This window comes from Lepisosteus platostomus, chromosome 5, assembly GCF_059453375.1.
Source record: "Lepisosteus platostomus isolate fLepPlt1 chromosome 5, fLepPlt1.hap1, whole genome shotgun sequence".
NCBI lineage: Eukaryota > Metazoa > Chordata > Actinopteri > Semionotiformes > Lepisosteidae > Lepisosteus > Lepisosteus platostomus.
This window is the reverse complement of record NC_142615.1, coordinates 67,444,393-67,513,068: the sequence shown is the minus strand read 5'-3', so window position 1 is coordinate 67,513,068 and position 68,676 is coordinate 67,444,393. Positions and strand designations below refer to the sequence as shown.

At 54.4% G+C, this 68,676-nt stretch overlaps 3 protein-coding genes and 1 long non-coding RNA gene across 8 annotated transcripts; 1 reads left to right on the top strand and 3 right to left on the bottom strand.

Moving 5' to 3' along the window:
* Positions 1–1,681: 1,681 nt before the first annotated feature.
* LOC148671843 (acrosin-like) lies at positions 1,682–13,237 on the bottom strand. Its single transcript, XM_088632807.1, has 5 exons — positions 13,074–13,237; positions 7,395–7,590; positions 3,683–3,948; positions 2,859–3,001; positions 1,682–1,977 (listed from the first exon to the last, which is right to left on the bottom strand). Exons 1-5 carry the CDS (start codon positions 13,159–13,161, stop codon positions 1,723–1,725), a joined length of 948 nt encoding a protein of 315 aa, XP_088488933.1. The 5' UTR covers positions 13,162–13,237; the 3' UTR covers positions 1,682–1,722.
* A 5,287-nt stretch (positions 13,238–18,524) lies between these two features.
* LOC148671842 (uncharacterized) lies at positions 18,525–26,289 on the bottom strand. The gene is made up of 7 exons (XM_088631058.1): positions 26,068–26,289; positions 23,140–23,163; positions 21,670–22,094; positions 21,327–21,340; positions 20,969–21,045; positions 19,715–19,850; positions 18,525–18,636 (listed from the first exon to the last, which is right to left on the bottom strand). The coding sequence occupies exons 1-7, from the start codon at positions 26,096–26,098 to the stop codon at positions 18,525–18,527; spliced, it is 819 nt and encodes a 272-aa protein (XP_088487184.1). The 5' UTR covers positions 26,099–26,289.
* Positions 26,290–48,312: 22,023 nt separating this feature from the next.
* Positions 48,313–57,195, bottom strand: LOC148671841 (globoside alpha-1,3-N-acetylgalactosaminyltransferase 1-like). 2 transcript variants are annotated; one of them, XM_088632805.1, is made up of 6 exons: positions 56,775–57,179; positions 53,640–53,700; positions 52,942–52,986; positions 51,940–51,975; positions 51,023–51,157; positions 48,313–49,416 (listed from the first exon to the last, which is right to left on the bottom strand). In XM_088632805.1, exons 1-6 carry the CDS (start codon positions 56,803–56,805, stop codon positions 48,729–48,731), a joined length of 996 nt encoding a protein of 331 aa, XP_088488931.1. In that variant the 5' UTR covers positions 56,806–57,179; the 3' UTR covers positions 48,313–48,728. The 2 variants fall into 2 exon arrangements, with proteins under 2 accessions (XP_088488931.1, XP_088488932.1); XM_088632806.1 differs by lacking the exon at positions 51,023–51,157 and having other exon boundaries at positions 56,775–57,195.
* Positions 57,196–64,183: 6,988 nt separating this feature from the next.
* On the top strand, positions 64,184–68,007 carry LOC148671840 (uncharacterized). 4 transcript variants are annotated; one of them, XR_015937101.1, is made up of 11 exons: positions 64,184–64,674; positions 64,825–64,947; positions 65,212–65,238; positions 65,371–65,475; positions 65,858–65,993; positions 66,163–66,216; positions 66,515–66,583; positions 66,747–66,919; positions 67,305–67,369; positions 67,622–67,731; positions 67,934–68,007. It is a non-coding gene; the product is annotated as an uncharacterized LOC148671840 (long non-coding RNA). The 4 variants fall into 4 exon arrangements; XR_015937099.1 differs by having other exon boundaries at positions 66,515–66,919; XR_015937100.1 differs by lacking the exon at positions 66,163–66,216 and having other exon boundaries at positions 64,186–64,674.
* Positions 68,008–68,676: the final 669 nt, after the last annotated feature.

Below are 68,676 nucleotides of genomic sequence, written 5' to 3'. Positions count from 1 at the left end.
AGCCTGAGGAACAGACAGTGAGCCTGTCTCTCAATAATAATAATACAGTGTGTGATCTCCTGTCCCAGCCTGAGGAACAGTGAGTCTGTCTCTCAATAATAATAATCCAGTGTGTGATCTCCTGTCCCAGCCTGAGGAACAGACAGTGAGCCTGTCTCTCAGTAATAATAATACAGTGTGTGATCTCCTGTCCCAGCCTGAGGAACAGTGAGTCTGTCTCTCAATAATAATAATCCAGTGTGTGATCTCCTGTCCCAGCCTGAGGAACAGTGAGTCTGTCTCTCAATAATAATAATACAGTGTGTGATCTCCTGTCCCAGCCTGAGGAACAGACAGTGAGCCTGTCTCTCAATAATAATAATACAGTGTGTGATCTCCTGTCCCAGCCTGAGGAACAGACAGTGAGCCTGTCTCTCAATAATAATAATACAGTGTGTGATCTCCTGTCAAAGCCTGAGGAACAGTGAGTCTGTCTCTCAATAATAATAATCCAGTGTGTGATCTCCTGTCCCAGCCTGAGGAACAGACAGCGAGCCTGTCTCTCAATAATAATAATACAGTGTGTGATCTCCTGTCGCAGCCTGAGGAACAGACAGCGAGCCTGTCTCTCAATAATAATAATACAGTGTGTGATCTCCTGTCCCAGCCTGAGGAACAGACAGTGAGCCTGTCTCTCAATAATAATACAGTGTGTGATCTCCTGTCAAAGCCTGAGGAACAGTGAGTCTGTCTCTCAATAATAATAATCCAGTGTGTGATCTCCTGTCCCAGCCTGAGGAACAGACAGCGAGCCTGTCTCTCAATAATAATAATACAGTGTGTGATCTCCTGTCGCAGCCTGAGGAACAGACAGGGAGCCTGTCTCTCAATAATAATAATACAGTGTGTGATCTCCTGTCCCAGCCTGAGGAACAGACAGTGAGCCTGTCTCTCAATAATAATAATACAGTGTGTGATCTCCTGTCCCAGCCTGAGGAACAGACAGCGAGCCTGTCTCTCAATAATAATAATCCAGTGTGTGATCTCCTGTCCCAGCCTGAGGAACAGACAGTGAGCCTGTCTCTCAATAATAATAATACAGTGTGTGATCTCCTGTCCCAGCCTGAGGAACAGTGAGTCTGTCTCTCAATAATAATAATCCAGTGTGTGATCTCCTGTCCCAGCCTGAGGAACAGACAGCGAGCCTGTCTCTCAATAATAATAATACAGTGTGTGATCTCCTGTCGCAGCCTGAGGAACAGACAGGGAGCCTGTCTCTCAATAATAATAATACAGTGTGTGATCTCCTGTCCCAGCCTGAGGAACAGACAGTGAGCCTGTCTCTCAATAATAATAATACAGTGTGTGATCTCCTGTCCCAGCCTGAGGAACAGACAGCGAGCCTGTCTCTCAATAATAATAATCCAGTGTGTGATCTCCTGTCCCAGCCTGAGGAACAGACAGTGAGCCTGTCTCTCAATAATAATAATACAGTGTGTGATCTCCTGTCCCAGCCTGAGGAACAGACAGCGAGCCTGTCTCTCAATAATAATAATCCAGTGTGTGATCTCCTGTCCCAGCCTGAGGAACAGACAGTGAGCCTGTCTCTCAATAATAATATTAACAATAATAATGAAACAGAGGATTGGTCCTCACACAGACCCCTGGGGAATACCGCAGCTCAGAAACACAGAGAGAAGAATTTGGGGTGCAATCTGCTTTTAATTTCGGGGTGACGGAGCCTCAGGTCCCCCACAGGGCCGTCCCCAGGAGCGCCCCCACCAGCACCACCAGGAGGTCCGGGCCGAACCGGGGTGCGGTGGACCGGGCCCGCAGCGCCTCCTGTTGGCGCCTGATCCAGTCGCGGTACCGGCTGGCCCGGGCGTACACCCCGGGTCTCCGCGGCCGCGCGCAGCCCTCCCCGAAACTGGTCACCCCCACCAGGTAGAAGAGCCCCCGCGTCTCGTGGTAGCACTGCAGGGGACCCCCGCTGTCTCCCTGAAACGACACGCAGAGAGCCCAGTCCGAGAGAGAGAGAGACAGGAGAGAGAGGGACAGAGACAAGAGAGAGACAGGAGAGAGAGAGGGACAGAGACAAGAGAGAAACAGGAGAGAGAGAGGGACAGAGACAAGAGAGAAACAGGATAGAGAGAGGGACAGAGACAAGAGTGAGACAGGAGAGAGAAGGACAGAGACAAGAGTGAAACAGGAGAGAGAGAGGGACAGAGACAAGAGTGAGACAGGAGAGAGAGAGGGACAGAGACAAGAGAGAAACAGGAGAGAGAGAGGGACAGAGACAAGAGAGAAACAGGAGAGAGAGAGGGACAGAGACAAGAGTGAGACAGGAGAGAGAGAGGTACAGAGAGAAGAGAGAGACAGGAGAGAGAGAGGGACAGAGACAAGAGTGAGACAGGAGAGAGAGAGGGACAGAGACAAGAGTGAGACAGGAGAGAGAGAGAGAGACAAAGACAAGAGTGAGACAGGACAGAGAGAGGGACAGAGACAAGAGTGAGACAGGAGAGAGAGAGGGACAGAGACAAGAGAGAGACAGGAGAGAGAGAGGGACAGAGACAAGAGAGAGACAGGAGAGAGAGAGGGACAGAGACAAGAGTGAGACAGGAGAGAGAGAGGGACAGAGACAAGAGTGAGACAGGAGACAGAGAGACAGAGACAAGAGAGAGAAAGCAGAGAGACAGAGACAGGAGAGAGAGGGACAGGAGAGACAGGAGAGAGGGTGACAGACAGGAGAGAGAGACAGAGGGAGACAGGGAGACAAAGCCAATAACCCCCCAGCCTGTCTCTGGACTGCAGCCCCCAGAGGAAACACAGGGAGATCCAGTGAGAACATGCAGACTCCCCACCGACAGCACCCGACTGACCTGGCAGGTGTCCACGCCGCCGGCCTCGAACCCGGCGCACTGCATGTTGGCGGTGACGCGGCCCGCGTACCAGCCCGGCCCGTTGCAGGTCTCGTGGGGGATGAGCTCCACCTCGGCCTCCTGCAGGGCGTCGGACATCTGACCTGCGCGGGGAGGGGGGGCCGAGCACCCCGAAATCTCACTCACACAGAGCACCCTGAAATCCCACCACAACACCCCAAAATCTCACTCGCCCAGAGCACCTCGAAATCTCACCAAAACAACACCCCCAAAAACTCACCACAACTCCCCGAAATCTCACCAAAACAATACCCCCCAAAACTCACAACACCCCAAAATCTCACCACAGTACCCCGAAATACCACTCAAACAGAGCACCCCACAATCTCACCATAGCACCCCGAAATCCCACTCACACAGAGCACCCCACAATCTCACAACAACACCCCGAAATCTCACTCACAAAGAGCACCCCACAGTCTCACAACAACACCCCGAAATCTCCCTCACACAGAGCACCCCACAATCTCACCAAACAATACCCCCAAAATCTCACAACACCCCAAAATCTCACTCGCACAGAACACCCCACAATCTCACAACAACACCCCAAAATCTCACTTGCACAGAGCACCCCACAGTTTCACCACAGCACCCCGAAATCTCACTCGCACAGAGCACCACACAATCTCACCACAACAATACCCCCAAAATCTCACAACACCCCACAATCTCACCACAGTACCCCAAAACCCCACTCACACAGAGCACCCCACAGTCTCACCACAGCACCCCGAGACCCCCCTCACCCCGTCAGCGCTGACCTCTGTAGGACGTGGTCCCCCAGCCGCTGATGAAGCAGGGCCCCAGGCCCCCCTCGTCGCCGGGCCCCTCCGGCAGGCAGACGGGCTGGACGCGGGGGGTCCAGCGCACCGGGGCGCCCAGCCGCAGCAGGGCCACGTCGCCGTCGTAGTCCTCGGGGCTGAAGGCCGGGTGCCGCAGCAGGTGGGTCACCGAGCGGTTCTGGACCTGGGCCCCGCGGGACGACTGGAGCTGCAGCCCGGCCACCACCCGCAGGCTGGACACGGCACTGGGGGAGAGGAGGGGGGGTCACTCCGGGTCATCTCTCAGGCCGCTGTGACACTGACACACCCCTCTCTGACACAGACACACCCCTCTCTGACACAGACACTCCCCACTCTGACACAGACACACCCCAGTCTGATACAGACACACCCCCAGTCTGACACAGACACGCCCCCACTCTGACACAGACACACCCCACTCTGACACAGACACACCCCCACTCTGACACAGACACACCCCAGTCTGACACAGACACACCCCCAGTCTGACACAGACACACCCCCAGTGTGAGCTGGACACACCCCCAGTCTGATACAGACACCCCCCCAGTCTGACACAGACACACCCCAGTCTGACACAGACACCCCCAGTCTGACACAGACACACCCCCAGTCTGACACAGACACACCCCACTCTGACACAGACACACCCCAGTCTGACACAGACACACCCCAGTCTGACACTGACACACCCCCAGTCTGACACAGACACACCCCCAGTGTGAGCTGGACACACCCCCAGTCTGACACAGACACACCCCCAGTCTGACACAGACACACCCCCAGTCTGACAGACACCCCCCCAGTGTGAGCTGGACACGCCCCAGTCTGACACAGACACCCCCCCAGTCTGACACTGACACGCCCCCACTCTGACACAGACACTCCCCCACTCTGACACAGACACACCCCACTCTGACACAGACACACCCCCAGTCTGACACAGACACACCCCAGTCTGACACAGACACGCCCCCAGTGTGAGCTGGACACACCCCCAGTCTGACACTGACACGCCCCCTCTCTGACACAGACACACCCCCACTCTGACACAGACACACCCCAGTCTGACACAGACACACCCCCAGTCTGACACAGACACACCCCCAGTCTGACACAGACACACCCAGTCTGACACAGACACCCCCCACTCTGACACAGACACACCCCAGTCTGACACAGACACACCCCAGTCTGACACAGACACACCCCAGTCTGACACAGACACGCCCCCAGTGTGAGCTGGACACACCCCCAGTCTGATACAGACACACCCCCAGTCTGACACTGACACGCCCCCACTCTGACACAGACACTCCCCCACTCTGACACAGACACACCCCAGTCTGACACAGACACGCCCCCAGTCTGACACAGACACGCCCCCACTCTGACACAGACACGCCCCCACTCTGACACAGACACACCCCAGTCTGACACAGACACACCCCCAGTCTGACACAGACACACCCCCAGTCTGACACAGACACACCCCCAGTGTGAGCTGGACACACCCCCTCTCTGACACAGACACACCCCCACTCTGACACAGACACACCCCAGTCTGACACAGACACACCCCCAGTCTGACACAGACACACCCCCAGTCTGACACAGACACACCCAGTCTGACACAGACACGCCCCCAGTGTGAGCTGGACACACCCCAGTCTGACACAGACACACCCCCAGTCTGACACTGACACACCCCCAGTCTGACACAGACACACCCCCAGTCTGACACTGACACACCCAGTCTGACACAGACACACCCCCAGTCTGACACAGACACGCCCCCACTCTGACACAGACACGCCCCCACTCTGACACAGACACACCCCAGTCTGACACAGACACGCCCCCAGTGTGAGCTGGACACACCCCCAGTCTGACACAGACACACCCCCTCTCTGACACAGACACACCCCACTCTGACACAGACACACCCCCACTCTGACACAGACACACCCCAGTCTGACACAGACACCCCCCCACTCTGACACAGACACACCCCAGTCTGACACAGACACCCCCCCACTCTGACACAGACACACCCCCACTCTGACACAGACACACCCCACTCTGACACAGACACACCCCCAGTCTGACACAGACACACCCCAGTCTGACACAGACACGCCCCCAGTGTGAGCTGGACACACCCCCAGTCTGACACAGACACACCCCAGTCTGACACAGACACGCCCCCAGTCTGACACAGACACCCCCCCAGTCTGACACAGACACACCCCCAGTGTGAGCTGGACACACCCCCAGTCTGACACAGACACACCCCCACTCTGACACAGACACACCCCAGTCTGACACAGACACGCCCCCAGTGTGAGCTGGACACACCCCCAGTCTGACACAGACACACCCCACTCTGACACAGACACACCCCCAGTCTGACACAGACACGCCCCCAGTCTGACACAGACACCCCCCCACTCTGACACAGACACACCCCCACTCTGACACAGACACACCCCACTCTGACACAGACACACCCCCAGTCTGACACTGACACCCCCAGTCTGACACAGACACACCCCCGGTGTGAGCTGGACACACCCCCACTCTGACACAGACACCCCCCACTCTGACACAGACACACCCCAGTATGACACTGACACCCCCAGTCTGACACAGACACGCCCCCACTCTGACACAGACACACCCCAGTCTGACACTGACACACCCCCTCTCTGACACAGACACACCCCCAGTCTGACACTGACACCCCCAGTCTGACACAGACACACCCCACTCTGACACAGACACACCCCCAGTCTGACACAGACACACCCCCAGTCTGACACAGACACACCCCACTCTGACACTGACACACCCCACTCTGACACAGACACACCCCCAGTCTGACACAGACACGCCCCCAGTCTGACACTGACACACCCAGTCTGACACAGACACCCCCCACTCTGACACAGACACACCCCAGTCTGACACAGACACACCCCCAGTCTGACACTGACACCCCCAGTCTGACACAGACACACCCCACTCTGACACAGACACGCCCCCACTCTGACACAGACACACCCCCAGTCTGACACAGACACACCCCACTCTGACACTGACACACCCCCAGTCTGACACAGACACACCCCCAGTCTGACACAGACACGCCCCCAGTCTGACACAGACACACCCCCAGTCTGACACAGACACACCCCACTCTGACACAGACACACCCCCAGTCTGACACAGACACACCCCACTCTGACACAGACACACCCCAGTCTGACACAGACACACCCCAGTCTGACACAGACACCCCCACTCTGACACAGACACCCCCCTCTCTGACACAGACACACCCCACTCTGACACAGACACACCCCCAGTGTGAGCTGGACACACCCCCACTCTGACACAGACACCCCCTCTCTGACACAGACACACCCCAGTCTGACACAGACACACCCCACTCTGACACAGACACGCCCCACTCTGACAGACACACCCCTCTCTGACACAGACACCCCCAGTCTGACACAGACACACCCCACTCTGACACAGACACTCCCCACTCTGACACAGACACACCCCCAGTCTGACACAGACACACCCCCACTCTGACACAGACACACCCCCTGTGTGAGCAGGAAGTGGGGGTGCTGGGGATCCCCGAGACGGGCGCACTCACGCGGCGGGAGGGAAACAGTGCGCGGCCGACAGGACCCAGCGCCGGTCGACCAGGGCGCCCCCGCAGAAGTGGGCGAAACCACGCCGGGCGGGGCGCTGGACGCTGACCTGCCAGGGCCACGCCCCCGGGGCCGCCTCGCGCCCCCCCACCACCCGGGAGCCCTCGGGGGGCGCCACCAGCGGCCGCCCCCCGCACCCTGGCAGAGAGAGGGAGACAGGGTCAGGGGCACCCCCAAAAACCCAGCTCTGTCTCAGACACACACAGACAGGTCAGGGGCACCCCCAGAATCCAGCTCTGTCTCAGACACACGCAGAGAGGTCAGGGGCACCCCCAGAACCCAGCTCTGTCTCAGACACACACAGAGAGGTCAGGGGCACCCCCAGAACCCAGCTCTGTCTCAGACACACACAGAGAGATCAGGGGCACCCCCAGAACCCAGCTCTGTCTCAGACACACACAGAGAGGTCAGGGGCACCCCCAGAACCCAGCTCTGTCAGACACACACAGAGAGGTCAGGGGCACCCCCAGCACCCAGCTCTGTCTCAGACACACGCAGAGAGGTCAGGGGCACCCCCAGGACCCAGCTCTGTCTCAGACACACACACAGAGGTCAGGGGCACCCCCAGAACCAGCTCTGTCTCAGACACACACAGAGGGGTCTGGGGCACCCCCAGAACCCAGCTCTGTCTCAGACACACACAGAGAGGTCAGGGGCACCCCCAGAACCCAGCTCTGTCTCAGACACACGCAGAGAGGTCAGGGGCACCCCTAGAACCAGCTCTGTCTCAGACACACACACAGAGGTCAGGGGCACCCCCAGAACCAGCTCTGTCTCAGACACACACAGAGAGGTCAGGGGCACCCCCAGAACCCAGCTCTGTCTCAGACACACACAGAGAGGTCAGGGGCACCCCCAGAACCCAGCTCTGTCTCAGACACACGCAGAGAGGTCAGGGGCACCCCCAGAACCAGCTCTGTCTCAGACACACACAGAGAGGTCAGGGGCAGCCCCAGAACCCAGCTCTGTCTCAGACACACACAGAGAGGTCAGGGGCACCCCCAGAACCCAGCTCTGTCAGACACACACAGAGAGGTCAGGGGCACCCCCAAAAACTCAGCTCTGTCTCAAACACACACAGAGAGGTCAGGGGCACCCCCAGAACCAGCTCTGTCTCAGACACACGCAAAGAGGTCAGGGGCACCCCCAGAACCCAGCTCTGTCTCAGACACACGCAGAGAGGTCAGGGGCACCCCCAGAACCCAGCTCTGTCTCAGACACACGCAGAGAGGTCAGGGGCACCCCCAGGACCCAGCTCTGTCAGAGACACACAGAGAGGTCAGGGGCACCCCCAGAACCCAGCTCTGTCTCAGACACACGCAAAGAGGTCAGGGGCACCCCCAGAACCCAGCTCTGTCTCAGACACACGCAGAGAGGTCAGGGGCACCCCCAGAACCCAGCTCTGTCTCAGACACACGCAGAGAGGTCAGGGGCACCCCCAGGACCCAGCTCTGTCTCAGACACACACAGAGAGGTCAGGGGCACCCCCAGAACCCAGCTCTGTCAGAGACACACAGAGAGGTCAGGGGCACCCCCAGAACCCAGCTCTGTCTCAGACACACGCAGAGAGGTCAGGGGCACCCCCAGAACCCAGCTCTGTCTCAAACACACGCAAAGAGGTCAGGGGCATCCCCAGAACCCAGCTCTGTCTCAGACACACACAGAGAGGTCAGGGGCACCCCCAGAACCCAGCTCTGTCAGACACACACAGAGAGGTCAGGGGCACCCCCAGAACCCAGCTCTGTCAGACACACACAGAGAGGTCAGGGGCACCCCCAGAACCCAGCTCTGTCAGAGACACACAGAGAGGTCAGGGGCACCCCCAGAACCCAGCTCTGTCTCAGACACACGCAGAGAGGTCAGGGGCACCCCCAGAACCAGCTCTGTCTCAGACACACGCAGAGAGGTCAGGGGCACCCCCAGAACCCAGCTCTGTCTCAGACACACGCAGAGAGGTCAGGGGCACCCCCAGAACCCAGCTCTGTCTCAGACACACACAGAGAGGTCAGGGGCACCCCCAAAAACTCAGCTCTGTCTCAGACACACACAGAGGGGTCAGGGGCACCCCCAGAACCCAGCTCTATCTCAGACACACACAGAGGTCAGGGGCACCCCCAGAACCCAGCTCTGTCTCAGACACACGCAGAGGGGTCAGGGGCACCCCCAGAACCAGCTCTGTCTCAGACACACGCAGAGAGGTCAGGGGCACCCCCAGAACCCAGCTCTGTCTCAGACACACACAGAGAGGTCAGGGGCACCCCCAGGACCCAGCTCTGTCAGAGACACACAGAGAGGTCAGGGGCACCCCCAGAACCCAGCTCTGTCTCAGACACACGCAGAGAGGTCAGGGGCACCCCCAGAACCAGCTCTGTCTCAAACACACACAGAGAGGTCAGGGGCACCCCCAGAACCCAGCTCTGTCAGAGACACACAGAGAGGTCAGGGGCACCCCCAGCACCCAGCTCTGTCAGAGACACACAGAGAGGTCAGGGGCACCCCCAGAACCAGCTCTGTCTCAGACACACGCAGAGAGGTCAGGGGCACCCCCAGAACCCAGCTCTGTCAGAGACACACAGAGAGGTCAGGGGCACCCCCAGAACCCAGCTCTGTCTCAGACACACACAGAGAGGTCAGGGGCACCCCCAGAACCAGCTCTGTCTCAGACACACACAGAGGGGTCAGGGGCACCCCCAGAACCCAGCTCTGTCTCAGACACACACAGAGAGGTCAGGGGCACCCCCAGAACCAGCTCTGTCTCAGACACACACAGAGGGGTCAGGGGCACCCCCAGAACCCAGCTCTGTCAGACACACACAGAGAGGTCAGGGGCACCCCCAGCACCCAGCTCTGTCTCAGACACACACAGAGAGGTCAGGGGCACCCCCAGAACCCAGCTCTGTCTCAGACACACACAGAGAGGTCAGGGGCACCCCCAGAACCCAGCTCTGTCTCAGACACACACAGAGAGGTCAGGGGCACCCCCAGAACCAGCTCTGTCTCAGACACACACAGAGAGGTCAGGGGCACCCCCAGAACCCAGCTCTGTCTCAGACACACACAGAGAGGTCAGGGGCACCCCCAGAACCCAGCTCTGTCTCAGACACACGCAGAGAGGTCAGGGGCACCCCCAGAACCCAGCTCTGTCTCAGACACACACAGAGAGGTCAGGGGCACCCCCAGAACCAGCTCTGTCTCAGACACACACACAGAGAGGTCAGGGGCACCCCCAGAACCCAGCTCTGTCAGACACACACAGAGAGGTCAGGGGCACCCCCAGAACCCAGCTCTGTCTCAGACACACACAGAGGGGTCAGGGGCACCCCCAGAACCCAGCTCTATCTCAGACACACACAGAGGTCAGGGGCACCCCCAGAACCCAGCTCTGTCTCAGACACACGCAGAGGGGTCAGGGGCACCCCCAGAACCAGCTCTGTCTCAGACACACGCAGAGAGGTCAGGGGCACCCCCAGAACCCAGCTCTGTCTCAGACACACACAGAGAGGTCAGGGGCACCCCCAGGACCCAGCTCTGTCAGAGACACACAGAGAGGTCAGGGGCACCCCCAGAACCCAGCTCTGTCTCAGACACACGCAGAGAGGTCAGGGGCACCCCCAGAACCAGCTCTGTCTCAAACACACACAGAGAGGTCAGGGGCACCCCCAGAACCCAGCTCTGTCAGAGACACACAGAGAGGTCAGGGGCACCCCCAGCACCCAGCTCTGTCAGAGACACACAGAGAGGTCAGGGGCACCCCCAGAACCAGCTCTGTCTCAGACACACGCAGAGAGGTCAGGGGCACCCCCAGAACCCAGCTCTGTCAGAGACACACAGAGAGGTCAGGGGCACCCCCAGAACCCAGCTCTGTCTCAGACACACACAGAGAGGTCAGGGGCACCCCCAGAACCAGCTCTGTCTCAGACACACACAGAGGGGTCAGGGGCACCCCCAGAACCCAGCTCTGTCTCAGACACACACAGAGAGGTCAGGGGCACCCCCAGAACCAGCTCTGTCTCAGACACACACAGAGGGGTCAGGGGCACCCCCAGAACCCAGCTCTGTCAGACACACACAGAGAGGTCAGGGGCACCCCCAGCACCCAGCTCTGTCTCAGACACACACAGAGAGGTCAGGGGCACCCCCAGAACCCAGCTCTGTCTCAGACACACACAGAGAGGTCAGGGGCACCCCCAGAACCCAGCTCTGTCTCAGACACACACAGAGAGGTCAGGGGCACCCCCAGAACCAGCTCTGTCTCAGACACACACAGAGAGGTCAGGGGCACCCCCAGAACCCAGCTCTGTCTCAGACACACACAGAGAGGTCAGGGGCACCCCCAGAACCCAGCTCTGTCTCAGACACACGCAGAGAGGTCAGGGGCACCCCCAGAACCCAGCTCTGTCTCAGACACACACAGAGAGGTCAGGGGCACCCCCAGAACCAGCTCTGTCTCAGACACACACACAGAGAGGTCAGGGGCACCCCCAGAACCCAGCTCTGTCAGACACACACAGAGAGGTCAGGGGCACCCCCAGAACCCAGCTCTGTCTCAGACACACACAGAGAGGTCAGGGGCACCCCCAGAACCCAGCTCTGTCTCAGACACACGCAGAGAGGTCAGGGGCACCCCCAGAACCCAGCTCTGTCTCAGACACACGCAGAGAGGTCAGGGGCACCCCCAGGACCCAGCTCTGTCTCAGACACACACAGAGAGGTCAGGGGCACCCCCAGGACCCAGCTCTGTCTCAGACACACACAGAGAGGTCAGGGGCACCCCCAGAACCCAGCTCTGTCAGACACACACAGAGAGGTCAGGGGCACCCCCAGAACCCAGCTCTGTCTCAGACACACACGGAGAGCTCAGGGGCACCCCCAGAACCCAGCTCTGTCAGACACACACAGAGAGGTCAGGGGCACCCCCAGAACCCAGCTCTGTCAGACACACACAGAGAGGTCAGGGGCACCCCCAGAACCCAGCTCTGTCTCAGACACACACACAGAGGTCAGGGGCACCCCCAGAACCCAGCTCTGTCTCAGACACACACAGAGAGCTCAGGGGCACCCCCAGAACCCAGCTCTGTCTCAGACACACACAGAGAGCTCAGGGGCACCCCCAGAACCCAGCTCTGTCTCAGACACACACAGAGAGGTCAGGGGCACCCCCAGAACCCAGCTCTGTCTCAGACACACGTAGACAGACAAAGACACACAACCACACACACACAGATACACACAGACAGAGAGAGAGACACACAGACAGAGAGAGAGACAGACACAGAGACACACACAGACAGAGAGAGAGACACACAGACACACACAGACAGAGAGAGAGACAGACAGACACACACAGACACACACAGACAGAGAGAGAGACAGACAGACACACACCCACACACACACACACAGACAGAGAGAGAGACACACAGACACACAGACACACAGACACACACACACAAAGACACACCCACACACACACACACACACAGACAGAGAGAGAGACACACAGACACACACAGACAGACAGAGAGACAGAAACACCCACAGACACAGACACACAACAGCGGCGCTGTCCCGTCCCGTCCCGTCCGGGTCGCTCTGGGCAGTACTGGCGGCCGGAGACCCACCGTGCGCGGCGGCGGCCGGGAGCAGGAGCAGCAGCAGCAGGAGGAGGAGGAGCCCGGACAGGCCGGACAGGCGCTCCGCGGGTCCCATCGCGCCGAGCTGAGCCCAGCCGGAGCCCAGCCGGAGTCCCGCCAGCAGGGGCCACTGTGACGCGGGGGGGCGTCGCTGCGTGACGCGGCGGCTCGTTTCCGCGCGACGGGGGGGATGACTGCGCTGTGACGTCACGGGCCTGCGCGAATCGCTGCAGCGCGTAACTGAGCGCACCCACACACACTGATACACACACACACCCCCCACACACACTGATACACAAACGCACTCATACACCCCACACACACTGATACACAAACGCACAGACACACCCCACAAACACACTGACACACACTGATACACGCCACACACACTGATACACACACCCACCCCACAAACGCACACTTCAAACACACTGACACACACACCCCACACACACACTACAAACACACTGACACACACACTGATACACACACCCACACCCACCCCACAAACACACTGACACACACACCCCACACACACACTACAAACACACTGACAAACACACTGATACACACAAACCCCACAAACACACTGATACACACACACCCCACACCCACCCCACAAACACACTGACAAACACACTGATACACAAAAACCCCACAAACACACTGATACACACACACACCCCACACCCACCCCACAAACACACACTACAAATACACTGACACACACACACACACATCCCACAAACACACTGATACACACACACACCCACCCCACAAACACACTGACACACACACTGATACACACAGAGGTGCACATTGATAAACACAGACACACACAGACACTGACAAACACACACTGACTGATACACACAAAAACCTGGCTGCCCAGAGAGGACAATGTTAATGTACTGGAGTGTCCAGTCAGTGTGTCTGTATGAACCCCTCTCTCTCAGTGCAGTGTTAATGTACTGGAGTGTCCAGTCGGGGTGTGTGTATGAACCCCTCTCTCTCTCAGTGCAGTGTTCATGTACTGGAGTGTCCAGTCAGTGTGTCTGTGTGAACCCCTCTCTCTCTCAGTGCAGTGTTCATGTACTGGAGTGTCCAGTCAGGGTGTGTGTATGAACCCCTCTCTCTCTCAGTGCAGTGTTCATGTACTGGAGTGTCCAGTCAGTGTGTGTGTATGAACCCCTCTCTCTCTCAGTGCAGTGTTCATGTACTGGAGTGTCCAGTCAGTGTGTGTGTGTATGAACCCCTCTCTCTCTCAGTGCAGTGTTCATGTACTGGAGTGTCCAGTCAGTGTGTCTGTATGAACCCCTCTCTCTCAGTGCAGTGTTCATGTACTGGAGTGTCCAGTCAGTGTGTCTGTATGAACCCCTCTCTCTCTCAGTGCAGTGTTCATGTACTGGAGTGTCCAGTCAGTGTGTCTGTATGAACCCCTCTCTCTCAGTGCAGTGTTCATGTACTGGAGTGTCCAGTCAGTGTCTGTATTAACCCCTCTCTCTCTCAGTGCAGTGTTCATGTACTGGAGTGTCCAGTCAGTGTGTGTGTGTATGAACCCCTCTCTCTCTCAGTGCAGTGTTCATGTACTGGAGTGTCCAGTCAGTGTGTCTGTATGAACCCCTCTCTCTCTCAGTGCAGTGTTCATGTACTGGAGTGTCCAGTCAGTGTGTCTGTATGAACCCCTCTCTCTCTCAGTGCAGTGTTCATGTACTGGAGTGTCCAGTCAGTGTGTCTGTATGAACCCCTCTCTCTCTCAGTGCAGTGTTCATGTACTGGAGTGTCCAGTCAGTGTGTCTGTATTAACCCCCCTCTCTCTCAGTGCAGTGTTCATGTCCTGGAGTGTCCAGTCAGGGTGTGTGTATGAACCCCTCTCTCTCTCAGTGCAGTGTTCATGTACTGGAGTGTCCAGTCAGTGTGTGTGTGTATGAACCCCTCTCTCTCTCAGTGCAGTGTTCATGTACTGGAGTGTCCAGTCAGTGTGTCTGTATGAACCCCTCTCTCTCAGTGCAGTGTTCATGTACTGGAGTGTCCAGTCAGTGTGTCTGTATGAACCCCTCTCTCTCAGTGCAGTGTTAATGTACTGGAGTGTCCAGTCGGGGTGTGTGTATGAACCCCTCTCTCTCTCAGTGCAGTGTTCATGTACTGGAGTGTCCAGTCAGTGTGTCTGTGTGAACCCCTCTCTCTCTCAGTGCAGTGTTCATGTACTGGAGTGTCCAGTCAGGGTGTGTGTATGAACCCCTCTCTCTCTCAGTGCAGTGTTCATGTACTGGAGTGTCCAGTCAGTGTGTGTGTGTATGAACCCCTCTCTCTCTCAGTGCAGTGTTCATGTACTGGAGTGTCCAGTCAGTGTGTGTGTGTATGAACCCCTCTCTCTCTCAGTGCAGTGTTCATGTACTGGAGTGTCCAGTCAGTGTGTCTGTATGAGCCCCTCTCTCTCAGTGCAGTGTTCATGTACTGGAGTGTCCAGTCAGTGTCTGTATTAACCCCTCTCTCTCTCAGTGCAGTGTTCATGTACTGGAGTGTCCAGTCAGTGTGTGTGTGTATGAACCCCTCTCTCTCTCAGTGCAGTGTTCATGTACTGGAGTGTCCAGTCAGTGTGTCTGTATGAACCCCTCTCTCTCTCAGTGCAGTGTTCATGTACTGGAGTGTCCAGTCAGTGTGTCTGTATGAACCCCTCTCTCTCTCAGTGCAGTGTTCATGTACTGGAGTGTCCAGTCAGTGTGTCTGTATGAACCCCTCTCTCTCTCAGTGCAGTGTTCATGTACTGGAGTGTCCAGTCAGTGTGTCTGTATTAACCCCCCTCTCTCTCAGTGCAGTGTTCATGTCCTGGAGTGTCCAGTCAGGGTGTGTGTATGAACCCCTCTCTCTCTCAGTGCAGTGTTCATGTACTGGAGTGTCCAGTCAGTGTGTGTGTGTATGAACCCCTCTCTCTCTCAGTGCAGTGTTCATGTACTGGAGTGTCCAGTCAGTGTGTGTGTGTATGAACCCCTCTCTCTCTCAGTGCAGTGTTCATGTACTGGAGTGTCCAGTCAGTGTGTCTGTATGAACCCCTCTCTCTCTCAGTGCAGTGTTCATGTACTGGAGTGTCCAGTCAGTGTGTCTGTATGAACCCCTCTCTCTCTCAGTGCAGTGTTCATGTACTGGAGTGTCCAGTCAGTGTGTCTGTGTGAACCCCTCTCTCTCTCAGTGCAGTGTTCATGTACTGGAGTGTCCAGTCAGGGTGTGTGTATGAACCCCTCTCTCTCTCAGTGCAGTGTTCATGTACTGGAGTGTCCAGTCAGTGTGTGTGTATGAACCCCTCTCTCTCTCAGTGCAGTGTTCATGTACTGGAGTGTCCAGTCAGTGTGTGTGTGTATGAACCCCTCTCTCTCTCAGTGCAGTGTTCATGTACTGGAGTGTCCAGTCAGTGTGTCTGTATGAACCCCTCTCTCTCAGTGCAGTGTTCATGTACTGGAGTGTCCAGTCAGTGTCTGTATTAACCCCTCTCTCTCTCAGTGCAGTGTTCATGTACTGGAGTGTCCAGTCAGTGTGTGTGTGTATGAACCCCTCTCTCTCTCAGTGCAGTGTTCATGTACTGGAGTGTCCAGTCAGTGTGTCTGTATGAACCCCTCTCTCTCTCAGTGCAGTGTTCATGTACTGGAGTGTCCAGTCAGTGTGTGTGTATGAACCCCTCTCTCTCTCAGTGCAGTGTTCATGTACTGGAGTGTCCAGTCAGTGTGTCTGTATGAACCCCTCTCTCTCAGTGCAGTGTTAATGTACTGGAGTGTCCAGTCAGTGTGTCTGTATGAACCCCTCTCTCTCTCAGTGCAGTGTTCATGTACTGGAGTGTCCAGTCAGTGTGTCTGTATGAACCCCTCTCTCTCTCAGTGCAGTGTTCATGTACTGGAGTGTCTAGTCAGTGTGTCTGTATGAACCCCTCTCTCTCAGTGCAGTGTTCATGTACTGGAGTGTCCAGTCAGTGTGTCTGTATGAACCCCTCTCTCTCAGTGCAGTGTTAATGTACTGGAGTGTCCAGTCAGTGTGTCTGTATGAACCCCTCTCTCTCTCAGTGCAGTGTTCATGTACTGGAGTGTCCAGTCAGTGTGTCTGTATGAACCCCTCTCTCTCTCAGTGCAGTGTTCATGTACTGGAGTGTCCAGTCAGTGTGTCTGTATGAACCCCTCTCTCTCTCAGTGCAGTGTTCATGTACTGGAGTGTCCAGTCAGTGTGTCTGTATGAACCCCTCTCTCTCTCAGTGCAGTGTTCATGTACTGGAGTGTCCAGTCAGTGTGTCTGTATGAACCCCTCTCTCTCTCAGTGCAGTGTTCATGCACTGGAGTGTCTAGTCAGTGTGTCTGTATGAACCCCTCTCTCTCAGTGCAGTGTTCATGTACTGGAGTGTCCAGTCAGTGTGTCTGTATGAACCCCTCTCTCTCTCAGTGCAGTGTTCATGTACTGGAGTGTCCAGTCAGTGTGTCTGTATGAACCCCTCTCTCTCTCAGTGCAGTGTTCATGTACTGGAGTGTCCAGTCAGTGTGTCTGTATGAACCCCTCTCTCTCTCAGTGCAGTGTTCATGTACTGGTGTGTTATGGACACAGTTCCAGTCAGGGACAGCACTGCACAGAGCATGTTTATTGCGGAGAGGAGATGGAGAGATGAAAGCAGGTTCTACAGACAGAGACCGCGAGAAGGTGGAAAAATCCGCTGGCGAGGGTGAGGCGGTGTGTCTGGTGCACGGAGACACGTTCAGCTGTTTGAACTGAGCCCATCTGGGGAGGCGACAGAGGTCCGGCGGAGAAGTTGTCTTCGTCGTGGGGCGCAGTTTCAGTTCCCGGCGCACGTCTGTAACCAGATCAAGGTGCTGCTCAGCTCTGTTGTGTGACTGGAAATGTCTTTTACCAGCAGTCCCTCAGCCTGCTGCTCTCCCTTGTGCTTTCATGTGTTACTGTGACAAGACGTCAGGTGACAGGTGACAGGTGACCCCTGTAACCCCTGTCAGGTGACAGGTGACAGGTGACCCCTGTGGCCCGTGTCATGTGACGGGTGCCAATGTGACCCCTGTGCCCTGTTTCATGTGACGGGTGCCAATGTGACCCCTGTGCCCTGTTTCGTGTGACGGGTGCCAATGTGACCCTGTGCCCTGTTTCGTGTGACAGGTGCCAATGTGAGCCCTGTGCCCTGTTTCGTGTGACAGGTGCCAATGTGACCCCTGTGGCTCGTGCCATGTGACAGGTTCCAATGCGACCCCTGTGTCCCAGGTCATGTGACGGGTTCCAATGCGACCCCTGTGTCCCAGGTCATGTGACGGGTTCTAATGCGACCCCTGTGTCCCAGGTCATGTGACGGGTTCTAATGCGACCCCTGTGTCCCAGGTCATGTGACAGGTGCCTTGCGACCTGTGTGCTGTGGGTGGTATACGGAGGTCTGCCTCGGGGTCAGGAAGCTGGAAGCCGTACTCACCACGGGCTGCAGGTGTACGTGACATCCAGGTACTTATAGGTGCCGACGCAGGGGTCCGAGAACACGTAGTTAGTAGCCAGGACCGTGCACTGTGTGTTCCCATCACACCTGTGGGGTCGAGCAGCCGGTTATCAGGAGCTGGTGGGCAGAACTGCGCAAGGGGACACCCCCCCAGGGACTTGTAGTTCTGGAAAGCCTGCAAGAACTACAAATCCCAGGGAGCCGCGGGACAACTGATGGACGACTATCGTGTTTCACGGGGTTGATCGTTTCGCCGCTGCTTTTTATTTTGCCGGGCTCGACTGGCAGCGGCTGTGCAAGGCGAAGGGGCCATTCCTGCAGGAGAGGGGGCTCCCCGCTCTGTACCCCGAGCGCACCTGTGTCCCTCTCCTGGCAGGGTGACCTAGTTCTCCGATCCAGGGTCCCGGAGGATGGTCTTCGAAATGGACAGTGCCAGGTGGTAGTTTCAGCGTTCTGCACATTTCTATAGCTTGCTCACTCTTAGGCCCTTGAGAGTTGTCCTAGAGCTGTCAGGAAACCCTGCAGCTCTCGGACCTTAATCCTGAACACATCCTGAAGGACTGGTGTTACCTCCTTCCACAGCCCCCCGGGAAACACGGGTCCTGCACATGTAGTTCCACTAGTTACAGCACATTTCGTCCTGGGGGGGGCGTGAATACCTTTCTCGTTTCCCGCGATCGCATTGCTCGGGGGCAGAGGTGACGTGACCTCCCACCTGTAACTCGTTCTGTTGTGGGATTTATTTGAGGAATATATGTCTGTATACGCACAGTCTGTCCTGGTTTATGTCTGTATTTGCTGTACTTGTTTTTAACCCACAGCTGAACACAGAGTACCCCCCCTGCCAGTGCCCTGAGCATCGAAAGGGGCATCGATCAGAATAACACTGATTGGCAGCATAGTTGATAATAATAACTGATCTATTATTAGATTTGGATCGGATCGACGGATTAGTAAGGTGGTTTGGCTGATTGACGGAGTCGGCCTGCCGGCTGATGAGTGGATTGATAGGTCTGTTTAACCGGTTGGCTGATAGATGGATCAGCTGCCGGACGGAATGACTGATTGATTCAGATTTGGTAAGTGATCAGCTTGAACCGATTGCCTGACTGACGGGCCGGTCGACGCGATCAGCAGAGGGGCTGGTTTGAGCGACGCCCCTGACCTCTTCCTCAGGAGGCCGAGCGTCCCGGACAGGACACACTGGACGTTGGTCAGTTGGTCTGCGGGCCGGCCACTGCTGCAGAGGTAGCGGTCCCGGCGTCCGTAGTTGGCGTTTTCGATCCGGATGGCCTTGTCCCCTGCGGAGGAGGGGGGGAGGAGAGGATGATGGGTTGTGTCCTGTGTCAAGATCCCACCAGCTGGGTGAGCTCCTCCAGTCAGGACAGGGGGCTCTACTGTACACAGAGAGGGGTGGGAGAGGGGAACAAGCCGATACCCTGGCTTCTCTCCAGACACAGCTGGGTGAGCTCCTCCAGTCAGGACAGGAGGCTCTACTGTACACAGAGAGGGGCGGGAGGGGGGAACAAGCCGATACCCTGGCGTCTCTCCAGACACAGCTGGGTGAGCTCCTCCAGTCAGGACAGGAGGCTCTACTGTACACAGAGAGGGGCGGGAGGGGGGAACAAGCTGATACCCTGGCTTCTCTCCAGACACAGCTGGGTGAGCTCCTCCAGTCAGGACAGGGGGCTCTACTGTACACAGAGAGGGGCGGGAGGGGGGAACAAGCCGATACCCTGGCTTCTCTCCAGACACAGCTGGGTGAGCTCCTCCAGTCAGGACAGGAGGCTCTACTGTACACAGAGAGGGGTGGGAGAGGGGAACAAGCTGATACCCTGGCTTCTCTCCAGACACAGCTGGGTGAGCTCCTCCAGTCAGGACAGGAGGCTCTACTGTACACAGAGAGGGGCGGGAGGGGGGAACAAGCTGATACCCTGGCTTCTCTCCAGACACAGCTGGGTGAGCTCCTCCAGTCAGGACAGGAGGCTCTACTGTACACAGAGAGGGGTGGGAGGGGGGAACAAGCCGATACCCTGGCTTCTCTCCAGACACAGCTGGGTGAGCTCCTCCAGTCAGGACAGGGGGCTCTACTGTACACAGAGAGGGGCGGGAGGGGGGAACAAGCTGATACCCTGGCTTCTCTCCAGACACAGCTGGGTGAGCTCCTCCAGTCAGGACAGGAGGCTCTACTGTACACAGAGAGGGGTGGGAGAGGGGAACAAGCTGATACCCTGGCTTCTCTCCAGACACAGCTGGGTGAGCTCCTCCAGTCAGGACAGGAGGCTCTACTGTACACAGATATAGGTAGGGGAGGGGAACAAGCTGTTCTGCAGGCAGACAGGACTGAATAGGTTCTCATCTCTGTGCGCTCTGACACTCCTATGGTCCCCGTGCAGCACTGACCATCGGCCTCTCTTACCACAGTCGAGCTCGGCAGTCCCTCCTTCGCAAGTGACGCTTCTCTCTGGGAAAGCAGAGAACGAGCAGAATGAGAGTCTTTACTAGCGCAGCCAGCGTGTGTCCGCCAGCGAGCGCTGATGGTCTCGGCGGGCTCGTTTCCAAATCCCCGGTCCGTATCTGCGTGCCGAGAGGGTAACTGGAATTCATGAAACAGAGGCTCCTCTAGGACGGCACTATGCCTTAGGCAAACTGCAGGACTGTTCGGTGTCCGTCTCTGTTTAAACCCATTTATACTGATCGTACACTCGTATACGAGCCAGGATGGACAAATCTGTCATTTTCTATATGGCCAGCAGCCCTATCACCCTGCAACTCACGACTGGCAGCCCCCCTACTGGAGCCCAGCAGGGGTGAGCCTGGCCAGTACGTGGAGGGGAGACTCCTGGGAAAACACTGAGGCTGCTACTGTGAGTGGGGCCAGCAGGGGGCGCTCTCACCCTGCGCTCTGTGTGGGTCCTGATGCCCCATTATAGTGACGGGGACACTGGACTGTAAACAGGCGCCGTCCTGCGGATGAGACGTCAAACCGAGGTCCTGACTCTCTGTGGTCATTAACAATCCCAGGGTGTCTCTCGAGAAGAGTAGGGGTGTTACCCCAGTGTCCTGGCCAAATTTCCCTTTGGCCCTTACCAGTCATGGCCTCCTAATAATCCCCATCTATGAATTGGCTCCATCACTCTGCTCTCCTCCCCACTGAGAGCTGGTGTGTGGGGAGAGGACTGGGGCGTCATCCAGGTGGGGCTGCACACTGGTGGCGGAAGTGGGATCCCCAGGACCTGTAAAGAGCTGCACACTGGTGGGGGTAGTGGGATCCCCAGGACCTGTAAAGAGCTGCACACTGGTGGCGGTAGTGGGATCCCCATGGTCTGTAAAGAGCCGCACACTGGTGGCGGTAGTGGGATCCCCATGGTCTGTAAAGAGCTCTGAGCGGAGTGTCCAGAAAAGAGCTATATGAGTGTAATAGTTATTATTATTATTAATTCTAGGAGGATAAAGATGAGTCTTACCACAGTAGAGCAGAGCGGAGTACAGCTCGCAAGTTTTGCTCGCGCGTATGTCCAGTGGATGGAAATCTGCAACGTTTTCTGGAACAGAGAAAAACACGTTGGCGCTTTTTACACTGGGGGCACTTCCGGTCGGTTTAGACAAGATGGCGGCTGTGGCCTGGACTACATTCCCCAGCAGGCAATCGCAAATGACCGGCCCTCCTCTCTCACGTGACCAATCGGCAGGCGAGGACTGGTCGAGTGATAGTTAAAATAGACTGTCCAGTCCTGGTCCTGGAGGGGTCAGTCAGTGTGTCTGCAGCAGGGCTGTCCAGTCCTGGTCCTGGAGGGGTCAGTGTGTGTGTGTCTGCAACAGGGCTGTCCAGTCCTGGTCCTGGAGGGGTCAGTCAGTGTGTCTGCAGCAGGGCTGTCCAGTCCTGGTCCTGGAGGGGTCAGTCAGTGTGTCCAGTCCTGGTCCTGGAGGGGTCAGTCAGTGTTTCTAGTCCTGGTCCTGGAGGGGTCAGTCAGTCAGTCAGTCAGTGTGTCTGCAGCAGGGCTGTCCAGTCCTGGTCCTGGAGGGGTCAGTCAGTGTGTGTGTCCAGTCCTGGTCCTGGAGGGGTCAGTCAGTGTGTCCAGTCCTGGTCCTGGAGGGGTCAGTCAGTCAGTCAGTGTGTCTGCAGCAGGGCTGTCCAGTCCTGGTCCTGGAGGGGTCAGTCAGTGTGTCCAGTCCTAGTCCTGGAGGGGACAGGCCGGAGTCCCTCTGTTTACTGAGGCTTCAAAGAGACTGGGTGCTTCCTCATTATGGCCTCTACAGAAGCTGGGCATCAGAATGGACATTTCTGTATAACTGAGCCACCAGTTGGTCTCATGGCCCCTGACCTACAGAGAGGGCAACTAAAACAAAAAGCCCGAGTCTGGACCTGACAGTCCGCTTGTCCTCGAACCCGAGCCGCTGATGGCCTCACGAAACTCAGTTATTGCTTATCTGGACGTGAGACCCTTGGCTGTTTCTGGCCAAGCAGGAGATGTAAAAACACCCCCAACAAGAAGAAGAAGTCCCCAGTGCTGGTCTGGCGCCCCCCTGTGGACTGGAGGACGGCTGAGGGGGCGACAGCTGGGCAGCGGGTCGGTCCGGCTCGCTTACCGAAGCAGCAGGACGGAACCAGCACTGAAAGACAAGACCCAGGTACAGCCCGTCAGAGGAGTGGAGGGGTGGGGGACAGAGGTGGTACAGCCCGTCAGAGGGGTGGAGGGCTGGAGGACAGAGGTGGTACAGCCTGTCAGAGGGGTGGAGGACAGAGGTGGTACAGCCCGTCAGAGGGGTGGAGGGCTGGAGGACAGAGGTGGTACAGCCCGTCAGAGGAGTGGAGGGGTGGGGGACAGAGGTGGTACAGCCCGTCAGAGGGGTGGAGGGCTGGAGGACAGAGGTGGTACAGCCTGTCAGAGGGGTGGAGGGGTGGAGGACAGAGGTGGTACAGCCCGTCAGAGGGGTGGAGGGCTGGAGGACAGAGGTGGTACAGCCCATCAGAGGGGTGGAGGGGTGGAGGACAGAGGTGGTACAGCCCGTCAGAGGGGTGGAGGGGTGGAGGACAGAGATGGTACAGCCTGTCAGAGGGGTGGAGGGGTGGAGGGCTGGAGGACAGAGGTGGTACAGCCCGTCAGAGGGGTGGAGGGGTGGAGGACAGAGATGGTACAGCCTGTCAGAGGGGTGGAGGACAGAGGTGGTACAGCCCGTCAGAGGGGTGGAGGGCTGGAGGACAGAGGTGGTACAGCCCGTCAGAGGGGTGGAGGGCTGGAGGACAGAGGTGGTACAGCCCGTCAGAGGGGTGGAGGGGTGGAGGGCTGGAGGACAGAGGTGGTACAGCCCGTCAGAGGGGTGGAGGGGTGGGGGACAGAGGTGGTACAGCCCGTCAGAGGGGTGGAGGGCTGGAGGACAGAGGTGGTACAGTCCGTCAGAGGGGTGGAGGGGTGGAGGACAGAGGTGGTACAGCCCGTCAGAGGAGTGGAGGGGTGGGGGACAGAGGTGGTACAGCCCGTCAGAGGGGTGGAGGGCTGGAGGACAGAGGTGGTACAGCCTGTCAGAGGGGTGGAGGACAGAGGTGGTACAGCCCGTCAGAGGGGTGGAGGGCTGGAGGACAGAGGTGGTACAGCCCGTCAGAGGAGTGGAGGGGTGGGGGACAGAGGTGGTACAGCCCGTCAGAGGGGTGGAGGGCTGGAGGACAGAGGTGGTACAGCCTGTCAGAGGGGTGGAGGGGTGGAGGGCTGGAGGACAGAGGTGGTACAGCCCGTCAGAGGGGTGGAGGGGTGGAGGACAGAGATGGTACAGCCCGTCAGAGGGGTGGGGGACAGAGGTGGTACAGCCCGTCAGAGGGGTGGAGGGCTGGAGGACAGAGGTGGTACAGCCCATCAGAGGGGTGGAGGGGTGGAGGACAGAGGTGGTACAGCCCGTCAGAGGGGTGGAGGGGTGGAGGACAGAGATGGTACAGCCTGTCAGAGGGGTGGAGGGGTGGAGGGCTGGAGGACAGAGGTGGTACAGCCCGTCAGAGGGGTGGAGGGGTGGAGGACAGAGATGGTACAGCCTGTCAGAGGGGTGGAGGACAGAGGTGGTACAGCCCGTCAGAGGGGTGGAGGGCTGGAGGACAGAGGTGGTACAGCCCGTCAGAGGGGTGGAGGGCTGGAGGACAGAGGTGGTACAGCCCGTCAGAGGGGTGGAGGGGTGGAGGGCTGGAGGACAGAGGTGGTACAGCCCGTCAGAGGGGTGGAGGGGTGGGGGACAGAGGTGGTACAGCCCGTCAGAGGGGTGGAGGGCTGGAGGACAGAGGTGGTACAGTCCGTCAGAGGGGTGGAGGGGTGGAGGACAGAGGTGGTACAGCCCGTCAGAGGGGTGGAGGGCTGGGGGACAGAGGTGGTACAGCCCGTCAGAGGGGTGGAGGGCTGGAGGACAGAGGTGGTACAGCCCGTCAGAGGGGTGGAGGACAGAGGTGGTACAGCCCGCCAGAGCGCCCCGGCGCCCACCCCAATTCCAGCAACAGGCTTTAACACCCCCGCAGTGTGTTGTGTAGATTGTGTCAGGTATTTGCCTCGTCACCTGCACGATCTGCGCTGTGTGTGTGTGTGCGTGTGTGTACCTGCCAGTACTCGCACCTCGGACCAGGCGCAGCGATATCCCGTCCCCCCGTCTACGTGCACACGGCTGCCCCCCTCCTAGTGGGAGGACACGTCCTGGGGGACCGTGAGGAGTGTTGTTCTGTGTTTTTTCCCCCCGTGGCCGCGGTCGAAAAGCCCAGAGCTGTAACGCGACGCCGCCGAGTTATCATCTGACCGCCCCACCCCCGTGTCGGGTCCGAGCTGCAGCGGGCGTCACCGTCACGCAGGTAATGAAACGTATAAAGAGCTCACAACTACAACCAGAGGATCGGAAACGGGGTACGAGGGGAGAAAAAACACACACGAACAGGGAAAAAAACAAAACACAAACACATTTCACCGCCGGAGCTCATGACGTCACCGGCGTGCTCAAACTGTCTATTTGTGACGTCATTTGTTTTCCCGCTTGGTTTTTTTTTCCTCAGATTGTTTCTCGAATTTCAGTCGCGTTTCCGCTCCACCTCAAAAAGTACTAAAAAGAAAGGGGGGCGGGGGGGGGATTATTAGACCCTTTGGGTTGATGGAGGCGAAATGTCCCCAGAGGAGCTCATAAATGGGCTATAAATTTAATTATTTTTTCCCAGATGTGTCTATTAAACGACACGATAGAACAGCAGAGCCATCGCAGGCTGGGCGAGCCGGATTACCAGCCGGGCTGAGGGGGGAGATCTCCCTGCTGAGGGACGCCGGAGACGCGGGTTCGAGTCCCCCTCAGTGGTGGGGAGGGGCCCGACCTGAGGCGGCCGCGGCGGGGGCGGTACATGCCGAAGGCGTGAAAGCGCAAGCGGGTCGTCAAAAGCCGAAATCTCCACGCCGCGGCTCCCACAGCACGTGCTCCCCCCCACCCAGCCAGGGCTCTCTCTCTTTTTCACTCGTCACGCGTGGTCGCGACGGAAAAACCTCGCGTGGGCGGGGTGGGACTTACAGAGGGCGGCGCAGAGCGCTCGGAACCGCATCGTGGGGCCGGGAGACGAGACGAGACGAGACGTGAGCGACGATCCGCCGGCTGAGATGCAGACGACGCGCGGAATCGTCTTTTTATAGTCTCGGGCGGGAGGCTCCGACGTCCTGTTGGCCCGAAAGCAAACACGCGAGAATTTCCTTGTTACTGGAGAACCCGGACTATTGTTTTGGTCTGTAAGGCGAGAACCCGGGGCCGCAGAAAACGAGAAAAACGAGAATTAATTAAAATGCACGTGATACCCCGGCGCGTTGACTCGGCTTCTGATGGTGTTGACAGCAAAGGCCAACTCTCTCTTCCAAGAGAAGGGAAGGGATCGCATTGCGGAATCAAACAACGCCAGCGTGTTCTGCGTGTTCTGCGTATTCCTGCTGGGGGTCGCTGGTGTGTGTGTGTGTGGAGTCTGCGTGTTCCTGCTGGGGGTCGCTGGTGCTGGTGTCTGTGTGTGTGGAGTCTATGTGTTCCTGCTGGGGGTCGCTGGTGCTGGTGTCTGTGTGTGTGGAGTCTGCGTGTTCCTGCTGGGGGTCGCTGGTGTCTGTGTGTGTGGAGTCTGCGTGTTCCTGCTGGGGGTCCCTGGTGCTGGTGTCTGTGTGTGTGGAGTCTGCGTGTTCCTGCTGGGGGTCCCTGGTGCTGGTGTCTGTGTGTGGAGTCTGCGTGTGCCTGCTGGGGGTCCCTGGTGCTGGTGTCTGTGTGTGTGGAGTCTGCGTGTTCCTGCTGGGGGTCGCTGGCGCTGGTGTGTGTGTGTGTGTGTGTGTGGAGTCTGCGTGTTCCTGCTGGTGGTCGCTGGCGCTGGTGTCTGTGTGTGAGGAGTCTTTGTGTTCCTGCTGGGGGTTGCTGGTGCTGGTGTCTGTGTGTGTGGAGTCTGTGTGTTCCTGCTGGGGGTCGTACTGGTGTCTGTGTGTGTGGAGTCTGTGTGTTCCTGCTGGGGGTCGCTGGCGCTGGTGTCTGTGTGTGAGGAGTCTTTGTGTTCCTGCTGGGGGTCGCTCTTGCTTTTGTCTGTGTGTGTGGAGTCTGCGTGTTCCTGCTGGGGGTCCCTGGTGCTGGTGTCTGTGTGTGTGGAGTCTGCGTGTTCCTGCTGGGGGTCTCTGGTGTCTGTGTGTGTGGAGTCTGTGTGTTCCTGCTGGGGGTCGCTGGTGTCTGTGTGTGTGGAGTCTGTGTGTTCCTGCTGGGGGTCGCTGGTGCTGGTGTCTGTGTGTGAGGAGTCTTTGTGTTCCTGCTGGGGGTCGCTGGTGCTTTTGTCTGTGTGTGTGGAGTCTGCGTGTTCCTGCTGGGGGTCGCTGGCGCTGGTGTCTGTGTGTGAGGAGTCTTTGTGTTCCTGCTGGGGGTCGCTGGTGCTTTTGTCTGTGTGTGTGGAGTCTGCGTGTTCCTGCTGGGGGTCGCTGGCGCTGGTGTCTGTGTGTGTGGAGTCTGCGTGTTCCTGCTGGGGGTCGCTGGCGCTGGTGTCTGTGTGTGTGGAGTCTGTGTGTTCCTGCTGGGGTCGCTGGTGCTGGTGTCTGTGTGTGTGGAGTCTGCGTGTTCCTGCTGGGGGTCGCTGGCGCTGGTGTCTGTGTGTGTGGAGTCTGTGTGTTCCTGCTGGGGGTCGCTGGTGTCTGTGTGTGTGGAGTCTGTGTGTTCCTGCTGGGGATTGTTGGTGTCTGTGTGTGTGGAGTCTGTGTGTTCTTGCTGGGGGTCGCTGGTACTGGTGTCTGTGTGTGTGGAGTCTGCGTGTTCCTGCTGGGGGTCGCTGGTGTCTGTGTGTGTGGAGTCTGCGTGTTCCTGCTGGGGGTCGCTGGCGCTGGTGTCTGTGTGTGTGGAGTCTGCGTGTTCCTGCTGGGGATCGCTGGTGTCTGTGTGTGTGGAGTCTGTGTGTTCTTGCTGGGGGTCGCTGGTGCTGGTGTCTGTGTGTGTAGAGTCTGCGTGTTCCTGCTGGGGGTCGTACTGGTGTCTGTGTGTGTGAAGTCTGCGTGTTCCTGCTGGGGGTCGCTGGTGCTGGTGTCTGTGTGTGAGGAGTCTTTGTGTTCCTGCTGGGGGTCGCTGGTGCTTTTGTCTTTGTGTGTGGAGTCTGCGTGTTCCTGCTGGGGGTCGCTGGCGCTGGTGTCTGTGTGTGTGGAGTCTGCGTGTTCCTGCTGGGGGTCGCTGGTGCTGGTGTCTGTGTGTGTGGAGTCTGCGTGTTGTTGCTGGGGGTCGCTGGCGCTGGTGTCTGTGTGTGTGGAGTCTGCGTGTTGTTGCTGGGGGTCGCTGGCGCTGGTGTCTGTGTGTGTGGAGTCTGTGTGTTCCTGCTGGGGGTCGCTTGTGCTGGTGTTTGTGTGTGTGGAGTCTGCGTGTTGTTGCTGGGGGTCGCTGGTGCTGGTGTCTGTGTGTGAGGAGTCTTTGTGTTCCTGCTGGGGGTCGCTGGTGCTTTTGTCTGTGTGTGTGGAGTCTGCGTGTTCCTGCTGGGGGTCGCTGGCGCTGGTGTCTGTGTGTGTGGAGTCTGCGTGTTCCTGCTGGGGGTCGCTGGCGCTGGTGTCTGTGTGTGTGGAGTCTGCGTGTTTCTGCTGGGGGTCCCTGGTGCTGGTGTCTGTGTGTGTGGAGTCTGCGTGTTCCTGCTGGGGGTCGCTGGCGCTGGTGTGTGTGTGTGTGTGGAGTCTGCGTGTTCCTGCTGGTGGTCGCTGGCGCTGGTGTCTGTGTGTGAGGAGTCTTTGTATTCCTGCTGGGGGTCGCTCTTGCTTTTGTCTGTGTGTGTGGAGTCTGCGTGTTCCTGCTGGGGGTCCCTGGTGCTGGTGTCTGTGTGTGTGGAGTCAGCGTGTTCATGCTGGGGGTCGCTGGTGCTGTTGTCTGTGTGTGTGCAGTCTGCGCGTTCCTGCTTGGGATCGCTGGTCTGTGTGTGTGTGGAGTCTGCGTGTTCCTGCTGGTGGTCGCTGGCGCTGGTGTCTGTATGTGTGGAGTCTGTGTGTTCCTGCTGGGGGTCGCTGGTGTCTGTGTGTGTGGAGTCTGCGTGTTCCTGCTGGGGATCGGTGGTGTCTGTGTGTGTGGAGTCTGCGTGTTGTTGCTGGGGGTCTCTGGTGTCTGTGTGTGTGGAGTCTGCGTGTTGTTGCTGGGGGTCGCTGCCTCTGGTGTCTGTGTGTGTTTAGTCTGCGTGTTCCTGCTGTGGGTCGTACTGGTGTCTGTGTGTGTGGAGTCTGTGTGTTCCTGCTGGTGATTGCTGGCTCTGGTGTCTGTGTGTGTGGAGTCTGCGTGTTCCTGCTAGGGGTCTCTGGTGTCTGTGTGTGTGGAGTCTGCGTGTTCCTGCTGGGGGTCACTGGTGCTGGTGTCTGTGTGTGTGGAGTCTGCGTGTTCCTGCTGGTGGTCGTACTGGTTTCTGTGTGTGTGGAGTCTGTGTGTTCCTGCTGGGGATGGCTGGTGTCTGTGTGTGTGGAGTCTGCGTGTTGTTGCTGGGGGTCGCTGGTGTCTGTGTGTGTGGAGTCTGCATGTTCCTGGTGGGGGTCTCTGGTGTCTGTGTGTGTGCAGTCTGCGTGTTGTTGCTGGGGGTCGCTGCCTCTGGTGTCTGTGTGTGTTTAGTCTGCGTGTTCCTGCTGTGGGTCGTACTGGTGTCTGTGTGTGTGGAGTCTGTGTGTTCCTGCTGGTGATTGCTGGCTCTGGTGTCTGTGTGTGTGGAGTCTGCGTGTTCCTGCTAGGGGTCTCTGGTGTCTGTGTGTGTGGAGTCTGCGTGTTCCTGCTGGGGGTCACTGGTGCTGGTGTCTGTGTGTGTGGAGTCTGCGTGTTCCTGCTGGGGGTCGTACTGGTTTCTGTGTGTGTGGAGTCTTCGTGTTCCTGCTGGGGGTCGCTGGTGATGGTGTCTGTGTGCGTGGAGTCTGTCTGTTCCTGCTGGGGGTCGCTTGTGTCTGTGTGTGTGGAGTCTGCGTGTTCCTGCTGGGGGTCGCTGGTGTCTGTGTGCGTGGAGTCTGCGTGTTCCTGCTGTGTGTCACTGGTGCTGGTGTGTGTGTGTGTGTGTGTGGAGTCTGTGTGTTCCTGCTGTGGGTCGCTGGTGCTGGTGTCTGTCTGTGTGGAGTCTGCGCGTTCCTGCTAGGTATCGCTCGTGTCTGTGTGTGTGGAGTCTGCGTGTTGCTGGTGGTGGTCGCTGGTGCTGGTGTCTGTGTGTGTGGAGTCTGCGTGTTCCTGCTGGGGGTCGCTGGTGTCTGTGTGTGTGGAGTCTGCGTGTTCCTGCTGGGGATCGCTGGTGTCTGTGTGTGTGGAGTCTGCGTGTTGTTGCTGGGGGTCGCTGGTGTCTGTGTGTGTGGAGTCTGCGTGTTCCTGGTGGGGGTCTCTGGTGTCTGTGTGTGTGGAGTCTGTGTGTTGTTGCTGGGGGTCGCTGGTGTCTGTGTGTGTGGAGTCTGCGTTTTCCTGGTGGGGGTCTCTGGTGTCTGTGTGTGTGGAGTCTGCGTGTTGTTGCTGGGGGTCGCTGGCTCTGGTGTCTGTGTGTGTGGAGTCTGCGTGTTCCTGCTAGGGGTCTCTGGTGTCTGTGTGTGTGGAGTCTTCGTGTTCCTGCTGGGGGTCGCTGGTGATGGTGTCTGTGTGCGTGGAGTCTGTCTGTTCCTGCTGGGGGTCGCTGGTGTCTGTGTGTGTGGAGTCTGCGTGTTCCTGCTGGGGGTCGCTGGTGTCTGTGTGCGTGGAGTCTGCGTGTTCCTGCTGTGTGTCACTGGTGCTGGTGTGTGTGTGTGTGTGTGGAGTCTGTGTGTTCCTGCTGTGGGTCGCTGGTGCTGGTGTCTGTCTGTGTGGAGTCTGCGCGTTCCTGCTAGGTATCGCTTGTGTCTGTGTGTGTGGAGTCTGCGTGTTCCTGCTGGTGGTCGCTGGTGCTGGTGTCTGTTTGTGTGGAGTCTATGTGTTCCTGCTGGGGGTCTCTGGTGTCTGTGTGTGTGGAGTCTGCGTGTTCCTGCTGGGGATCGCTGGTGTCTGTTTGTGTGGAGTCTGTGTGTTCTTGCTGGGGCTCGCTGGTGCTGGTGTCTGTGTGTGTGGAGTCTGTGTGTTCCTGCTGGGGGTCCCTGGTGCTGGTGTCTGTGTGTGTGGAGTCTGCGTGTTCCTGCTGGGGGTCTCTGGTGTCTGTGTGTGTGGAGTCTGCGTGTTCCTGCTGGGGATCGCTGGTGTCTGTGTGTGTGGAGTCTGTGTGTTCTTGCTGGGGGTCGCTGGTGCTGGTGTCTGTGTGTGTGGAGTCTGCGTGTTCCTGCTGGGGGTCGTACTGGTGTCTGTGTGTGTGAAGTCTGCGTGTTCCTGCTGGGGGTCGCTGGCGCTGGTGTCTGTGTGTGAGGAGTCTGCGTGTTGTTGCTGGGGGTCGCTGGCGCTGGTGTCTGTGTGTGTGGAGTCTGCGTGTTCCTGCTGGGGGTCCCTGGTGCTGGTGTCTGTGTGTGTGGAGTCTGCGTGTTGTTGCTGGGGGTCGCTGGCGCTGGTGTCTGTGTGTGTGGAGTCTGCGTGTTCCTGCTGGGGGTCGCTGGTGCTGGTGTCTGTGTGTGAGGAGTCTTTGTGTTCCTGCTGGGGGTCGCTGGTGCTTTTGTCTTTGTGTGTGGAGTCTGCGTGTTCCTGCTGGGGGTCGCTGGCCCTGGTGTCTGTGTGTGTGGAGTCTGCGTGTTCCTGCTGGGGGTCCCTGGTGCTGGTGTCTGTGTATGTGGAGTCTGCGTGTTCCTGCTGGGGGTCGCTGGTGTCTGTGTGTGTGGAGTCTGCGTGTTGTTGCTGGGGGTCGCTGGCGCTGGTGTCTGTGTGTGTGGAGTCTGCGTGTTGTTGCTGGGGGTCGCTGGCGCTGGTGTCTGTGTGTGTGGAGTCTGTGTGTTCCTGCTGGGGGTCGCTTGTGCTGGTGTCTGTGTGTGTGGAGTCTATGTGTTCCTGCTGGGGGTCGTACTGGTGTCTGTGTGTGTGGAGTCTATGTGTTCCTGCTGGGGGTCGCTGGTGCTTTTGTCTGTGTGTGTGGAGTCTGCGTGTTCCTGCTGGGGGTCGCTGGCGCTGGTGTCTGTGTGTGTGGAGTCTGCGTGTTCCTGCTGGGGGTCGCTGGCGCTGGTGTCTGTGTGTGTGGAGTCTGCGTGTTCCTGCTGGGGGTCCCTGGTGCTGGTGTCTGTGTGTGTGGAGTCTGCGTGTTCCTGCTGGGGGTCGCTGGCGCTGGTGTGTGTGTGTGTGGAGTCTGCGTGTTCCTGCTGGTGGTCGCTGGCGCTGGTGTCTGTGTGTGAGGAGTCTTTGTGTTCCTGCTGGGGGTCGCTCTTGCTTTTGTCTGTGTGTGTGGAGTCTGCGTGTTCCTGCTGGGGGTCCCTGGTGCTGGTGTCTGTGTGTGTGGAGTCAGCGTGTTCCTGCTGGGGGTCGCTGGTGCTGTTGTCTGTGTTTGTGGAGTCTGCGCGTTCCTGCTTGGGATCGCTGGTCCGTGTGTGTGTGGAGTCTGCGTGTTCCTGCTAGTGGTCGCTGGCGCTGGTGTCTGTATGTGTGGAGTCTGTGTGTTCCTGCTGGGGGTCGCTGGTGTCTGTGTGTGTGGAGTCTGCGTGTTCCTGCTGGGGATCGCTGGTGTCTGTGTGTGTGGAGTCTGCGTGTTCCTGCTGGGGGTCGCTGGTGTCTGTGTGTGTGGAGTCTGCGTGTTGTTGCTGGGGGTCGCTGGTGTCTGTGTGTGTGGAGTCTGCGTGTTCCTGGTGGGGGTCTCTGGTGTCTGTGTGTGTGGAGTCTGCGTGTTGTTGCTGGGGGTCGCTGGTGTCTGTGTGTGTGGAGTCTGCGTGTTCCTGCTGGGGATCGCTGGTGTCTGTGTGTGTGGAGTCTGCGTGTTGTTGCTGGGGGTCGCTGGTGTCTGTGTGTGTGGAGTCTGCGTGTTCCTGGTGGGGGTCTCTGGTGTCTGTGTGTGTGGAGTCTGCGTGTTGTTGCTGGAGGTCGCTGCCTCTGGTGTCTGTGTGTGTTTAGTCTGCGTGTTCCTGCTGTGGGTCGTACTGGTGTCTGTGTGTGTGGAGTCTGTGTGTTCCCGTTGGTGATTGCTGGCTCTGGTGTCTGTGTGTGTGGAGTCTGCGTGTTCCTGCTGGGGGTCACTGGTGCTGGTGTCTGTGTGTGTGGAGTCTGCGTGTTCCTGTTGGGGGTCGTACTGGTTTCTGTGTGTGTGGAGTCTGCGTGTTCCTGCTGGGGGTCGCTGGTGATGGTGTCTGTGTGCGTGGAGTCTGTCTGTTCCTGCTGGGGGTCGCTGGTGTCTGTGTGTGTGGAGTCTGCGTGTTCCTGCTGTGTGACACTGGTGCTGGTGTGTGTGTGGAGTCTGCGTGTTCCTGCTGGGGGTCACTGGTGCTGGTGTGTGTGTGTGTGGAGTCTGTGTGTTCCTGCTGTGGGTCGCTGGTGCTGGTGTCTGTCTGTGTGGAGTCTGCGCGTTCCTGCTAGGTATCGCTTGTGTCTGTGTGTGTGGAGTCTGCGTGTTCCTGCTTGTGGTCGCTGGCGCTGGTGTCTGTGTGTGTGGAGTCTACGTGTTCCTGCTGGGGGTCTCTGGTGTCTGTGTGTGTGGAGTCTGCGTGTTCCTGCTGGGGGTCGCTGGTGTCTGTGTGTGTGGAGTCTGTGTGTTCCTGCTGTGGGTCGCTGGTGCTGGTGTCTGTCTGTGTGGATCTGCGCGTTCCTGCTGGTGGTCGCTGGCGCTTGTGTCTGTGTGTGTGGAGTCTACGTGTTCCTGCTGGGGATCGCTGGTGTCTGTGTGTGTGGAGTCTGCGTGTTCCTGCTGGTGGTCGCTGGCGCTTGTGTCTGTGTGTGTGGAGTCTACGTGTTCCTGCTGGGGATCGCTGGTGTCTGTGTGTGTGGAGTCTGCGTGTTCCTGCTGGGGGTCGTACTGGTGTCTGTGTGTGTGGAGTCTGCGTGTTCCTGCTGGGGGTCGCTGGCGCTGGTGTCTGTGTGTGTGGAGTCTGCGTGTTCCAGCAGGGGGTCCCTGGTGCTGGTGTCTGTGTGTGTGGAGTCTGCGTGTTCCTGCTGGGGATCCCCGGTGCTGGTGTCTGTGTGTGTGGAGTCTGCGTGTTGTTGCTGGGGGTCGCTGGTGCTGGTGTCTGTGTGTGTGGAGTCTGCGTGTTCCTGCTGGGGATCGCTGGTGTCTGTGTGTGTGGAGTCTGCGTGTTCCTGCTGGGGGTCACTGGCGCTGGTGTCTGTGTGTGTGGAGTCTGCGTGTTCCTGCTGGTGATTGCTGGCTCTGGTGTCTGTGTGTGTGGAGTCTGCGTGTTCCTGCTAGGGGTCTCTGGTGTCTGTGTGTGTGGAGTCTGCGTGTTCCTGCTGGGGGTCACTGGTGCTGGTGTCTGTGTGTGTGGAGTCTGCGTGTTCCTGCTGGGGGTCGTACTGGTTTCTGTGTGTGTGGAGTCTGCGTGTTCCTGCTGGGGGTCGCTGGTGATGGTGTCTGTGTGCGTGGAGTCTGTCTGTTCCTGCTGGGGGTCGCTGGTGTCTGTGTGTGTGGAGTCTGCGTGTTCCTGCTGTGTGTCACTGGTGCTGGTGTGTGTGTGTGTGGAGTCTGCGTGTTCCTGCTGGGGGTCACTGGTGCTGGTGTGTGTGTGTGTGGAGTCTGTGTGTTCCTGCTGTGGGTCGCTGGTGCTGGTGTCTGTCTGTGTGGAGTCTGCGCGTTCCTGCTAGGTATCGCTTGTGTCTGTGTGTGTGGAGTCTGCGTGTTCCTGCTGGTGGTCGCTGGCGCTGGTGTCTGTGTGTGTGGAGTCTACGTGTTCCTGCTGGGTATCGCTGGTGTCTGTGTGTGTGGAGTCTGCGTGTTCCTGCTGGGGGTCGCTGGCGCTGTTGTCTGTGTGTGTGGAGTCTGCGTGTTCCTGCTGGGTATCGCTGGTGTCTGTGTGTGTGGAGTCTGCGTGTTCCTGCTGGGGGTCGTACTGGTGTCTGTGTGTGTGGAGTCTGCGTGTTCCTGCTGGGGGTCGCTGCTGCCGGTGTCTGTGTGTGTGGAGTCTGCGTGTTCCTGCTGGGGATCCCCGGTGCTGGTGTCTGTGTGTGTGGAGTCTGCGTGTTGTTGCTGGGGGTCTCTGGTGTCTGTGTGTGTGGAGTCTGCGTGTTCCTGCTGGGGGTCGCTGGCGCTGTTGTCTGTGTGTGTGGAGTCTGCGTGTTCCTGCTGGGTATCGCTGGTGTCTGTGTGTGTGGAGTCTGCGTGTTCCTGCTGGGGGTCGTACTGGTGTCTGTGTGTGTGGAGTCTGCGTGTTCCAGCAGGGGGTCCCTGCTGCCGGTGTCTGTGTGTGTGGAGTCTGCGTGTTCCTGCTGGGGATCCCCGGTGCTGGTGTCTGTGTGTGTGGAGTCTGCGTGTTGTTGCTGGGGGTCTCTGGTGTCTGTGTGTGTGGAGTCTGCGTGTTCCTGCTGGTGGTCGCTGGCGCTGGTGTCTGTGTGTGTGGAGTCTGCGTGTTCCAGCAGGGGGTCCCTGCTGCTGGTGTCTGTGTGTGTGGAGTCTGCGTGTTCCTGCTGGGGATCCCCGGTGCTGGTGTCTGTGTGTGTGGAGTCTGCGTGTTGTTGCTGGGGGTCTATGGTGTCTGTGTGTGTGGAGTCTGCGTGTTCCTGCTGGTGGTCGCTGGCGCTGTTGTCTGTGTGTGTGGGGTCTGCGTGTTCCTGCTGGGTATCGCTGGTGTCTGTGTGTGTGGAGTCTGCGTGTTCCTGCTGGGGGTCGTACTGGTGTCTGTGTGTGTGGAGTCTGCGTGTTCCTGCTGGGGGTCGCTGGCGCTGGTGTCTGTGTGTGTGGAGTCTGCGTGTTCCAGCAGGGGGTCCCTGGTGCTGGTGTCTGTGTGTGTGGAGTCTGCGTGTTCCTGCTGGGGATCCCCGGTGCTGGTGTCTGTGTGTGTGGAGTCTGCGTGTTCCTGCTGGGGGTCGCTGGTGCTGGTGTCTGTGTGTGTGGAGTCTATGTGTTCCTGCTGGGGATCCCTGGTGCTGGTGTCTGTGTGTGTGGAGTCTGCGTGTTCCTGCTGGGGATCGCTGGTGTCTGTGTGTGTGGAGTCTGCGTGTTCCTGCTGGGGGTCGCTGGCGCTGGTTGCTGTGTGTGTGGAGTCTGCGTGTTCCTGCTGGGGGTCCCTGGTGCTGGTGTCTGTGTGTGTGGAGTCTGCGTGTTCCTGCTGAGGTTCGCTGGCGCTGGTGTCTGTGTGTGTGGAGTCTGCGTGTTCCTGCTGGGGGTCGCTGGTGCTGGTGTCTGTGTGTGTGGAGTCTGCGTGTTCCTGCTGCGGATCGCTGGTGTGTGTGTGTGTGTGGAGTCTGCGTGTTCCTGCTGGGGGTCGCTGGCGCTGGTTTCTGTGTGTGTGGAGTCTGCGTGTTCCTGCTGGGGGTCCATGGTGCTGGTGTCTGTGTGTGTGGAGTCTGCATGTTCCTGCTGGGGATCGCTGGTGTGTGTGTGTGTGTGGAGTCTGCGTGTTCCTGCTGGTGGTCGCTGGCGCTGGTGTCTGTATGTGTGGAGTCTGTGTGTTCCTTCTGGGGGTCGCTGGTGTCTGTGTGTGTGGAGTCTGCGTGTTCCTGCTGGGGATCGCTGGTGTCTGTGTGTGTGGAGTCTCCGTGTTGTTGCTGGGGGTCGCTGGTGTCTGTGTGTTTGGAGTCTGCGTGTTCCTCCTGTGTGTCACTGGTGCTGGTGTCTGTGTGTGTGGAGTCTGCGTGTTCCTGCTGTGGGTCACTGGTGTCTGTGTGTGTGGAGTCTGCGTCTTCCTGCTGGGGGTCACTGGTGTCTGTGTGTGTGGAGTCTGCGTGTTTCTGCTGGGGGTCTCTGGTGCTGGTGTCTGTGTGTGTGGAGTCTGCGTGTTCCTGCTGTGTGTCACTGGTGCTGGTGTCTGTGTGTGTGGAGTCTGCGTGTTCCTGCTGGGGATTGCTGGTGCTGGTGTCTGCGTGTGTGGAGTCTGTGTGTTCCTGCTGTGGGTCGCTGGTGCTGGTGTGTGTGTGTGTGGAGTCTGCGCGTTCCTGCTAGGGATCGCTGGTGTCTGTGTGTGTGGAGTCTGCGTGTTCCTGCTGGTGGTCGCTGGTGTCTGTGTGTGTGGAGTCTGTCTGTTCCTGCTGGGGGTCGCTGGTGTCTGTGTGTGTGGAGTCTACGTGTTCCTGCTGGGGGTCTCTGGTGTCTGTGTGTGTGGAGTCTGTGTGTTCCTGCTGGGGGGTCCCTGGTGCTGGTGTCTGTGTGTGTGGAGTCTGCGTGTTCCTGCTGGGGATCGCTGGTGTCTGTGTGTGTGGAGTCTGCGCGTTCCTGCTTGGGATCGCTGGTCTGTGTGTGTGTGGAGTCTGCGTGTTACTGCTGGTGGTCGCTGGCGCTGGTGTCTGTATGTGTGGAGTCTGTGTGTTCCTGCTGGGGGTCGCTGGTGTCTGTGTGTGTGGAGTCTGCGTGTTCCTGCTGGGGATCGCTGGTGTCTGTGTGTGTGGAGTCTGCGTGTTGTTGCTGGGGGTCGCTGGTGTCTGTGTGTGTGGAGTCTGCGTGTTGTTGCTGGGGGTCGCTGGTGTCTGTGTGTGTGGAGTCTGCGTGTTCCTGGTGGGGGTCTCTGGTGTCTGTGTGTGTGGAGTCTGCGTGTTGTTGCTGGGGGTCGCTGCCTCTGGTGTCTGTGTGTGTTTAGTCTGCGTGTTCCCGCTGGTGATTGCTGGCTCTGGTGTCTGTGTGTGTGGAGTCTGCGTGTTCCTGCTAGGGGTCTCTGGTGTCTGTGTGTGTGGAGTCTGCGTGTTCCTGCTGGGGGTCACTGGTGCTGGTGTCTGTGTGTGTGGAGTCTGCGTGTTCCTGCTGGGGGTCGTACTGGTTTCTGTGTGTGTGGAGTCTGCGTGTTCCTGCTGGGGGTCGCTGGTGATGGTGTCTGTGTGCGTGGAGTCTGTCTGTTCCTGCTGGGGGTCGCTGGTGCTGGTGTGTGTGTGTGTGTGGAGTCTGTGTGTTCCTGCTGGGGATCGCTGGTGTCTGTGTGTGTGGAGTCTCCGTGTTGTTGCTGGGGGTCGCTGGTGTCTGTGTGTTTGGAGTCTGCGTGTTCCTCCTGTGTGTCACTGGTGCTGGTGTCTGTGTGTGTGGAGTCTGCGTGTTCCTGCTGGGGGTCCCTGGTGCTGGTGTCTGTGTGTGTGGAGTCTGCGTGTTCCTGCTGGGGATCGCTGGTGTCTGTGTGTGTGGAGTCTCCGTGTTGTTGCTGGGGGTCGCTGGTGTCTGTGTGTTTGGAGTCTGCGTGTTCCTCCTGTGTGTCACTGGTGCTGGTGTCTGTGTGTGTGGAGTCTGCGTGTTCCTGCTGGGGGTCACTGGTGTCTGTGTGTGTGGAGTCTGCGTGTTCCTGCTGGGGGTCGCTGGTGATGGTGTCTGTGTGCGTGGAGTCTGTCTGTTCCTGCTGGGGGTCGCTGGTGTCTGTGTGTGTGGAGTCTGCGTGTTCCTGCTGTGTGTCACTGGTGCTGGTGTGTGTGCGTGTGGAGTCTGCGTGTTCCTGCTGGGGGTCACTGGTGCTGGTGTGTGTGTGTGTGGAGTCTGTGTGTTCCTGCTGTGGGTGGCTGGTGCTGGTGTCTGTCTGTGTGGAATCTGCGCGTTCCTGCTAGGTATCGCTTGTGTCTGTGTGTGTGGAGTCTGCGTGTTCCTGCTGGTGGTCGCTGGCGCTGGTGTCTGTGTGTGTGGAGTCTACGTGTTCCTGCTGGGGGTCTCTGGTGTCTGTGTGTGTGGAGTCTGCGTGTTCCTGCTGGTGGTCGCTGGCGCTGTTGTCTGTGTGTGTGGAGTCTGCTTGTTCCTGCTGGGTATCGCTGGTGTCTGTGTGTGTGGAGTCTGCGTGTTCCTGCTGGGGGTCGTACTGGTGTCTGTGTGTGTGGAGTCTGCGTGTTCCTGCTGGGGGTCGCTGGCGCTGGTGTCTGTGTTTGTGGAGTCTGCGTGTTCCTGCTGGGGATCCCCGGTGCTGGTGTCTGTGTGTGTGGAGTCTTTGTGTTCCTGCTGGGGGTCGGTGGTGCTGGTGTCTGTGTGTGTGGAGTCTATGTGTTCCTGCTGGGGATCTCTGGTGTCTGTGTGTGTGGAGTCTGCGTGTTCCTGCTGGGGATCGCTGGTGTCTGTGTGTATGGAGTCTGTGTGTTCTTGCTGGGGGTCGTACTGGTGTCTGTGTGTGTGGAGTCTGCGTGTTCCTGCTGAGGTTCGCTGGCGCTGGTGTCTGTGTGTGTGGAGTCTGCGTGTTCCTGCTGGGGGTCGCTGGTGCTGGTGTCTGTGTGTGTGGAGTCTGCGTGTTCCTGCTGGGGATCGCTGGTGTGTGTGTGTGTGTGGAGTCTGCGTGTTCCTGCTGGTGGTCGCTGGCGCTGGTGTCTGTATGTGTGGAGTCTGTGTGTTCCTGCTGGGGGTCGCTGGCGCTGGTTTCTGTGTGTGTGGAGTCTGCGTGTTCCTGCTGGGGGTCCCTGGTGCTGGTGTCTGTGTGTGTGGAGTCTGCATGTTCCTGCTGGGGATCGCTGGTGTGTGTGTGTGTGGAGTCTGCGTGTTCCTGCTGGTGGTCGCTGGCGCTGGTGTCTGTATGTGTGGAGTCTGTGTGTTCCTGCTGGGGGTCGCTGGTGTCTGTGTGTGTGGAGTCTGCGTGTTCCTGCTGGGGGTCGCTGGTGCTGGTGTCTGTGTGTGTGGAGTCTGTGTGTTCCTGCTGGGGGTCGTACTGGTGTCTGTGTGTGTGGAGTCTGCGTGTTCCTGCTGGGGGTCGCTGGTGCTGGTGTCTGTGTGTGTGGAGTCTATGTGTTCCTGCTGGGGGTCCCTGGTGTCTGTGTGTGTGGAGTCTGCGTGTTCCTGCTGGGGGTCCCTGGTGCTGGTGTCTGTGTGTGTGGAGTCTGCGTGTTCCTGCTGGGGATCGCTGGTGTCTGTGTGTGTGGAGTCTCCGTGTTGTTGCTGGGGGTCGCTGGTGTCTGTGTGTTTGGAGTCTGCGTGTTCCTCCTGTGTGTCACTGGTGCTGGTGTCTGTGTGTGTGGAGTCTGCGTGTTCCTGCTGGGGGTCACTGGTGTCTGTGTGTGTGGAGTCTGCGTGTTGTTGCTGGGGGTCGCTGGTGTCTGTGTGTGTGGAGTCTGCGTGTTCCTGCTGGGGGTCACTGGTGTCTGTGTGTGTGGAGTCTGCGTGTTGTTGCTGGGGGTCGCTGGTGTCTGTGTGTTTGGAGTCTGCGTGTTCCTGCCGTGTGTCACTGGTGCTGGTGTCTGTGTGTGTGGAGTCTGCGTCTTCCTGCTGGGGGTCACTGGTGTCTGTGTGTGTGGAGTCTGCGTGTTCCTGCTGGGGGTCTCTGGTGCTGGTGTGTGTGTGTGTGTGGAGTCTGTGTGTTCCTGCTGTGGATCGCTGGTGCTGGTGTCTGTGTGTGTGGAGTCTGCGTGTTCCTGCTGGGGGTCGCTGGTGTCTGTGTGTGTGGAGTCTGCGTGTTGTTGCTGGGGGTCGCTGGTGTCTGTGTGTTTGGAGTCTGCGTGTTCCTGCTGTGTGTCACTGGTGCTGGTGTCTGTGTGTGTGGAGTCTGCGTCTTCCTGCTGGGGGTCACTGGTGTCTGTGTGTGTGGAGTCTGCGTGTTCCTGCTGGGGGTCTCTGGTGCTGGTGTGTGTGTGTGTGTGGAGTCTGTGTGTTCCTGCTGTGGATCGCTGGTGCTGGTGTCTGTGTGTGTGGAGTCTGCGTGTTCCTGCTGTGTGTCACTGGTGCTGGTGTCTGTGTGTGTGGAGTCTGCGTGTTCCTGCTGGGGATTGCTGGTGCTGGTGTCTGCGTGTGTGGAGTCTGTGTGTTCCTGCTGGGGGTCACTGGTGCTGGTGTCTGTGTGTGTGGAGTCTGCGTGTTCCTGCTGTGGGGTCCCTGGTGCTGGTGTCTGTGTGTGTGGAGTCTGCGTGTTCCTGCTGGGGATCGCTGGTGTCTGTGTGTGTGGAGTCTGCGTGTTCCTGCTGGGGGTCGCTGGCGCTGGTGTCTGTGTGTGTTGAGTCTACGTGTTCCTGCTGGGGGTCGCTGGTACTGGTGTCTGTGTATGTGGAGTCTGCGTGTTCCTGCTGGGGGTCGCTTGTGTTTGTGTGTGTGGAGTCTGTGTGTTCCTTCTGGGGGTCGCTGGTTTCTGTGTGTGTGGAGTCTGTGTGTTCCTGCTGGGGGTCGCTGGTGTCTGTGTGTGTGGAGTCTGCGTGTTCCTGCTGTGGGTCGCTGGTGCTGGTGTCTGTGTGTGTGGAGTCTGCGTGTTCCTGCTGGGGGTCGCTGGCGCTGGTGTCTGTGTGTGTGGAGTCTGCGTGTTTCTGCTGGGGGTCCCTGGTGCTGGTGTCTGTGTGTGTGGAGTCTGCGTGTTCCTGCTGGGGGTCGCTGGCGCTGGTGTCTGTGTGTGTGGAGTCTGTGTGTTCCTGCTGGGGGTCGCTGGTGCTGGTGTCTGTGTGTGTGGAGTCTATGTGTTCCTGCTGGGGGTCTCTGGTGTCTGTGTGTGTGGAGTCTGCGTGTTCCTGCTGGGTGTCGCTGGCGCTGGTGTCTGTGTGTGTGGAGTCTGTGTGTTCTTGCTGGGGGTCGCTGGTGCTGGTGTCTGTGTGTGTGGAGTCTACGTGTTCCTGCTGGGGGTCGTACTGGTGTCTGTGTGTGTGGAGTCTGTGTGTTCATGCTGGGGGTCGCTGTTGTCTGTGTGTGTGCAGTCTGCGTGTTCCTGCTGGGGGTCGCTGATGCTGGTGTCTGTGTGTGTGGAGTCTATGTGTTCCTGCTGGGGGTCTCTGGTGTCTGTGTGTGTGGAGTCTGCGTGTTCCTGCTGGGGGTCGCTGGCGCTGGTGTCTGTGTGTGGGGAGTCTGTGTGTTCTTGCTGGGGGTCGCTGGTGCTGGTGTCTGTGTGTGTGGAGTCTACGTGTTCCTGCTGGGGGTCGTACTGGTGTCTGTGTGTGTGGAGTCTGCGTGTTCCTGCTGGGGGTCGCTGGTGCTGGTGTCTGTGTGTGAGGAGTCTTTGTGTTCCTGCTGGGGGTCGCTGGTGCTTTTGTCTGTGTGTGTGGAGTCTGCATGTTCCTGCTGGGGGTCGCTGGCGCTGGTGTCTGTGTGTGTGGAGTCTGCGTGTTGTTGCTGGGGGTCGCTGGCGCTGGTGTCTGTGTGTGTGGAGTCTGTGTGTTCCTGCTGGGGGTCCCTTGTGCTGGTGTCTGTGTGTGTGGAGTCTGCGTGTTGTTGCTGGGGGTCGCTGGCGCTGGTGTCTGTGTGTGTGGAGTCTGTGTGTTCCTGCTGGGCGTCGCTGGTGCTGGTGTCTGTGCGTTTGGAGTCTGCGTGTTCCTGCTGGGGGTCGTACTGGTGTCTGTGTGTGTGGAGTCTGCGTGTTCCTGCTGGGGGTCGCTGGTGCTGGTTTCTGTGTGTGAGGAGTCTTTGTGTTCCTGCTGGGGGTCGCTGGTGCTTTTGTCTGTGTGTGTGGAGTCTGCGTGTTCATGCTGGGGGTCGCTGGTGCTGGTGTCTATGTGTGTGGAGTCTGCGTGTTCCTGCTGGGGGTCCCTGGTGCTGGTGTCTGTGTGTGTGGAGTCTGCATGTTCCTGCTGGGGGTCGCTGGCGCTGGTGTCTGTGTGTGTGGAGTCTGCGTGTTGTTGCTGGGGGTCGCTGGCGCTGGTGTCTGTGTGTTCCTGCTGGGGGTCCCTTGTGCTGGTGTCTGTGTGTGTGGAGTCTGCGTGTTGTTGCTGGGGGTCGCTGGCGCTGGTGTCTGTGTGTGTGGAGTCTGTGTGTTCCTGCTGGGGGTCGCTGGTGCTGGTGTCTGTGCGTTTGGAGTCTGCGTGTTCCTGCTGGGGATCGCTGGTGTCTGTGTGTGTGGAGTCTGTGTGTTCTTGCTGGGGGTCGCTGGTGCTGGTGTCTGTGTGTGTGGAGACTGCGTGTTCCTGCTGGGGGTCGTACTGGTGTCTGTGTGTGTGGAGTCTGCGTGTTCCTGCTGGGGGTCGCTGGTGCTGGTGTCTGTGTGTGAGGAGTCTTTGTGTTCCTGCTGGGGGTCGCTGGTGCTTTTGTCTGTGTGTGTGGAGTCTGCGTGTTCATGCTGGGGGTCGCTGGTGCTGGTGTCTATGTGTGTGGAGTCTGCGTGTTCCTGCTGGGGGTCCCTGGTGCTGGTGTCTGTGTGTGTGGAGTCTGCATGTTCCTGCTGGGGGTCGCTGGCGCTGGTGTCTGTGTGTGTGGAGTCTGTGTGTTCCTGCTGGGGGTCGCTGGTGTCTGTGTGTGTGGAGTCTGCGTGTTGTTGCTGGGGGTCGGTGGTGTCTGTGTGTGTGGAGTCTGCATGTTCCTGCTGTGTGTCACTGATGCTGGTGTCTGTGTGTGTGGAGTCTGCGTGTTCCTGCTGGGGCTCGCTGGTGTCTGTGTGTGTGGAGTCTGTGTGTTCCTGCTGTGGGTCGCTGGTGCTGGTGCCTGTGTGTGTGGAGTCTACGTGTTCCTGCTGGGGGTCGCTGGCGCTGGTGTCTGTGTGTGTGCAGTCTGCGTGTTCCTGCTGGGGGGTCCCTGGTGCTGGTGTCTTGTGGTGAAGTCTGCGCGTTCCTGCTGGGGATCGCTGGTGTCTGTGTGTGTGGAGTCTGCGTGTTCCTGCTGGGGGTCGCCGGCGCTGGTGTCTGTGTGTGTGGAGTCTCTGTGTTCCTGCTGGGGGTCGCTGGTGCTGGTGTCTGTGTGTGTCTTTAATCTTTTCCTCCTGTGATTCTGCTGGTTCCCACTGATCTGAGGAGACGGCGATTCCATATTGAAAACACCCGTTTTTTAAAAACTGTATGCAGAAATTCTTTAAAAAAAGAGCATGTTCTGGGGGCTGAAAACAAGTTTTTTCATACATCCGCGAATAACAGACCCCCCACCACCACTGTATAATATATAGATAGCAGTTCCCCGTTATCCCCAGATCTAGCCTTCTGGTTTGGAAATGGAATACTCTCATATAAATTTCTACACTCTACAATACCGACATCGTGACCGACGCCACATTCTCCCTGTTCGTCCACGCCGGCCACGCCTCTCTCAGCCACCAGGGGGCGCCGTGAACCCGGCTCGGCCGAACGAGAGGCGCTCGGACCGTGTCTCTTCAACGTGTGGCCTGCTTTAATGACACCCTCGGGTGTTCTTGGTCCCCTCGTAGAAAACAGAGACACGCCTGGGCGTGGACTGAATCAGCAGGCCTGCCCGCTTGAAAAACGCGTCGCTCTTGGACGAGGCCTGCGCCATGCGTCGGCACGGTCTGAAAGAGGCAGATCTCCTTTTCCAAACGGAAGACTTGCCAAGCAGCACCTATCTAGTCTTTATCGGGCTCATTTAATCTCATTTTTCCATTTTAAGACGCGTCGAATACGCGGCCCCCATACCACGGTCCAGCGAGCGCTAATACTCGAGTGGACACAGAGCTACAATGGAATTCTATACCGCTCTATAGGAATGCCTGCTACGAACGCAAGTGACCAATTGTATTTCAAAAAACGCATCTCCAACAAATAGAGAGGTAGGAGAATGTGCGTGATTTTGGAACAGCGCTAATGTGGTGAGCACAGGAATGCACAGAAATGCGTGCTTGGAACGCTGGCAGTCTTGTGAGCACGGGAAAGCGTGATAGAGAACAGAAAAATATTTAAGGACTGTTCTAGGTTAATTTGAGAAACATACACCGAGCGTCTCTCTGTGTGTCGCTCCCAGGAGCATGAAATAAAAACTTATGTTACCTTCCGAGACGGACTCTGGTAACGGGGAAAAACGTTAACGGTACCTGCTAAAGCAGGTAAGCCCCATGCTATTTGGGATTTACCGTTTTCTAAACAGCCGACACGTATTATGTGTGGAGAAAAAGCTGCTCAACAGCTCGACCTACTGCCCCCTCCAAAAGACACAGTCACTCGCAGAATTATTGAATAATAATAATAAGTGCTTACACTTCTATAGCGCTTTTCTGGACACTCCACTCGAAGCGCTTTCCAGGTCCTGGGGATCCCACTACCGCCACCAGTGTGCAGCTCTTTACAGGTCCTGGGGATCCCACTACCGCCACCAGTGTGCAGCTCTTTACAGGTCATGGGGATCCCACTATCACCACCAGTGTGCAGCCCCACCTGGATGATGCTCCAGTCCTCTCCCCACACACCAGCTCTCAGTGGGGAGGAGAGCAGAGGGATGGAGCCAGTTCAGAGAGGGGGGTTATTAGGAGGCCATGATGGGTAAGGGCCAATGGGAAATTTGGCCAGAGACACTGGGGTAACACCCCTACTCTTCTCGAGAGACACCCTGGGATTTTTTAACGAAATGGCGGATGATGTCAAAAAGTACGCCGACAGAGTGCATTAAGATGCGCAGCTGCTTTTCACTGCAATGAGACGAGTCTGTAGATGTTGTCGATTTGGCCAGTTTGCTCGTTTACGTTAAGATACGAGTTTGAGGACATGTCCCATGAGGAATTCCTGTTCTGTAAGCTGCTACCAACAGAAACTACAGCAGAGCACGTATTTCAGCTTCTGGATGAATGTATCCAGGAGGAAAACTTGCCAGTTTTCATAAACAAGTACTTCTGATGTGGTCACTTATGTATAAACATAACTTTTCCCCACATAGATTTACTATCTGGAACAACAAATATATAAAAATTAGAAATAAAACCTTATTTTTTGAAAACTGGGTCAAGAATTATATGATTTGGATTAAACAATTAATCAAGGCTGATGATGAAATATATAGTTACACCGAGTTTATTAATAGATACAATATTTCTATTACTTTGGATCAGTATTTTGCTGTAATTAATACGATGCCTGGGGAAATATTACCTCTTTTAAGGGGTTGTAATAGTAGTCCTTTAGAAACATTGGAAGAATTTACAGCTCATATTAACATACAACGAAAGGTTATTGTGAGTTGTGGATGTAATAACCAATTTTTGAGATCCCTGCTAAAAAATGATAATTTACTTGCGACTACAATATATTGGAATTCCGCATTTGGAAAGCGCATTGATTGGAGAAAAATTTGGATGATGCCCAATAAATATTGTATAACCAATAAAATTAAGGAGGTTTCATACAAAATAATTCATCGAATTTACCCAGTTAAAACTCTTGTTACCCAACGATTTAAAATTAATATAGATGACAAATGTGTTTTTTGTGACAATAGCCCTGAAACTATTCAGCATTTGTTTTGGTTATGTCCCAGGGTAAAAATGTTCTGGACTGAGTTGCAGAATTATATAAAAGAAATGACGAATATTGATATTTGTTTTGTTGAAAAAGATATTATGTTAAGTTTCAGCCCCAGTGAAAACAATATAAACATTTCTTTTGTAATAAATTTAATTATTATATTGGCACGTTATCACATACATAAAATGAAGTGGTCTGGGAGGTACCCTGTGTTTGAGCATTTTAAAATGGAAGTAAAGGGGTATTTGCAGACTATTTCAAAATGCAAAAATATGAAAGCGGTGCGGACATTATTTTTACTTAATTTGTTTAATCTTTTTTCATAACTTGAATTGATGTAGTAGTATGTACCCCTGACGATATTTTTGTTTGGAATTGTTATATGTACTCTTGTTTGTATTGTAATGTTTGTTCTTTTGTTAAGCATAAATAAAAAAAAAGTATCCAGGAGGAACTACAGCAGAGCACGTATTTCAGCTTCCGGATGAATGTTTTTTTTTAAATTTTTATTAAACATATAGAATTTACAGATACAAATATAACAAGAGGATCAGAATCATGTACAAGAGAAAAAAAACGCAGCAGAAAAAAGCATTTAACTACCAGAGGTAATTAAGTAATTATGTGATCAAATTGTATATTTTACACGTATCATATTTTCCTTGCTTTAATATTTCTCAATTATTTATAAAATGTAGTTTCAATATGCACGTTTTTCTTTTAACAACATTTCGAGTACCTCTGGCATTCATGAAAAAGACATACACAAAAGCAAATAACTAACTCTAAGTGTCTAAACTATTGAGTTTTTCGGAACTACAGCAGAGCACGTATTTCAGCTTCCGGATGAATGTTTTTTTTAAAATTTTTATTAAACATATAGAATTTACAGATACAAATATAACAAGAGGATCAGAATCATGTACAAGAGAAAAAAACGCAGCAGAAAAAAGCATTTAACTACCAGAGGTAATTAAGTAATTATGTGATCAAATTGTATATTTTACACGTATCATATTTTCCTTGCTTTAATATTTCTCAATTATTTATAAAATGTAGTTTCAATATGCACGTTTTTCTTTTAACAACATTTCGAGTACCTCTGGCATTCATGAAAAAGACATACACAAAAGCAAATAACTAACTCTAAGACTGTCTAAACTATTGAGTTTTTCGGAACTACAGCAGAGCACGTATTTCAGCTTCCGGATGAATGCATCGCAGAGAATGGCGTGGACTGGATAAAACGGGTCGGAGATTGTACCGACGGGGCCAGAGCGATGACAGGCCGTCAAGAAACATGCCTGACGTTTTCAAATCTGTTGGACTCTGTTGTGCGTTGTATCAGGGCTGGACTAACGAGGGCACATTCTGCTTCGCTCAACTAAACAGGCTCACCCCTCTCACTGAAAGGGTGCTTTGGCATCGCTTGCTTTTAATTGATGTTGTTCCTGTTGTCATTCCGCGGAGCGCTTTGAGAAACCACGTTTCAAGGCGCTGTATCAAATCCAGTTGTTAGTATTATTAAACGTGTGTGCGCGCACGTCATTGGGAATTTCTGGCGGTCCTGTGAGAGAATGACGTGTAGGTGGTACTCGGATGCTGTGGTTGGATCAGGGGTGGTACTTAGTCCAAAAGTTTGAGAACTCCTGTCGGTGCCACATTGTCAGCATGAGATTTGGAAAGTTAACATCCCCTCTCTTTGCGTCCCCCGCAAGTTTTATTAAACATTAAACATTATTAAACCTGAATGAGACGAGCAAAAGAGAAACAGCACCCGAAGATAAACTCACCCCCGCCCCCCCAGTAACAGGCTGAAACCCGGGCACCAGCTGCTCCGCCGTGCGCGCAGGGGAATGCGGTCCCGTGGGGCGACCACGACCCTCCACCTTGGTTCCGCCTGCGGAAACCCGAGAGAAGCCCGGTGTCTCTTCCAGCGGGACCGAGGCCGAACCCGGTCGCCAATAACGCGGAGAGTCAGGACAGTCCCAGCGATGGAACTGGTTGCCAAACTGTGTTTTGCCAAAGCGGAAAAATTGTGTATTTTCTGTTCTCATGCAGGCGAATTCATTTTTTTTTTTTTACTGCGGTCATTGGTTCAGTGGTGATTCAGTGGTTGTGACTTCAATTTCTCTTCTGGTGTTTTTTTTTAATTATTATTTTTTGCCGCCAATGAACTTCGAGAACCGGCCAACGAATGCCTAACAATCCTAAACGGGAACCAGGATTTTAGGAGCACTGGATACTGCGGCAGGCGCTACAAGAGTGCATTTCAAGCCGGGGGGAGATTAAGATGTACACACTACCATGTAAAACCTCCAATTTTTAATGACAAAATACACCATTTCCACGTTACGTGCAGCTCCGCGTTCTGCGATACATCGTGAACGAGCAGAATTGTGAAAACCTCTCTTTTAATCCCCTCAGAGATGTTGCACAGACAACCACGAAGCCAGGGTATCAGCTTGTTCCCCCCTCCCACCCCTCTCTGTGTACAGTAGAGCCTCCTGTCCTGACTGGAGGAGCTCACCCAGCTGTGTCTGGAGAGAAGCCAGGGTATCGGCTTGTTCCCCCCTCCCACCCCTCTCTGTGTACAGTAGAGTCTCCTGTCCTGACTGGAAGAGCTCACCCAGCTGTGTCTGGAGAGACACCAGGATATCGGCTTCAAGAACAGGGCTGGGCGGCTTGTTCCCCTCTCCCACCCCCCTCTGTGTACAGTAGCCTGTCTAAGAGCTGCGCACCTCTGCTTTGTCCTTTACGACAGCCGAGAAGCGGACGAGCTTGATCTCCGCGGACCGATACTTGTTGTCGTCCCACATGTACTCGGGGGAGAGCAGCCTGCTGGGCTTGTGGCGGAGCAGGTACTTGTTCAGGTGGCTCTCCTCCTGCCAGGCCGCCTCGATGCCGTTCCGCCGGTCGGCCTCCAGGTTCTCCTCGCAGGCGCGGACCAGCCCGAACACGCTCTCCACCAGCCCCCCGAACACGGCCGCTTGGTAGTAGAAGTCGCCCTGGCCGCGGGGGACGTGGGCGGTGGAGGCCTCCCGGCGCTCGTAGGGGAACTGGTCACGGTCCACGTCGTAGAACCAGGAGTGCAGCGCCGCCACCAGCTCGCCCAGCACCTCCGCGCCCACGCGGTTCTGGAAGCGCATGTCCACGTCCAGGCAGAACAGGTACCGGGCCTCCCGGCGGATCCGCTCCTCGATGGTCTCCCGGATGATCTCCATCCGCCGCAGGGAGATCTCCTGCCAGCGGCCGAACTTGGGCACCCGGATGGCGGTGAGACGTCTCCCGGGCGCCAGGTCCACCAGCGGCACCTCGCCCGGCTGGTCGGTGAAGACGTAGTAGTGCATCCTGAACCCCACCAGGTAGTGCTTCTCCGCCGACTCCAGGAACCCCCTCAGGAAACGGATATACCTGGGAAAGAGCAGAAAGAGAGAGCTCGGGAACGGCGCTGTTGAACCAGGGGCATTCAGCAGTTCGGTCATATTCTAACAGAGGCGACACAAAGCCAACTTTGGCTTGGAGTCGCCCAGGCAGAGGAAATAACCGCACAGGTTGCAGATTGACTTTGCTGCAAGCACCCCGAAAAGGTCCTAACCGCAACACCAACTCAGATTGGTTGAGGGTCAACACCGCGCCAGTTGGACACCAGCCAATGGGGGATTGGGGAGCACAAGGGAGGAGGAGTGGGCCTCAGGCACAGCGAGGGCTGTGATCATGGAGGACGGTGCCCAGTACAGACGGACACCGTGTGCTCGCATCCGAGAGGCCTGGGGAGTGGGACCCAGGGACAGCGAGGGCTGTGATCATGGAGGACGGTGCCCAGTACAGACGGACACCGTGTGCTCGCATCCGAGAGGCCTGGGGAGTGGGACCCAGGGACAGCGAGGGCTGTGATCGTGGAGGATGGTGCCCAGTACAGACGGACACCGTGTGCTCGTATCCGAGAGGCCTGGGGAGTGGGACCCAGGGACAGCGAGGGCTGTGATCATGGAGGATGGTGCCAAGTACAGACGGACACCGTGTGCTCGTATCCGAGAGGCCTGGGGAGTGGGACCCAGGGACAGCGAGGGCTGTGATCGTGGAGGATGGTGCCCAGTACAGACGGACACCGTGTGCTCGTATCCGAGAGGCCTGGGGAGTGGGACCCAGGGACAGCGAGGGCTGTGATCATGGAGGACGGTGCCCAGTACAGACGGACACCGTGTGCTCGCATCCGAGAGGCCTGGGGAGTGGGACCCAGGGACAGCGAGGGCTGTGATCGTGGAGGATGGTGCCCAGTACAGACGGACACCGTGTGCTCGTATCCGAGAGGCCTGGGGAGTGGGACCCAGGGACAGCGAGGGCTGTGATCGTGGAGGACGGTGCCCAGTACAGACGGACACCGTGTGCTCGTATCCGAGAGGCCTGGGGAGTGGGACCCAGGGACAGCGAGGGCTGTGATCGTGGAGGACGGTGCCCAGTACAGACGGACACCGTGTGCTCGCATCCGAGAGGCCTGGGGAGTGGGACCCAGGGACAGCGAGGGCTGTGATTGTGGAGGATGGTGCCCAGTACAGACGGACACCGTGTGCTCGTATCCGAGAGGCCTGGGGAGTGGGACCCAGGGACAGCGAGGGCTGTGATCGTGGAGGATGGTGCCCAGTACAGACGGACACCGTGTGCTCGTATCCGAGAGGCCTGGGGAGTGGGACCCAGGGACAGCGAGGGCTGTGATCGTGGAGGACAGTGCCCCAGTACAGACGGACACCGTGTGCTCATATCCGAGAGGCCTGGGGAGTGGGACCCAGGGATAGCGAGGGCTGTGAACGGCCAAACAGATGAGTGAATATACAGGGACATACTCTGGCATTAAGGCACCTGGCAGAGCAGATGACCACACTGGTTGCAGACCCACATTGCCACAAGCGCCCCCCAAACACGGCCCCAAAACACCAGTCAAGCAGCTGAGAGAGAGCCTGATGCTTGAGAGCTTCTGCGTGTTCCCGTTTGTGCGGCAGGAAAGAAAAACCCGACTGACTTGCCGACGGCGAACACCGTGGTCGCTACGGTGATGTTCAGGGGCTTGTAGATGCCGTCGAGGATCGAGGGGTCAAAGGTCCCTTCCCAGACGATGGGCGCCAACCAGGGGGTGACGGTCAGGACGTCTCTCCTCCTGGGACAGGAGAGAGGCGGTCACAGGTCTGGACGGACCAGCGCTTGTAAGTGGTGCATTGGGGTAATGGGTTAGGAGGTTTTTAGGGCGGAGCGGCGGCTCTGTGTCTCAGGATCTGCGCCTGTGGCTGGAATGTTGCCGGTTCAAATCCCGCGGCCGGCAGAGGAATCCTACTCCGTTGGGCCCCTGAGCGAGGCCCTGAACCCCAGCTGCTCCAGGGGCGCTGTACAATGGCCGACCCTGCGCTCTGACCCCCATGCTTCTCTCCCTGTCTGTGTGTCTCCTGGAGAGCAAGCTGGGGTCTGCGAAAGACACATTCCTCATGCCAGAAACTGTACATGGCCAATAAAGTGATCTTTAAATTAATATTTCCCCAACATGTCTCACCTCCTGGGACAGGATCACCTCCCATCAGATTTCTACCACTGTGAGTCCCTGAGGAAGCTCTCTGTGGTCAGAGACATGCTAGTGTTTCCACGTGTCCACTAGGTGGCGCAAATTGTGTCCTCCCGGTTGCTCACTCTGTCACTTTCTGAATCATTCCCGAAACAACCCCATTACGTCACTTCCCGAAACACCCCATTACATCAGATCCTGATGTACAACACAATTTATGATGTCACTTTCTTAATCCCATGATGTCACTTCCTGGAACACCCAGCTACACATCTGACTCCCTTCAGTAATTCACTGACAACACAGCAGCTTAGTCCTCAGAAACTTAATTGACAGAACGGGTGGGACCCAGTATAAGCAGAGAGGGGGGGCGGGGGGATACTCACACAGGTGCAAGGACTTTGGGCTGCCCGTCCCCTGACCTGGAAGAAAGAAGGTTTTGCGTTCAGACTGACAGGACCCCATTGGTCAGTCCCAGACACCTTAATTCTGCGCAGGGTGTCTGTAACTCAGAGTAAAACCAATAATCACACATTAATTTAAGAGTTTTGGCCTCAAACTCTATATTATGCACACGCCAACTAGAAGAATTAAAAGAGAGAAATTACCTGTATTTCAAAACGAGACTGGAAGCCAATATGGAGACACCAGGACAGGTGTTATTTTGAGGCAGATTATATCACTGCTCCAGAGTTCATTTGAGAGACTTTTTTCCCATGACCGCTATTCTGAGATATGTCCTTGGCATTATTGCTAATTAAAACACTATTAATTGAGAGCCAGCTGCCCGGCCGTGTTGTTGAAGCCAATATCCTGGTGTCTCTCCAGACACAGCTGGGTGAGCTCCTCCAGTCAGGACAGGAGGCTCTACTGTACACAGAGAGGGGCGGGAGGGGGGAACAAGCCGATAACCTGGTGTCTCTCCAGACACAGCTGGGTGAGCTCCCCCAGTCAGGATAGGAGGCTCTACTGTACACAGAGAGGGGTGGGAGGGGGGAACAAGCCGATACCCTGGCTTCTCTCCAGACACAGCTGGGTGAGCTCCTCCAGTCCGGACAGGAGGCTCTACTGTACACAGAGAGGGGCGGGAGGGGGGAACAAGCCGATACCCTGGTGTCTCTCCAGACACAGCTGGGTGAGCTCCTCCAGTCAGGACAGGAGGCTCTACTGTACACAGAGAGGGGCGGGAGAGGGGAACAAGCCGATACCCTGGCTTCTCTCAAGACACAGCTGGGTGAGCTCCTCCAGTCCGGACAGGAGGCTCTACTGTACACAGAGAGGGGCGGGAGGGGGGAGCAGGCTGCTCAGCCACGTGGTTGAAGCCGAGACAGAGGTGCCCTAGCCAGGACAGAGGATGGTTCCTGAGGCCCGCAGGGTGTCGAACTCACCTGGGAGACAAGGTGAGGTGGAAGAGTAGGAGCCTCCAGACCGCCCTGTCAGGGGAAGAAGGCGAGAGTCAGCTGTGACTGAAGAGCTCGGGGACACCGGCGCCTGTCCACCCCGTCCCATCGGTCCGCTGGGGGCCACTGACGAGTCGAACCAGGGAGCGGTGCCGTCAAGACAAACTCTGGTGATGAGAGCAGGGCTGTCGAATCCTGGGTCTGGACAGACCCGGTCCAGTTCGTACAGCCCTGGTCCCTAGAGAGACCCGGTCCAGTCAGTACAGCCCTGGTCCCTAGAGAGAACCAGTCCAGTCAGTACAGCCCTGGTTCTGGACATTTCTGGTCCAGTTCACACAGCCCTGGTCCCTAGAGAGACCCGGTCCAGTCAGTACAGCCCTCGTCCCTAGAGAGACCCGATCCAGTCAGTACAGCCCTGGTTCTGGACATTTCTGGTCCAGTTCATACAGACCTGGTCCCTAGAGAGACCCGGTCCAGTCAGTACAGTCCTGGGTCTGGACAGACCTGGTCCAGTTAGCACAGCCCTGGTTCTGGACAAACCTTGTGCAATCAGTACAACCCTAGTTCTGGAGAGACCCGGTCCAGTTAGCATATCTCTGGTTCGCGAGGAGCATGCAAACTCCGCATGGACAGCACCCCGCGGCCCAGCCCGAGCGCTGACCCGCGCTGCAGGAGAGATGACTCACCCGAGCACCAGCACGACTCCCACTAACGCCAAGAGGACCACCTTCAGGGCTCCCAGTCTCCCTGGGGGGAAACAGAAGAGCAGATTGATCAGGGCAGCTGGCTTTAGTGTGACAGGGTCAGGGGTCAGGGGTCAGGGGGTCAGGGGTCCGGGGTCGAGGGAGGTTGCTGTGTTGAACTGGATCTGCTTGTGTCTGACTGGCAGGCAGAGCTGGAGACCTCTGGGAGCAAGGAGGCTGCCTCATCCGACCTCTAACTCCAGCCCTAAGACAACCTGAGAAAAGGAGCTTACTTGCTTTACGCAGAGAGTTGTGGGAGTGTGGAGCGGGCTGTGCACTGGTCGCACATTTCGCGTGGCAAGCAGAGAACACTGCTTTACACCACGGGTTTAATAAGAATCATAATTCCTTGATTAATAAAGCACTTTTCTGGACTCTCCACTCAGAGCTCTATACAGGTCCTGGGGATCCAACTACCACCACCAGTGTGCAGCTCTTTACAGGTCCTGGGGATCCCACTACCGCCACCAGTGTGCAGCTGTTGACAGGTCCTGGGGATCCCACTAGCCCCACCAGTGTGCAGCTCTTTACAGGTCCTGGGGATCCCACGAGCGCCACCAGTGTGCAGCCCCACCTGCTTCGGCAGAAACAAATGTTACTGCACTGTGCAGCTCCTATACTGCAGCGTCTGTGGCTTGTACACCTTATCTGACTACGTGGCATGAGCCTCTTCTCCAGATCCACCTCAACACATGTGGCTTTAGCAGAGCTGGATTCAAGCACAGTTGAATCTGCTCGGTCTCATGTTGTTACACCTGAAAATAGTGCTCCTGGTACAGATCAGTGTTTTCTGCTGCTCAGGGTCTTGTAATTGGATCAATTACGGTCAGTGTAAAAGACTTAGCAGCAGGTCTATTTTAACAACGGTAGCTCTGGCTAAAGATAAAACCACGTCAAGAGCCTCTCAGACTCGTGTTTTAACACCTGAACACAATGCTCCTGTATAGATCAGAGCTGGTTGGTTTTTTGATTCCACGAGGGACGTTGATTCCAGCAGACCGCCCCCTCAGACGCCCACCGCTGTTGTCGCTCAGTAAAGAGGAAGGAAAAGCGCTATATAAGTATAAGCAATTATTATTATTATTATAAATGCTGCCTGAATGTCACTCAACTGCCTTAAATTCCACTGCGGCCGTGTTTCGCAAGAAGGCTGTGGGAACAGGGCTGACATCTGACACTCAGGAATGTGGAACCTGTTATCAGCACAGATCAGCCCCAGGGCAGAAATACCAGCTTTGTTTTTAACGACAGCTCCTCACTGCTCAGCCATCCGGATGCCGCCGACAGTGGAGGTGGGATACAGCTCAAACTCAGACGTGTAGAGTGAAAGACTGTCCAGCGAGGCCTCATTTACAATATTGTCTACGCGTGTGAAAGGAACTGAGTCTCTTTAGTGTGAAGTGAGTGCCCCAACACTGACAGGCTGGAGGAACGGAGTCTCTGTAGTCTGGAGGGAGTGTCCCACAAAAATGGGCCTGTCACTCCACAGCGCAGAATTCTGCAGAACAGAGAACATGTATAGATGCAAACCTGCTGAGAAGCTTGTAACACCCCCCCCCCCACCCCTCTCTGTGTACAGTAGAGCCTCCTGTCCTGACTGGAGGAGCTCACCCAGCTGTGTCTGGAGAGAAGCCAGGGTCTCGGCTTGTTCCCCCCTCCCACCCCTCTCTGTGTACAGCAGAACCTCCTGTCCTGACTGGAGGAGCTCACCCAGCTGTGTCTGGAGAGAAGCCAGGGTATCAGCTTGTTCCCCCCTCCCGCCCCTCTCTGTGTACAGTAGAGCCTCCTGTCCTGACTGGAGGAGCTCACCCAGCTGTGTCTGGAGAGAAGCCAGGGTCTCGGCTTGTTCCCCCCTCCCACCCCTCTCTGTATACAGCAGAACCTCCTGTCCTGACTGGAGGAGCTCACCCAGCTGTGTCTGGAGAGAAGCCAGGGTATCAGCTTGTTCCCCCCTCCCACCCCTCTCTGTGTACAGTAGAGCCTCCTGTCCTGACTGGAGGAGCTCACCCAGCTGTGTCTGGAGAGAAGCCAGGGTATCAGCTTGTTCCCCCCTCCCGCCCCTCTCTGTGTACAGTAGAGCCTCCTGTCCTGACTGGAGGAGCTCACCCAGCTGTGTCTGGAGAGAAGCCAGGGTATCAGCTTGTTCCCCCCTCCCACCCCTCTCTGTGTACAGTAGAGCCTCCTGTCCTGACTGGAGGAGCTCACCCAGCTGTGTCTGGAGAGAAGCCAGGGTATCAGCTTGTTCCCCCCTCCCACCCCTCTCTGCGTACAGCTGCCCCCCCTTGTTTATTACAAGAGAAACGCACAGGAGATAATGTTCTCCAGCAGAAGCAGAGCACAGGGGCCAGTAATAACCAGAACCCATCATTAAGGATCGCTATGAACACACCAACTGCTTCCTAACCCCTGTGGGGGTCACAGGGGGAGCCAGACCCCCCCGGTCTATAATAGAACCCAGGACCCGGGTTTGTTGTCAGGGCGGACAACGAGGGACGTCATGACGTGCAAGTGCGCGTCTGTTCGAGCCCAGCGATGTACCCCACCCTGTCCCGGGGTGTACCCCACCCTGTCTTGTTCGTACCCGTTGCCTACCGGGACAAACTCCGGCTGCCCCCCGTAACTGGATGGATGGGGAAACTTAAAAACAGCGGCCATTTCTGGTCACGTCTCCCACGCGTGTCCCCATGATCTCTCCGGACCCCCCCCTCCCCCCACCCGCGTCTCCCCCGAGCATTTTCTCTGCTCGGATCTGAAATCTGGTTTGTTTGGGTTTTGTTTTTTTTTCAGTTTAAGTCGCCAGCAGCCCCGAGATCCCCCGTCACCCGCGACCACGGACACGATCTCGCCCCACCCGCGACGAACAGGTTACCAGATCGAGACCTGGGGGGGGGGCAGCTCGGAATCGCCTGAGCCTAGTCACACATCGCCGCGATTCAAAACGAAACAAAACAAAACATATGATGTCTGTTATTAACGCCTTTTTTCCCCCTACGCTGAAAGTCTCTTTCCCGGCCGGTTTCTAGCGCGTCTGTCCCCTCGGTGTCTCAAGGCGGGCGGATTTGAAACCACAGGACCTACCGCTGCAGCGACCACGCTTCAGGTCTCTCATCCTGCATCGGCGCTCTTCCACAGGGGGGGCGGCGCCGGATTTCTGTCCGGAAAGTAAACTCCAGGGAGAGAGAAGGAGGAGAACAACACAACACAACGTGGGCTACGAAACGGACCAGTTAAAGGTTTCTTCCGTGCTGGAAAGAGACAGGAGGAACACACACTGTTGCGGCCCCACGACACGACGTCTAACCGGCTGAGCAGGGCGAACACAACCTGTTTTTCACCATCCCTCCTGCCCGCGGGCGAAATAAAAGCTGCTGAGCTAAATCAGGAAAGCGGTAACTACTGGGACTGCTCAGTGTTCCCCAGGCTGGGACAGGAGAGCACACACTGGATTATTATTATTGAGAGACAGGCTCACTGTCTGTTCCTCAGGCTGGGACAGGAGATCACACACTGTATTATTATTATTGAGAGACAGGCTCACTGTTCCTCAGGCTGGGACAGGAGATCACACACTGTATTATTATTATTGAGAGACGGGCTCACTGTCTGTTCCTCAGGCTGGGACAGGAGATCACACACTGGATTATTATTATTGAGAGACAGGCTCACTGTCTGTTCATCAGGCTGGGACAGGAGATCATACACTGGATTATTATTATTGAGAGACAGGCTCACTGTCTGTTCCTCAGGCTGTGACAGGAGATCACACACTGTATTATTATTATTGAGAGACAGGCTCACTGTGTGTTCCTCAGGCTGGGACAGGAGATCACACACTGTATTATTATTATTGAGAGACAGGCTCACTGTCTGTTCCTCAGGCTGGGACAGGAGATCACACACTGGATTATTATTATTGAGAGACAGGCTCACTGTCTGTTCCTCAGACTGGGACAGGAGATCACACACTGTATTATTATTATTGAGAGACAGGCTCACTGTCTGTTCCTCAGGCTCGTACAGGAGATCACACACTGTATTATTATTATTGAGAGACAGGCTCACTGTCTGTTCCTCAGCCTAGTACAGGAGATCACACACTGTATAATTATTATTGAGAGAAAGGCTCACTGTCTGTTCCCCAGGCTGGGACAGCAGATCACACACTGTATTATTATTATTGAGAGACAGGCTCACTGTCTGTTCCTCAGGCTGGGACAGGAGATCACACACTGTATTATTATTATTGAGGGACAGGCTCACTGTCTGTTCCTCAGGCTGGGACAGGAGATCACACACTGTATTTTTATTGAGAGACAGGCTCACTGTCTATTCCTCAGACTGGGACAGGAGATCACACACTGTATTATTATAATTGAGAGACGGGGTCACTGTCTGTTCCTCAGGCTGGGACAGGAGATCACACACTGTATTATTATTATTGAGAGACAGGCTCACTGTCTGTTCCCCAGGCTGGGACAGGAGATCACACGCTGGATTATTATTATTGAGAGACAGGCTCACTGTCTGTTCCCCAGGCTGGGACAGGAGGTCACACGCTGTATTATTATTATTGAGAGACAGGCTCACTGTTCCTCAGGCTGGGACAGGAGATCACACACTGTATTATTATTATTGAGAGACGGGCTCACTGTCTGTTCCTCAGGCTGTGACAGGAGATCACACACTGTATTATTATTATTGAGAGACAGGCTCACTGTCTGTTCCTCAGGCTGGGACAGGAGATCACACACTGGATTATTATTATTGAGAGACAGGCTCACTGTCTGTTCCTCAGGCTGGGACAGGAGATCACACGCTGGATTATTATTATTGAGAGACAGGCTCACTGTCTGTTCCTCAGGCTGGGACAGGAGATCACACGCTGGATTATTATTATTGAGAGACAGGCTCACTGTCTGTTCCTCAGGCTGGGACAGGAGATCACACGCTGGATTATTATTATTGAGAGACAGGCTCACTGTCTGTTCCCCAGGCTGGGACAGGAGGTCACACGCTGTATTATTATTATTGAGAGACAGGCTCACTGTTCCTCAGGCTGGGACAGGAGATCACACACTGTATTATTATTATTGAGAGACGGGCTCACTGTCTGTTCCTCAGGCTGTGACAGGAGATCACACACTGTATTATTATTATTGAGAGACAGGCTCACTGTCTGTTCCTCAGGCTGGGACAGGAGATCACACACTGTATTATTATTATTGAGAGACGGGCTCACTGTCTGTTCCTCAGGCTGGGACAGGAGATCACACACTGTATTATTATTATTATTGAGAGACAGGCTCACTGTCTGTTCCTCAGGCTGGGACAGGAGATCACACGCTGGATTATTATTATTGAGAGACAGGCTCACTGTCTGTTCCTCAGGCTGGGACAGGAGATCACACGCTGGATTATTATTATTGAGAGACAGGCTATGATATGCGAGGGCCACAGTATATGTGCAGAGCGGCACCCAGCGGTCACGGTGGAGTACTGCGTCAAGAATGTTGTTGTTAGGTCGTGTCTTGAGGTGCCGCGTTCATTTGATATTAAAAATACACCCTCTCCATGTCCCGGTAACCCGCTGCGCTCATTTTGATGTGGCAGTGCGGTGAGGTTCACGTTATGGGTTTCTTCAGAGGCGTCGCGCTTAGCTGCAGCGCCACACGGCTGTTTTCTGAGAGAGATTAGAAAGCGACCCGACCTCTTGATAGAGCATAGAGGGAGAGGGGAGCAACATTTATTTATTTTTCATCCCGGGCTGGAGGCTCTTTCTCGCCGTGTAACCCGACCCATGGCGACGTTCAAATTAGTGTAATGAACACCCTCGCCGGCCGGGCTCACATGTCGCCCGGGGCGACGACCCGCGTTGCCAGGTGACCCGGGGTCAGCTGCCGGCCCGGCCTCCTGCCCTCCCGAGCAGCAGCAGCAGCAGCAGCAGCAGACAGTGATGGAGGTGTCTTGTCGGGGCTTCGGTTCACCCAGTGCTGCTCGTTTTTCTCGTCACACCGGCCTCGCCGGGGGCGAGAGACGTCTCCCGTGACTCTGGCCGTCCCGCCCCGCCCACTCCAAACTTCACGACCTGAACGTCGAAAAAAATGTTTTCAAAAAACATTTTCTTCCAGTCCGAGAGCTGAGAGAAGCGCCTTTCTGCCCATCTAGGAAGGAAAAAAAAAACACCCCCCCCCGTTGTGTCGCAATTACAACGTTGCACATGGGGGTCCTCACTCGGCGGCACAACTGTCGTACCAAACCTACAGGGCTCACTCCCAGATCGTTAATTTGGGGGGAATTAAATCGCTTTCTGCGCCTGGTTGAGGGCGTTAGCGGGTGTCCTCTTGGGGTGAACGCTGTGTTCACACGAACAGGCGCTATAGCAAAACCAATCGAGGTGAATTGAATTGAATTACACGCCGTAGCGCCCACGAATCGTCCAATAACGAAACAAGTTTTCAGCGAGCAGCTGAGCTCGGCCGGTTATTAAATTGTTACTTGTCTTTAGCCCCTGTTGCAATAGCTTCGTGAAACGACCTGAGATGCCGCACCCGGCTACTATCTGTCGGTACCGAACTGCAAGGGGGTTCGGCCGAATTTGAACCCCCTGGGAAACAAGGTTCAGTTTGGGCAAGAGACCCGTGTCTGAACAGTTTAAAACAGGCGTGTTTACCAGCCTATTTCGAAATAGGGGTAGCTTGACTTGTAATTAAAACAATTTGTTTATATAAAATCCATTGGCCCTGCGTGCTGCACATTAACCCCCTCATGCAGTTTCCCTCCTGTATTGTTTTTAAATCCAATCAGTTTAGGTCGGTGATTCACCAAAACACACCTGCAAACCACCGATTGTAATTGCATCGGATCACCGACCTAAACTAACAGCGCAACAGGAACGGAAGACAGTAATTGATGACGTTAGAGGCTCATAAAGAACAGTGGCAAATGTCTGGATTGGATTTAAAAACAATACAGGAGGGAAACTGCATGAGGGGTTAATGTGCAGCACGCAGGGCCAATGGATTTTATATAAAACATTTGCTTATATATATATTGAAAACAAATTGTTTAAATTATAAGTCAAGCACAGGGCGCGGCAGGGTTATTCAGTGGTCAACATGGCCGGGGGACCTGAGCTCAATTCTGGACCTGAGGTGTCTGTGTGGAGTTCGCATGTTCTCCCCAGGCTCAAAGACAGGCTGGTGGGCTCGTAGTCTGTCCCAGGTGTCCTGTCCAGGGTGTCCCCTGCCTTGCGCCTGCTGCACGCTGCATGCTGGGATAGACTCCAGCCCGCCTGCAGCCCCCGTACTGGGAAAAATCCAAGCCGAGCCCCTGGGTGCTCTGAGACATTTTTTTCAGGTTCCTCTGAGGGGCTGTGGATCAGCAAATCACAGGCCACATCACCAACCTGGACAGGCCCTCCCGCCCGTGAAGAAAGAGTTCCACATTCGATTGCGTATGGCAAACTGTTCCCCCTTTTATTATGACAAACATTACAGAAACAGTATAAACCGTGAAAAAAATAGACTCAATAAATATACTATAAAGTATAACTTCAGGGGCTGGAGCTGTCCTGCATTCAAATCTACTTGTTACTTGTTCTACTCTTCCTTAAAATTCCCCCCCAATTTCAAGTATTTCCCTTCTGACAAACTAGTGACGTTATCCAGCCCCAAAACGGAGGTCAAGCGCCGCAGGACCAAGACTGGCGAACCAACCAGCTCGGACTAGATTGAGCTCATCGCCAAATCTGTGCGCCGATTTGTCCCATCACACGCCTGAGGCAATTTCGTGAAACGAGGTAAGAATCTCCTGAGAGCCCACCTGCACGCCCTGACATTCGACCCCCACCACTCTCTGTGTAAAGCACTGTCGTACGGCCCTGACATCACACCCCCACCACTCTCTGTGTAAAGCACTGTCGTACGGCCCTGACATCACACCCCCACCACTCTCTGTGTAAAGCACTGTCGTCAGGCCCTGACATCACACCCCCACCACTCTCTGTGTAAAGCACTGTCGTACGGCCCAGACATCACACCCCCACCACTCTCTGTGTAAAGCACTGTCGTACGGCCCTGACATCACACCCCCACCACTCTCTGTGTAAAGCACTGTCGTCAGGCCCTGACATCACACCCTCACCACTCTCTGTGTAAAGCACTGTCGTCAGGCCCTGACATCACACCCTCACCACTCTCTGTGTAAAGCACTGTCGTCAGGCCCTGACATCACACCCCCACCACTCTCTGTGTAAAGCACTGTCGTCAGGCCCTGACATCACACCCCCACCACTCTCTGTGTAAAGCACTGTCGTACATCCCTGACATCAAACCCCCACCACTCTCTGTGTAAAGCACTGTCGTCAGGCCCTGACATCACACCCCCTCCACTCTCTGTGTAAAGCACTGTCGTACGGCCCAGACATCACACCCCCACCACTCTCTCTATAAAGCACTGTCGTACGGGCCTGACATCCCACCCCCTCCACTCTCTGTGTAAAGCACTGTCGTACATCCCTGACATCAAACCCCCACCACTCTCTGTGTAAAGCATTGTCGTATGACCATGATATCACTCCCCCACCACTCTCTGTGTAAAGCACTGACGTCAGGCTCTGACATCACACCCCTACCACTCTCTGTGTAAAGCACTGTCGTATTGTTAGGGTTAGGGTGGAAGAATCGTCTGGTGATATGGGTGCTAGTGTCAATGATGACATTACACATCAGGATTGAAATGACTATGGGTACACTGAAGAAGTTATTACTTCTGAAGAAGAAATCTTGAACGAGGTTGAAATGTCTGACTCTGATGAATCTGATGTAACTGACCCCAGTCCTGAATCTACTGACCTTGTAGATGAGGCACAGACTGACCCAGCAAGGCCAAATCTATCTACCGAACTTGTAGCTTGGTCTGCTAAGCATGGTTGTAAAAGACAGTGTTTCAATGATTTATTGGAGATATTGAGACGTCAGGGGCACAAGCTTCCAAAGGATTGCAGGACTCTCCTACAAACACCTAATAAAGTGCAAATCAGTGATAAATGCGGCAGTCAGTACATTTACTTTGGATTAAAGAAAGGAATCCTGAAAAACATATCTTCTCCTAAAACATTCCAAGAAGGCATGCATTCTGTAGACCCGCGTATCAATGTTGATGGAGTTCCTCTCTTCAAATCTACATCTGTGCAATTTTGGCCTATTTTGTGCTCTTTTCACCTATTCCAGCCTTTCATTGTAGCATTATTTTGTGGAGGGTCCAAGCCTGAATCAATTGATGATTATGTGAGTGACTTTTCAGAGGAGTTAAAGTTACTCACCAATAATGGCATTCACTTTGAAGATAGAGTATTTAATGTTACTGTGAAGGCTTTTATATGTGATGCCCCTGTACGCTCATATCTGAAATGCTGCAAAGGGCACAATTCGTACTTTGGCTGCGAAAGATGCCAAATTAAAGGGAGCTGGGAGGGAAGAGCTGTTTCCACAGGGGAAGAGGCATGTAATGATCGTACAGATGAACAATTCAAGAACTTTGAGTACAAGGAACACCAACAAAGACTTTCTCCCTTAGCTGCTGCTGGAATTGGGTGCATAAGCCAATTCTCCCTTGACTACCTGCATCTAGCTTGTCTTGGTGTTGGCAAAAGAATTCTTATTTTCTTAAAGCAAGGACCACCTAAATGTCGACTGTCTGTCAGGCAGAGGAAAGAAATTTCTGATAATTTGGAAATTCTTAGCGGAAAGATGCCTGGGGAATTTGCTAGACAGCCAAGATCCCTCTCAGAGCTTGACAGATGGAAGGCTACAGAGTTCCGCCAGTTCCTTTTGTATACAGGCCCATTGTGCTTCGTAATGTTGTATCAAAGGAACTATACACCCATTTTCTGATGCTAACAGTTGCTCTTTCCATTATGTTGGACTCGGACGAAAGAAAGGGAAATGCCTATCTCAACTATGCCCAAAAACTGCTTGATACCTTTGTTGACAATGCTCAGCATTTGTATGGACCAACATTTGTTGTATATAATGTGCACAGTTTGAGACATCTACATCAGGATGTGGTACAATTTAATTATCTGCATTCCCATTTGAAAACGTTTTACAGTCCTTGAAGAAACTAGTGCGGAACAGTCATAACCCTATAGCTCAAGTAGTAAAGAGAATGAAGGAGAAGGAAAGAGTTCAGAGCAACTCTGAAGCATCTGGTTCACGGATGTATATTTCGTCAAGACAAAAAGACCGTTGTTTCCTGTTGGATAATGAGGACTTTGCATTTGTGAAGGAGAAAAGAGCAGACAGAAGTCTTCTATGTGATGTTGTACGACAGACTCAGACTTCTTCACTGAACCATGTGAGTCAAAACTGCTTAATATTGTATATGTTAATAGTCTGGAGGTGCATGCAAGGGAGAAATTCCTCTCTGTAAAAGAGTTGCACAGAAAAGTAGTGTCTCCCATATGGTGCTGGGTATGTCCTTTTCCCTCTTCTTCATGGCATAGAACATAATCCTGTTCCATGAAGAAGTTGCAACTTTGATTCACACAGGATGCTTCAGTCTGCTCTTTTCTCATGGTTAAGTTTAAATTTTAAAGTTTGTTAGGAATTGCATGTAGTGAATACCATCTAACTACAAATGTATAAATAAAGCAGAATGTTTATTATTGAATTATGTGTTTCATTGAGTATAATCATTATAAGCAAACACAAGTGTAGTAATCAGCACCACAATCTGAATTAAGACTCAAAATTAAAATGTGTATGTCTGTTTCAGGTGATGTGGACACGCGCTGTTTGGATAGAGCAGGAGTGGGAGGTTGAGGGAGTCCTGCCCTCAAACTGGGTGGATGCCCGAAGAGAGTCTGTGTGGTGGCTGAATGATCCAAAGCAGGCCACAAAACTATACAAAGAGAAGGCCAACCCTAATAAAGATACTTGGGTTACCTTCAAGCTCGTTCAAGTTAAACATACATCAGGTATAGCTTTCTTTGAAAATAAGAGCAAATTCCTGTTAATTATTATAAATTCCGATTGAATATTTACAGTAACTGTCTATGTACATGCATCAGTGCAACAATACCTTTTTCATATTTGATCATATGTAATGTAAATATAATTATTTGTAGACAAGAAATCAGAGTGTGATCACTTTGATTTAACCACCTCTGTTACGGATGCTGAAGATGAGGAGGAGACACCCAATCCAAAACGCAAAAGTAAGAAGCGGGTGTTCTCCGATTACGTTGATGGTATGTAAAAGTAACAATCTCAATAGCTATATTTTTCACCAGTTATTAATATCAACTGATGCCTCATTTAGCTTGTACCTTGTTATTGATTTTTTTACAACCCTTTAAAATAAGTCATTTTGAAAGGTGCTCTGTATGAAAATGTTAAAAATCTTATCAGATTTGTTGATCATGGAAATTGGTAAGAATTTTGGTTAGCTTATTCTATGTTAAACTAATTTTCAGTATTATATTGAAATATGATAATTTTCTATTATATTACAGACTTTGATTCTGATGCTGCTACTCCAAGTACATCCATTTCTCTGCCTTTAAAGTTCCCAAAATAAAGGAAATACATTTATTGTAAAAAGTTACAGATCAAGTTGATTAAATAATTTAATTTGATATGAAATATTTTACTGCCATATTTTTTCTGTTTAGAAAAGAAGAAGCCACTGAAGCTGCCAGTGCCACCCCCCAAACTGAGGTTCTCTCCTAGGAAGAGTGTCTCCCAGAGCTCACTCAGCTGTTCAAGTACGCTTAAAGGTAGGTTATTGCAATCAAAGTTAAAATGTTTTCTTAATGTCCTTAGAAGATAACCATTTTCAATCATATTTAAAGACAAGTTAACACCATTCTTTATGTTATTGAAGCCCAACCATCAAAGGTGAGAACCTCCCCAAGGAAAAAACGGTGCCGAGCTCTGGCTTCAACATTCCTGAAGGTATTACTACATTTTTTGCCTACATCTAATTACTCTATGAAATTGAGATGAAATTCACAAGTTATTTTTTTTTATTACGTCTGAGGTTGTCACTGTACTTTCCTACGTCTACCATAAGTGAATTATATTAAAAGATGATTGGACTGGTGAACATTTTACGTCCATATTTAAATATTAAATTAATCTGCAATATTATATGAACAGCCCAGGTAGTCCAAATTGTGACCTCACCACGCAAAGTTCGAAGCCCTAAGCAAGTTATAAGACCAAAGTCTTCAACTGAACCCCAGAGTCACCTCAGCTTCCCACTCACCCTCGCCTTCTCCCTCATCTCGATCAGGTGAGGAAATAATGGCTTTATAAATGTTTTAACACAAGGCTTTGTATACATGAACAATAGTACATTACTTGTATCATATTAAATCAGTAAATTTAAGAATAGTTTATGATCCCTCTGCAAATGATACATTTGATAGATATGAGATTATTGTTAACTTTTTAATTTCTAGTATCAAACCAGGATTGGCCAGATGGCAGAAATGATCCTGGAAGACTGTCAAAAAGTATGTCTTTTTTATTGTATAAAGTAATAAATAAAACTACCCATATTATAGTTTTACACAGAATGTATTTTAATTATGTGTAGGCTCGTATACAATATAAAAATAAGTTGTCTTTTACCACAATGCTACAAACGACACAAACATATTCAAAATTGAAGCTATGTTTTTAATAAATACACCAATGGAGTTTAATTGACATTGTTTATAGAATCCTAGTTCAATTACAGACTAAATGACTAAATTGAAATATTAAGTTGTGTGATAAAGTAAATGTTTTCCATAACTGAATTCTTTTCAGAGTCTCCCAGGCAGAAGACCACATCCAGACCAGAAGAGAAGAGAGAGAGATATCCTCCTTCAGAAGGAAGTACAGTTAAAATGAACTACAGATGTGGGAATTTTTACTTTTTAAGATTATAAATTGCATGTAGCACATTAGCAACACTACAGTTATGCTAATGTGACAATAGTGTAAGAAAATCCTAACCCAATTCCTTTTAAATGCTGATATAAAATGTAAATTATTTCAGAGCTTCAGAAGCGGGTATTGGGCCTCCTGATAGAGATGAGGGATGAATTGAGGCGTTTGGGTATGTCCACAGAACCGGTGGACTCCCAATTCCACATCAGGAGGCTGACCACAATGGAAGAGTTCTGTGCATACGAGCAAGCACTTGACAGCATGGACAATCAAAACCTGCTGGTATGATATTGTATTCTCACTGTGGTGTCAAAAATATTCACTACTAATATTCTAGGTTTCAGATAGGTCATAATTTTATAGCCTACATCTGATTAATATGATCCATCTCTGGCATACGTTCATATTTTTAGTTTATAATGTATAATCTTATCCTTTAATGGCAAAATAAAGTGTTTTCATGTTCTAAAAAGTTACTACAATTTTTTTTTTACTTTGAAAAATGGTCACTTTGTATTTTTAGACTGAGAAAATACTGCAAAAAAGTGGTTAATATGTGAAAATGTGTTTGTTCCATGAATGTGTAAATGGGTATGTCTGATTAGTTGACTAATGAAGATCTAGTAGTAAAAATAGCTTCTAATATTATTTCTAATATTATTTCCAGATAAACCAACTTCAGAGAGTAGGCGGCAGTGATGTCAGAGAGAGTGTTTTCACAGTCTTGTCAAGGTATTGCTTATTGATTTTTTTAAATGTTTTTACATTACATTTTTACTTCGATCAAATGAACATATCCACAGAATTGAGCTTATAGATACCTATGTGTTAACCACTGAATGTGCAAGGTGTAAAACTGCAAAATTGTCTTTTAAAATATAAGGATTACAGTACTACATTTGATCCTAAATATTTGAGTAAATAAATGTTGAGTGGAAACTCACTTGAAAAAATGTCTAAACTCAGTGAAAATTTGGTTTTCAGACTTATGACAAATGAACTGATGACAGAATTCAACTTCGCTGGCACAAACCGAAAAGATAAACAACAAAAGAGGGGCCTGGGAGACACAAATCTTTATAGAGTAATTAAAGGTACTCATATTCTATGTTGTACTTTCAAACTTTGGGTACTCTTTAATTAGGACAGACTTTATTACTCAACTGCTATGATGCAAGCCAAATTGTATCCGTTTATTTCAGCTTTGGGCTTAGTAAACCTTAATGGTTCATTTTTGAGATTATACTCAAGAAGATAATAATCATAATTTATTTGATTTATATAATTTTCTCCTAGCTGCGGTGCTGAAGTCCCACCCTACATCAACAGAAGAAGAAATAAAGGAGCACGCAATGTATTACTTGAAGAATGCATATGCAAGGCAGGGAGTCAGGAGATCTGGACACTGAAAATAATAGGTTTCTGGTTCTGTTAGGACAATTAGACAGGGTGTGCAAATGGTGGACAAAAATCGTCTTAACTTCCACTGTAATATTTTTTTTCTTGGAAATATAGAAGTTGTGCATTTTAAAATGTATATTTGAATCAAAATGTGGTTTTGAGTTAGATAGTGTGTTAATGTAATTAGTTTGTGTTTGTCATTACTATACTGTATATTGATGTTACCAGAATTTGTAGCTGAAGTTTAAGACTAGTTGTGTTTGTTTTATGATTATTGCCCATATGTTGATTGTTGATTGATTGTATACAATGTATAATTTGAAATACATATTTTCAGATGTGAATGTGTATTTTCAGAATACATTTTGAAACCAAATCATTTCTTGGTTTACTAGTTTCTACACCTGTAAAACCTGTCTTTGATGTATAATAGACCTCTGACCATATACGTATAATAGTCTTCTAACCATATATGTATAATAGTCCTCTAAAGTTATCCAAAACTCCAACCATATATGTATAATAGTAATCTAAATTTATCTGTATAATAGAACTCCAACCATTTATGTATAATGAACGTCTAAACATAGATGTATAATTGACGTATAACAATAGACGTATATTAGAATTTCATTCTA

Bases quoted from the DNA above. Each gene is read 5' to 3' on its own strand.
- LOC148671843 (XM_088632807.1), bottom strand. From the start codon at position 13,161: ATGGGACCCGCGGAGCGCCTGTCCGGCCTGTCCGGGCTCCTCCTCCTC. The intron at 3,949-7,394 runs GTGAGTGCGCCC...CCTCTCCCCCAG, and splicing joins CACTGTTTCCCTCCCGCCGC to TGCCGTGTCCAGCCTGCGGG. The intron at 1,978-2,858 runs GTCAGTCGGGTG...GTGTCGTTTCAG, and splicing joins GCGGCGTGGACACCTGCCAG to GGAGACAGCGGGGGTCCCCT.
- LOC148671842 (XM_088631058.1), bottom strand. From the start codon at position 26,098: ATGCGGTTCCGAGCGCTCTGCGCCGCCCTCT. The intron at 22,095-23,139 runs GTAAGCGAGCCG...TCTCTGTTCCAG, and splicing joins GGTTCCGTCCTGCTGCTTCG to AAAACGTTGCAGATTTCCAT. The intron at 18,637-19,714 runs GTCAGGGGCGTC...TCGACCCCACAG, and splicing joins CTCGGCCTCCTGAGGAAGAG to GTGTGATGGGAACACACAGT.
- LOC148671841 (XM_088632805.1), bottom strand. From the start codon at position 56,805: ATGAGAGACCTGAAGCGTGGTCGCTGCAGCG. The intron at 52,987-53,639 runs GTGAGTCATCTC...TTCCCCTGACAG, and splicing joins GGAGTCGTGCTGGTGCTCGG to GGCGGTCTGGAGGCTCCTAC. The intron at 51,976-52,941 runs GTGAGTTCGACA...TCTTTCTTCCAG, and splicing joins CACCTCACCTTGTCTCCCAG to GTCAGGGGACGGGCAGCCCA.